General features: G+C 30.2%; 3 protein-coding genes across 4 annotated transcripts; all 3 read left to right on the top strand.

Moving 5' to 3' along the window:
• Positions 1-16,361: 16,361 nt before the first annotated feature.
• On the top strand, positions 16,362-18,477 carry LOC120071252 (protein TIC 20-II, chloroplastic). The gene is made up of 2 exons (XM_039023409.1): positions 16,362-17,102; positions 18,225-18,477. Exon 1 carries the CDS (start codon positions 16,470-16,472, stop codon positions 17,094-17,096), a length of 627 nt encoding a protein of 208 aa, XP_038879337.1. The 5' UTR covers positions 16,362-16,469; the 3' UTR covers positions 17,097-17,102; positions 18,225-18,477.
• A 1,217-nt stretch (positions 18,478-19,694) lies between these two features.
• LOC120071250 (phosphoglycolate phosphatase 1A, chloroplastic-like) lies at positions 19,695-26,924 on the top strand. The gene is made up of 11 exons (XM_039023408.1): positions 19,695-20,124; positions 21,820-21,887; positions 22,090-22,182; positions 22,253-22,324; positions 22,803-22,874; positions 23,145-23,204; positions 23,929-23,981; positions 24,212-24,309; positions 24,823-24,922; positions 26,082-26,185; positions 26,632-26,924. The coding sequence occupies exons 1-11, from the start codon at positions 19,821-19,823 to the stop codon at positions 26,736-26,738; spliced, it is 1,131 nt and encodes a 376-aa protein (XP_038879336.1). The 5' UTR covers positions 19,695-19,820; the 3' UTR covers positions 26,739-26,924.
• A 14,261-nt stretch (positions 26,925-41,185) lies between these two features.
• LOC120071650 (serine carboxypeptidase-like 20) lies at positions 41,186-60,004 on the top strand. 2 transcript variants are annotated; one of them, XM_039024019.1, is made up of 14 exons: positions 41,190-41,442; positions 41,527-41,675; positions 45,804-45,880; positions 49,590-49,712; positions 50,324-50,426; positions 51,101-51,138; positions 52,038-52,139; positions 53,876-53,956; positions 55,553-55,801; positions 55,949-56,014; positions 56,148-56,269; positions 57,567-57,680; positions 59,044-59,089; positions 59,785-60,004. In XM_039024019.1, the coding sequence occupies exons 1-14, from the start codon at positions 41,309-41,311 to the stop codon at positions 59,866-59,868; spliced, it is 1,488 nt and encodes a 495-aa protein (XP_038879947.1). In that variant the 5' UTR covers positions 41,190-41,308; the 3' UTR covers positions 59,869-60,004. The 2 variants fall into 2 exon arrangements, with proteins under 2 accessions (XP_038879948.1, XP_038879947.1); XM_039024020.1 differs by lacking the exon at positions 55,553-55,801 and having other exon boundaries at positions 41,186-41,442.
• Positions 60,005-69,254: the final 9,250 nt, after the last annotated feature.

Here is a 69,254-nt window from a genome sequence, read left to right as displayed (position 1 = left end):
AGTCACCAGGATCAATGCATAAATCAATGACCGTGACTCCACTGCCAAATCGGTATGAGTTTAGTCTGAGAAAGAGTGCATTGTTCGTAGTTGGATGACCGCATGACATACGTGAGGGCAAGCCAAAATGAAGGCAAGGCACTCGGATCAATGCAAAGTCAGAAAAAAATAGCAATGAACAAAATTTTTGTGCAAGGATAAAATCATTTGACACCCCGGAAGAAAATTTTCTTTTAAAATAAATCATGCGATGTTACGGAATTTAGCAAAGTCCTTTTGAAAGTTAAGCTTGCAATCTCTAAGTCTTAGAAATATTTTAAGAAGAGACTTGAATAAGACTTAAGAAAATTCTGGTATATAGGATTTGAATGAAGTATCCTTGAGAAATCTAGGGAAGAAAACTTTGCGGTTAACTTGCTAAAAGGAATTTTTAGCTTATGCTTGAGGACAAGCATTGTTTAAATTTGGGGGTGTGATAACGGCCAGAAATGCACGTTATCATAGTGCTAAGTTCTTAAACAATGTTGGATTTCGTTGATGAATTATGTTAAATTGCGTCCATTAAGCATAAATTCTATAATATTGCGGCTGTATGCGTCCAACGCATTAGAGCAGTTGATCTTTACATTTTTGTGCAGAATATGCATTACAGAGATTGTGATCATAGGAATACATTGGTCGAGCGCAACTTCACCGCAAGACTTTGCATTGATCGTGCTCGCAAACATTCGCCCAAGAAGAATCACCGCAACTTGGTCAGCGCAACATGGTGGGCACTCCGGGTCATAAGATAATTAAGAGCGATGGGACAGAAAGCTAATGACAATCATATCCAAATTAAGTTGATAGCCGATAACGGTCACAAAGTACATTTAGATTTATCGGTAACAACCATCTGGCGCATCAATCAGGAATTAAAGTTGTCCCATCTGTACAACCGAGAGAGAGAAGCCGCCTTTCACCTTTGATGCCCTATAAATACCAAGTGAAACCTTCAGAAAAGGGGTTGATCAGTTAACGAATTCATCAGTGCTCTGTTCATAGTTTTCTTTTCCATTTTACGGTGGAGCAAGAGAAGAGTGGTGATGTCGGAGATCGCCCAGGGCTGCTCAAGAGAGAACCTTGGGGCGTAAGAGCAGAGAGCGAGCCGACGCTCGTGAGAGCGAGAATATCTTTAGAGCACGAGTAGAAACAGTGTAAACGCCTGGCACCAAGAAATTGCTACCAGGCTCTTTACTATACTTGCATTATTATTTGTACTTCATCTCATATCTATTCAATGGAAGTTCTAGTTCTACATCTGCTCACTCTCTTAATACGCATGAGTAGCTAAACTAGTTGAATGGGATGAGAAGATCAAAGCTAACATGACCTAGGAAGTTCATTGCTTGCGATTGTCCTGTTTTATGCTGTGCAAAACACCCTTAGAGTTACTCGAGAGAGAATCTAAAGAAAGAACCTAATGTCTCGAGAGAGTTAGGTTAGAATCTGAACTCGAAAGAGCAAGATTAGGTTGCATAAATAAGAGATAGGGACTTAGATATAAGCTCTATTTGTCAACTTGCATCGCATGCATCCTAGGAATAGGAATGATATTATGTGGTCGCATATTTGTGTGAATGTCATCTTATCATCGCATAAATAGAGATAGAGGTTTATGTGTAAACCTTATAGACTTATCGCATATTTATCGCATGCGTTCTAGCTTTAGAAGTCGTAGCATTCATCCCGAGAGGTGGTTTACTATTGTATGCATGTTGCATGATCGCAAAGCATGGACGCATTCTAGGGAGTGTTAGCCGAAATTTTTCTCAACCAGTTCATCGCATATTCATCGTATTTCCTGTTTACCAACTCTTTTCAAACTCTACGGCATTCGTTATTTATTTTCATCAACGCAAACAACAAACCCAACGATTTATTTATCTAACGAGTTACTGCAAGTTTTCATAAAAATCATCAATGCAACTATTTTCACAAGTCCCTGTGTTTGACCCTAGACTTACAAGAAATTCAGAGAAATTTACACTTGAATTCGGCTAGGGAAACTTGAGTGCACAACGCAATCCACCAACGCATATCATCCATAATTCCATTCAATAAAATAACGCATCAATCCTCCATTCAGAGTGAATACTGATCCCAAAGTTGATTTCCTTGAATCCACATTGGTCTGAAAATCAGAATCAGTATATCCTATAAGGAACAGATCCTTAGCATCATACACGAGCATATAGTCCCTCATTCTTCGAAGATACTTGAGGATATTCTTAACGATAGTCTAATGATCATATCCAGGATCGAACTGATATCTGCTGACTATTCCAACTGCATAACATATGTCGGGGCGTGTACACAACATGACATACATGATTCCAACTGCTAATGCATAGGGAATTCGTTTCATATCCTCAACCTCTTGAGGTGTCTTTGGACATTGTTACTTAGACAAATGAGTTCCATTCCTGAAAGATAACATACTTCTTTTGGAATTTTGCATTTTATATTTAGACAACATTTTGTCTATATAAGATGCCTGAGATAATGCTAGCATTCTGTTCTTACGGTTTAGAACTATTTGGATCCTAAGAACATATTGTGCATTTTCCAAATCCTTCATTTGGAATTGCGTTGCTAGCCATCTTTTAACGTCAGCTAAGAATTCCACTTCATTTCCAATGAGTAGAATATTATTAACATATAAAACCAGAAAAGCTACAGTCTTATTGACAATCTTCTTGTAGACATAAGGTTCGTCAACATTCTATTTAAAGCCATAAGATTTGATCACAGTGTCAAATCACATATTCCAGGATTTGGATGCTTGTTTCAAACCATAAGTGGATATTTTAAGCTTGCAAGCTTTTTGCTCTTGACTCTGTTCTATAAACCCCTATGGTTGAGACATATAGATACTCTCCTCATGATAGCCATTTAGAAAGGCTGTCTTGACGTCCATTTGCCAGATTTCATAGTCATTAAAAGCAACAATGGATAAGAGTATTCTAATAGACTTGATCATGGAAATTGGAGAGAAGATTTCTTTGTAGTCTACCCCCTCTCTTTGGGTAAACCCATTTACCATGAGTCTAGCGTTGTAAATCTGTACCTTTTCAGCTTGATCTCGTTTTCTTTTGTAGATCCATTTGTAACCAATAGGTTTTACTCTTTCTGGTTGATTTACAAGTTTCCAGACTGAATTGAAATACACTAATTTCATTTCGAGGTCCATGGATTTTATCCATTGGTCTCTATCTACATCTTCCATTGCCTGTTTAAAAGTCAATGGATTCTCTAAGCCATCATTAAGTATGACGGCTTGAGTTTTCGTTAAACCCATGTAACGGTCAGGCTGTTGAACAATCATCTCATTACGTCGAGGCATTCCAAACTCTTAAGAAGGATGTGAAGTACCAATTTCATCAACAACTCTTGTTAAAGGGTCAACTTGATCAATAACTCTTATTGATTTGTTTGTAGCTTCTGTGGACATTTCATTTAATACTAGCTTACTATGAAGTTGATGATTTTTTATGTGGTCTTCCTCTAAGAAGGTTGCATTTTTCGATACAAATACTTTATCTTCCTGAAGATCGTAGAAAAAAACCACCTTTTGTCTCTTTAGGATAGCCTACAAATATGCATACTTTTGAACGACGTTCCAATTTCTTTGGGTTCTGCATCAACAAATGTGTTAGGCATCCCTAAATTCTGAAGTTATGTAAACTATCTTTACGTCCTCTCCATAACTCGTAAGGTGTTTCTGAAACATTTTTCGGGGGAACCAAGTTCAAAATATATACAGCAGTCTCTACTGCATGTCCCCAAAAAGAACTAGGTAACTGAGCATAACTCATCATAGAACAAACTATGTCCAATATGGTTCTACTTCTCCTTTCTGCTACCCCATTTTTTTAGGTGTACCAAGTGCTGTAAGTTGGGACTGAATTCCATGTTCCATCAAATAGTCCTAGAATTTTATGTCCATATATTCACCACCTCGATCTAATCAAAGTGTTTTAATCTTTTTAACTTATTGGTTCTCAACCTCTGCCTTATATTCCTTGAACGTGTCGAACTTATGATGCATTAGGTAAATATAGTCATATCTAGAATAATCATCTATAAAACTTATGAATATCCATACCCTCCTCTTGCTTTAACATTCATCGGATCACAGAGGTCTGAATGTACTAGCTCTAAGGATTCTTTGGCTTTAAGACCTTTTCCTAAGATCTTTTGGTCATTTTATCCTCAAGACAAGATTCACAAGGTGATAAAGAGTTATCTTCTAATTGATTTAGGAGTCCACTTTTGACCAATTTTTCAATCCTATTGAGATTAATGTGACCTAGTCTTAAGTGCCAAAGATAGGCATTTGGAGAAATTTTTCATTTCTTATTTTGAGTTTTAGCTGTTTTATATATCTCTATGTTCAAAACAGCTTTTACCTTGGTTTTAACACATATAAGTTATTTTCCAGTTTTGCAGAACATATTTTAATATATTATGAAATAATGAACACTTCATTGTCTTCAAAAGAGATTTTATATTTTTATTCTAGTAAACATGAGATAGATATTAAATTCCTCCTCATGGCAGGAATGTAATAACATTTTCAAGTAAAATGAATCTATCTTCTATAAATAACTTTATATCTCCCAAGCTGAAATAACCTCCCCAGTCCCTATCTAAAGGTTGTTTCGTCTTTTTTAAGCTACCTCCAGGAAGTAGTTTCCTGGGAGAAAACACAGATATGATTAGTGGCTTCTGAATCTAATATCTAGGTTAATTTATCATTTTCCACTAAACATGTCTCTATGACAAGTAAATCATATTTACTTTGTTATGCTTTCTTAGTTTCCTCATCTATGACATTCGTGTTTATTACCTTTAACATATCCAGAACTTGTTCATTAACAAAGGCTCTATCCTTTATGTCATGGTTATAAACATCTTCAAGAATATCATTCCTGACAAATTATCTTAACAATGTCTGTAACGAATCCATGATTTCTTTAGCAGAAACCATGTTCTCCGATTTCTTAGCCAGTATATTAGATATATTTGCTAAGATATAGATTTGGGCCTTTTCATTTGCCTTAATCCATCTATCATATGCATCCCAAACTCTTTGGTTTGTAGATGAGCTAGGAGATAAAGGGCATTTCTCTGTTGAAACAAATTTTAAATCATCATCTACAAGTATTACGTTTATGTTTGATGTTGAAATTTTAAGATCGTTAAAAAAAGTAAGATGCGAGTAAGTTAGAAGAACTTGACATTCTAAAATTATAAAAAAATTCTAATTAGTAAATTGCTTTCATATCCAATCAAGTTTTAGCAAAGTAATAATGTGCCTAAATTTCATTATTATTTTTTTTTTTTTTTTTGTAACGATACTTTAATGAGTCAGAATAGATGCTACACAGGGGCAATCAAATACTCCTTCACTGAAGCAAGATGTTCTTGACTAAATATTAACTCCAGAATAACTCTTATTCCTATAGTTATTTAGATACTGTTTTTGGTCAAGAATTTACTAACACTTAGTAACTCTTGTAAATGTAACCATCCATTTTCAGACCTCAGAGGTCGGCCTCAACGATGCTAACGAATTGGAAAATCAAGGTTGGGACTGGACCTAAGAAATCCTATCCATTTTTGGAGTTTGAGTTGTTCTGAATCGCGTGTTACAACCCTTCGAAGGGATAACTACTGTAAAACGACTAGCTTATGTCACCTAAAAACGACAAGCAGACAAAACATAAGAATCTCACAGTCCAAACTAATGGAAGAGACCGCAGTACACGTTGACACACATCCTTCACCCACTTACTATGAACTACTTCCCCTATTCACCTTGCTATTGACCCATGCAAACACTTTTCGAATGGAGGTCACTCCCAGGGTGACACGAAGTCGAGCATGAATCTTATGGTATGAACTTTTAGGGACATGAGACCTAAGAACAACATATCGTATATGTTATTAATCTCTTATTGAAGTGTTTTATTTGTTTTAGGAAAATATTTACTTAGGTATATTCCAGCTAATAAAACAACTTAAATCTAGGTGATTATCCAAGTATAACATTTATATTTGTATTTAACCTACGATGTCTAGGTGATAAACCAATTTTAAAGCCTTACATCGCTCACGCATGCTTATAAAATGGGTTAACAATGCTCAATTATTTGGCTATAATCCTCAGGTAGGAGGTATTTCGTAAACCGTCAACTTAAGTACCTCTATCCTTAGACAAGATTATAGACTGGTTGAGTTTGTATCCAGAATTTTATAAGATAACAACCTAGAAACAAGTTGTTATTTGTTAACCCTAGGTGAGCATGCATCTTATCTTTGTTATAAATTTTAAATGTCTAATCTATTTTTATAACAACTTATGAAATTTTAGACATGTTTTCCATCTATATCATATACATCAAGTATTTCAACATTTAATATAACTATTTATATTAAACACATGCATACTATACATTACAACTATTTATAACATTATTTTCAATGTATGCTACATGCTTCCTATGGTGGGATTTTAAATCTACATGGCATACTATATGCACATACAAGATTTATTTAATTATAACATACATTCATAATGCATAAATAATTAAAACACACTAATATGGACCAGTTTTGGCATCCAGTTTTGGAACCCTAAGCAAGTAACAACCTAAATTATTACAATAATAATAAAAACCAGCTTCAACAGCTTCTGGACTTCAAACTGGACCTCCAAAGCTCCACAATGGGTTGAACCGGCCAAAATCGGGCAGAACCGATCCTCTAAAACCCAAACCGGCCGAATCAATTCACTTGAACTGTTGGTCGGGTTGCACGCGTCTTCTGGACTGAGATGAGTAATGTTTCTGTTGCGCTAAAAAAATGTCTGTCACAAGTTTTCTTGTTCTCTTGCCAAGTATAACAAGATCACAAGTTTCTTAGGATGATCCGAGGTTGAACATAGGGATTTGCAACTAAACACAGTAGTAAAGTAAGTGTTTGAGGCAAAATCTAAGTAACTAAAATAAAGAATGTAAGAAACATACGACAAACTACTATGTGATGAATTAACTAATGTGACTAAACTAACTAAATAGGTAGCGAACATTGGGAGAATAATTCTGAGAGTCTTTAGAGAAACAACAGCTTTAATGCGTAATAGAAATGCATGGAAAAAACAAGGTTTAGGGAAATCAATGTCGCATCTCTAAGTTTAGCTTTAAGCAGAATGTTGGCTTGCATCATCCGTTTGTTGCACACCTTTTGGTGGCTAGCCACATTTGTCACACCTCTATAACGCATGACCAATGATGCGTTGAGCATAAAGTTATTTCTATCTCTATAAACACTTCTTACGTTGCTTAGTGAGTTCCACAACTACTTACCCTCTCGGGTAGTTGGTCATAGCTACTTGATTCAATGAGTAATCAAAGGCAAGCATTCAAATAATTATATGCTATGTAAGCAGGATTGACCTTTAAAGGTTCAACTTAGTTCAAAGCATTAATCATCCTCCTTACCCCATGAAGATTAGCAACGCATGGTAAATAAGAAAGCGATGGTCAAGAAAGAAAGATAATGAAGGTAGACATGATGATATATAGATAGATGTGCTGATTACAAGATGTACAATGTCTTAAACCAAAATGTAATACAACAGAAGAGATAAGATAGAAAGATGGATGGCTAGTTTTCAGCAATCGCTTGCTTCCAACAGATGTGAGTCAAGACTATTGGTGATGGAATGGTAGCATGAAGTGGAGAAGGCCCTCTCAGAATCTTACTCTGGCATGGTTCTGGTCGTCAAACGGAGGTGATTTATAGAAGTGAAGAACTCTTAGAGAAACTCTTGACTATGCTCTCACTTGTGATCACAGGTTTCTGCCTAAGACAGAATTCCCAGATGCTTTGCCATTGATGTCAAGGCTCTATTTATAGAGCCATCCTCTGATGACCTCGAGGATCTCGTAATGGATAGTCACCATCCCTGACAAGGTAGGTGAGGATGTCAGCATTGCTATCATGCTCATCATTCTAAAGTTGCAGCAGAAATCCACTGGAACAGGATTAAAGATCCTGAGGCATGCGATCAACGTTTATTCATCATGATCAATGCATGTGATCAACTCCTACAATAACTTCGAAATATACAGTTTAACACTTGTTAACTCATGATATACGGTCATCAGTATTTTTGTGTGCACTATAGTGCAAGTAGCAATTCTAGCATGAATTTCTAGCATTATTGACGCACAATCTGCCTATCTACCCTCATTATTCTAAGTAAAAGGCTACAACAACTTGTATTTCTATAGGTTATCAGTTGTAATGCTTCATCCCAACATTGCAACACCACAGGCTATCTGAAGAATAGCGTTGCAACATTCTGCAGGCAGCGTTGCAGCGCTGCAAAGCAGAAGCTTCAATTCCAGGTTTCTGCTGCTAATCTTCCTTGCTTCTTTCTTTAATTACAACCTAATTGCAATTCTATTGGCTTTAAAAAAAAATTACACACTCTTAATCACACATTAAAGCCCATAAACAAGGAGCCTATCACAATAATTAACACTTAATTAAAGAAAAATCAAATGCCAAAACATAAATTATCCATATCAGCTCCTATTTTCAGTAACCTATGAAAATCACCCACCAAGCTAAAATTAACACGAATTGAATACTTAAATCATGCTTTAATACCAATTGATGGAGTTAGCATGCAATTAAAGAAAAAAATGGGGATCATTAAGTATTCTAATTCCATCAATTTTAGCAATTAAGTATGTTAAAAAAAATACAAGTAGGGTTTCAGAAATTCATTCCTTTGAAGATCTCTTCAATTAACCAATTCCAGCTCAAATTTCCTCTTCAAATGTTTGTAGACCACCACTTGATCTTATCTACATTCTCTAAGACCTTAGATTGGATGGTGGGATCCAAAATGAGTTAGGGTTGAAGGAAATTGATCAGCAATTTCTGATTTTGGTGTGTTATGAGAAGAAGAACTCTTTTTTCTTGCTCAATTCAATTTGCATGAATTGTATCTCAGCAAAATTAAACAGATTTCATTCAAAATCTCCATGCAATCAGATTGCATAGTTGTTTGACACCAAAACAACTCAAATATGAGTGAGAATTTGGTGTATAAAGTTGGGAAAAGCCACTATCATTCATTCTTCCTTTTTTAAAAATTTTTTATTTAATTAACCATCAATTTTCAATTTGAAAACCATTTTCAAATTCATTAATTGGTTTTTAATTAAAAAAAAACAATTTAATTTGAAATCCAATTTCAAAAATAAAATGGAATAATTTAATTAATTTTAAATAAAAATTAATTCTAATATTTAATTTTTAATAAAATTAATTCAAAATAATTAATTAAACTATTTTAATTAATTAAAATAATTTAATATCAAATATAAAATTATTAAACCACCAATTCCTAAAACATGAATCTCTATTCATGTAATTAATATTTAAATCAAATTTAAATATTATCCAATTCTCCAATTTCGTTTAATTCGATAATTAAACGTGTAATTATATCGTATATAATTACTGATTCCCTTAAATCGAATTTGAACGTTTCAAATTTACTCATCATGCTATTCTAAGGTTTAGTCCGTTTGGGAGCTAGTAAGGGGACCTAATGAACCTACAAATCATGGGCTCCTACGATCTGAGATTAATTGGCTAAACTCTTTAGACCGAATTAATCAACATTCGTTAATTACCGGGTCACTCCATTAAAACCTGGTAGTTGTACTTCCCTCACTATAGATATATTTTGTCTACTCGATATAACAATAATTAGTAAGTCAACCCTTCACAGGTTGTTCTTAATAACGGCTGAGTCAAAAGTTGTTTTACCCCCGAGATTACATCTTGTTTCGTAAGTCCGACTAATCCTTTAATGAACACTTGGTTTGTGATCCAATTATCAAACCGAGACCCTCTCGAGCCAATGAGAGAGTGGGGCCCCGTGTTCAAGATCCGGAGTAAGTACTTAAGGGAACAACCTCTCTACTATCCCTAAAAGCTAGTAGGAGTGAATTCCATCTTGCATCCTATATTTCCAGCTATCTACTCGGTCTTACCCCTGAAATGGGAGGCTTATTAAGTCGGTGTTGTTGAGTCAATCCTCACCTATGCAAATCTAAGGATAATCCCAAATAAACAGGAGTTCATAGTTAGCTCAAGATCACGGTCAAGTTACCTAGGTCATCGCTTTGAAATATTCAGTCTTAAACAGTAAACAACGTTATAAAGTAAGAGTGACTTATTTCTTGGTCTGGTCTTATACAAACTATTCCTATAGGACGCCTCCACTCGCATATCTCCATATGAATGATTCAAGATCACATTACTTGTACTAAATACAATAGTGGATCGCATCCTATAGTGTTCATATTTATACACACCAAGCAACAAAATCGGTTGGCATATGAAAAATTGGAAAAGTTGGTTTTTTGCTCTTATAATTTGAAGTTGAAAATAAGGGACATGCAAGCTGAAGAAGAAAAGGCCAAGAAAACTATTGACTATCTAGATTTTCTTGAGGAAGGCGCTGGTGATAAAGAAAATGATCCACTCTATATGTGGGTCAGCCTTGCACATCTCGATGATGATTAAGGTAATCCAAATCCACACATTGCTAGTGTTGTAGAAGAGTTAGGTATTGTTGTTGAACGTGTCATACATGAAAAGGTAATAAGTGGTAGTTCAAGTAGTAATGGTGACTCTTTCAAATGACACGTGTCTGCCATACACTATCGTACAATTACTTTGGAAGAGCAACAGTTAGATCAAGGTAAACAAAATGAAGGTGATGATGATCATGATCATGATGGTAGTGATGGGGGAGATGGTGGTGGTGATGGAGGTAGTTAAGCTCAGGAAAAAATTGAGAAGGCCAACAATATGAAGGACTTAGCACGTTTGTTGGAGAATGTCAATTCATGCATGCCACACAAAACTCTTGACCATGGCCAAAAAGCTGGTGGATCAGGAATTGGAGCAATGGGAAAACCTTTCATTTGTAGAAAATCCACACATGAAGATGCTCAAGTTGATACAAACTCACTTGTTTCAAGTATAAAGAGGATGAGTTTGGATAGTCAATATGGACATGGATAATATGTTTATAACAATAGTAATTATCGTTATTCTTATAGTAATTATAGTCATTCAAATGATTATGGTTCCTATGGTTAGAGTGATGGATGTAACATGTCTATATACAAAGACCACAAATTACTCGTGAAAGTGGTGAAGATTCAGACTTAGAGTTTCTATATTATCTACATTCTTCAAAGCATCTTCATTTGGAGGAAATATGGTTTGATCTATGGTGTCCTCCTACTAGTAGCATCAAATTTGATGTTGAGACTCATGGTTGACATACTAACAATTATGTTAGAAACTTTAAGCATACTATGACTTGCAAGCAATATTATCATCATCAAATAAATTATGTTAATATTGGACTAGTGCCTCCTAGATCATTGTTTTACTATTGAATCTTGTATTTGATCTTCATTTTGTATGACTTAAACTTTATTAATGAAATATTTAGTTCATGATCATTTTTCGATCTTCACTACTATCTATTATTCCATTACCAACAAGGATGAAAATATCGTTATTCAAAAAAATGGATTCGTAAAAATATTTGGAATGTAAATATCGATAACTTAGATTTATGGATATATTGACGGATATTTCAGAAAAAATCACGGATATCATGGAAATTTATAAAAATAGTATGAATTTTTTAGTGGAATTTTAGAACAAAGTTATTTAAGCAATAAACAATGATTTTAAGCATATAAATCAATAAATAGAAGCTAAATACGATTAGAAATGGAATAATAGATTATAGTGAACACCGAAAAAGGAATATGAACGTAATATTTTATTAATAAAGTCTAGGTCATACAAATAGAATATCAAATACAAGACTCACTCTAAAAAGATAATCTAAGAGGTATTGGCATAATTTATTTGATAATAACAATATTGCTCCCAAGTCATTATATGTTCAAAATATCTTATAAAATTGAAAATATGTCGATATATCCGTAAATTTGAGTTAGCAATATTTACATCGATAACAATATTTTTGTCTTTGCATCCATGAGTATCCATTAAGCACAATTCTACCAATAGCAGGATAACTTAGATCAAACCATGTTCTATCAAATTGTGTATTTTCAATATATATAAAAATTAAAATCAAATTTCAATAAAAAAAAAAAAATAAGGAGAAAAAGTAGACAAAGGTATAGAGAGGATTGAGATTATCGACTAAAGACAGAAAACAAATAACAAAATATAAATATACAATATAAAAAATTGAAAAGTATATAGTGAGATAATTATATATATATATATATAGATATAGATAAGGAGAGAGATGATGGTTGTGAAAAATTATAAATTATAAAAAAAAAAATTATATAACAATTAAGAAAAAGGAAAGTTAGAACATGAAAAAGAAAAAAAATATTTTTTTAAGAAAGTAAAAAAAAAAAGTATTGAGAGAATAGAAAAGAAAAAAAATAAGAGGAGAGGAAGCAGGAAATCTTAAGAAACAAAAATGCTAAATAAACCTAAAAATGATACACCAGCAGGCTCAAACATAATGGCAAGACCACCTACCAGTGGGGCTGCAACTCTCTAATGACAACTATAGGAAACTAAAATTATATATATGTTTAACAAGGGTTAAAAACAAATTTAAAATATAATATAGCGATAAAATATCAGCAATAATCAAAATATCGGATGAAATAATCCATAAAACATATAAATAAATTCTTAACAAGTGATATCAGAATAAATTCCTAATAAATTTTTAAAATATCTTATTTCATTCACATTTTTTACGATGAGATAAAGTACTAAATTATGTACATTTTAGGTTATGAATAATCCTTACATACAAACATATATAAGTGTATTTAAGTGGGAATTTAGAAGTGGACAGCAAATTGGTGGCCAAAATAAATTAATTAATTAAAAAAAAAAGACGGCAGATCAAACTAAAAGAGTAGTGTGAGTGAAGCGGCAAAAGTAATTTTGTTTTGTGTAGTCGGATTGGTGCCATTTTCCCTTCTTGAATTTTTAGTTTGTTTCTCTTTTATTGTTAATTCCAAAATATATAGGAAATTTTGTATTGGGCTATTTGGGAGAGTTGTGTAACGCGAGTTTTGAAACTTTACAATCTTCATCAAATAGAACCTACAATTGTAGAAAACTGGATGTAGTCCCGAGTTTGGGACGAACCAGTATTTTTTCGGTGTCTATTCTCTTTTCCTTTTTCTTAAATAGATATAATTTAGTTTCTGCAATTTATTTATATCTAATTATAAATTCCTAATAAGTGATATCAGAACATTTTGGTTCAAGAGTCATGGAATTATTAGAGCCCAGAGGTTTCAAGGGAATCATGAAATTTGATGGAAAAATTTTTGGGTATTGGAGGATGCAAGTTAAAGATTTGTTGACTTACGAGAAATTGCACAAAACATTAAAGGAGAGATCGAAAGAGATTTCAGATGAAGATTGGGAGAACCTGAATGAAAAAGCAATTGCAATCATCAGATGTGTTTATCAATGAATGTTGCTAATCTTGTAGCCGACGAGACTAATGTAGTGAAGCTGATGGATGCGCTTACAAACAGGTATGAGAAACCATCTACCTAAGGCTTATCTTTTTAAGAAGTATTTCAATATGCAAATGGTTGAGAATGCTTCTGTAAATTCCTATATTAATGAGGTTACCACTTTCATTAATCAGTTAAAATCTGTTAAAATAGAATTTATGATAAGATGTATGCTATTCTATTATTAATATCTTTACCTGATAATTGGGAGACCATGAAAACTATCGTGTCTAACTCAATAGGGGATAACACATTAAAATTTTCAGGGATTTGTGATTTAGCTATATCTAAAGAAATTCATAGGAAAGACAGTAGTAAAGAATCATATGTTCAACTTTAGTAGTGACTAAAGGTATAGGCAAGGTAGACTCTGAAAAATGATGGGTCGAGTAGTAATAATAAAAAATGGAAGAATAGGAATAAGGAGATAAAGTGTTTATACTGTCACAAGAAAGGTTACTTCAAAAACCAGTGTAGGAAATTAGAAGATGATCAGAAAAGAAAACATGAGGTAAATTTGATTGAAACTAAAGAAGTAACGATAAATCTGGTTGAAACTAATGAAGAAATAATTAGTGATGTCTATGTTTGTGTTGAGAGTTACACAAAAAGTAATAACCATTCATTTGAATGGAGGTGCAGTTTCTGTACATATAGCTTCAAATAGGAGTCTCTATTCACATCTTTCACATCATGACATCGTAGTCTATTGAGAATGGGGAATGGAAGAGCTTTTAAGATCACTGAGATTGAGAACATTAATCTAAAGACAGAGTTTGGATAAAAGTTAGTACTATGAGATGTCAGGCTTGTGCCTAGGATGAAGATAAATCTCATCTCTACTGGCAAGTTGGATGATAAGGGTTACAGTTGTGAGTTTGGTAGCCGCCAGTGTAAACTCAAATTAGGATCCCAAGTAGTGGCAATTGACCACAGAGATTCCACATTGTATAGTTTTCGGTTTAGTATTGCCAAAGGATTAGAGAGACGATGAATGCCAGTTAAAGTTGCAGATGGTAGCTGTAGAGGTATAATTGAGCCAACAACAATGATAGCCAGTGTTGATCAGTCAGATCAAGATCCATCAGTTCAGAAGCAATTGAGAAGTCCGAGAGAGAAAATTAATGGCTATCACGAACCCTTAATTGTCAGACAACCAAATGAATTGATGAAGTCGTAGAAACGAATAAGGGCATCAAAGTGGATGGTCAAAGCAGTTACTAAGGTCAAGAATAAAATCTCCAGCTTGACAGCAAGTTTGAAGGAAGGAGTCAAACCACTTGTAGAATGTGTCTTCTTCAAGAACAGGTGTTCAAGATTGAAGAAGATATTAGTTGGTACCACTTAGTTGAAGTGGGAGTACGTGACTGTCTTTTATGTCTGGGGGATAGTTCCATGTAGCTTGCCTATACCTCATGGCAAGAACATATGAGTTACAATTATTTTTTTTTTTTATGGTTTCCTGTTTTGTTACTTTGTTGATTTTACAGGTTTTATGTTGAACCTTGGATTTTGCTAAGAAGATCGGAGATAACAATTGTAGGGGGAGCTTAGTCTTGAAGTTTGCCAAGATGATGAGTTTTGTTACAGTGAGAGACAAGATCGTTGTTTTGTCTCCAAGTGGAAGAATGTTGGGATTATAGAGACAAGCACTATCGAAGCACACATGATGGAATGAAAATATATAAATAACTATAATGAATGAGTTAATTAATTTTGACCGAAGTCAAAATTGAAAGGAAAAAGTTGTTGCTGTTAAAGTACCCAATTATGCTTGGCCCATATACATTTTAGATTATTGATAACCCATACATATAACATATATAAGTGTGTTTATGTGGGAATTTAGAGGCGGACAACAAATTGGTGGCCAAATTATTAAAAAAATAAAAACAAAAAAAGATGGGCGAAAAAAAAATGGTAGTGTGTGAGTGAAGTGGCAGAAGCAATTTTGTTTTGTGTAGTCCGGCTGGTGCCATTTTCCTTTCTTGAATTTTTGGTGTTTCTCTTTTATTGTTAATTTTAAAATATCGAGTTGTAGTATATGGAATCAAATAGTTCGTATTGGGCTATTTGAGAGAGTTTTGTAGTACAAGTTTTGAAACTGTATAATCTTCGTCGTAGAAGAACTTACAGTTGTAGAAGACTAGACTAGACTAGACGTAATCCTAAGTTTGGGGCGAACCAATATATTTTTTTATCTATTCTCTTTTTCTTTTGGTTAACTATTTTAGTAATATTATAATTGTTTATCTTTTCTGGTTCTAACTGACGGAAGTGGGTAATTTTAGATATAGTTTAGTTTATGCATTTTATATATATCTAATTATAAATTTCCGACATGAAGATGGTGCAGGTAATGAGTTTTAGGGTCTACTAATCTTCTTCTTCAAGTTTTTTTTGGGAAAAAAAAAAAAAAAACTCCTTGTTTGCATCCTAGGATGCGTAAGTAAAATCATTTCAAATTTAAGATTCAGGTTGAATAGAGAATGAGATGGGGAAGAAATGGAATAGTTTGTACAATTTTCTTTAAAAAATAAAATTGATCGGTTCGGTCCATCCGGTAGTTGGTCTATTGTTAGAAACCAAAAGAAAAAAAAAAAGCCGATTAATTATTTTTCATTTTGAGCTGTTATTACATCCATTTTCCCCAAAATTTAAATCTATTTGATAAAAACTAATTTCTTGAGCTTGAATTGAACTGTAAGCCCTCAGAAAAGAGCGTCGTTTCATCTTCTTCTTCACCCTCACTCTCGACGCCTCTGCTACAAAGAAATGGCTTCCAGTTCCATCCCTCTCCTCAATCTCTCCGTCAAAACCGCCTTTAGAGCCGCTCTAATCCCTCACTCCTCCGCCATCAAATCCCGCCACCGTTCTTCTCTCCCTTTTCTCCCCTCTAAACCCGCAAAATCCACCGTCTTTCGCATGTCCTACAACCCTACTCCAGCCACCGACCGCGTCATCTCCGCCGTTGCCTACACTCTCCCCTTCTTCAACTCCCTCCAGTACGGCCGCTTCCTCTTCGCTCAGTACCCGGCCCTCGGCTTCGCCTTCGAGCCACTCCTCCCGATTCTAGGGCTTTATCGCTCGATCCCGCACGCAAGCTTCGTCGCGTTCTTCGCGCTTTACTTGGGCTTGGTCCGAAACCCTAGCTTCAGCCACTACGTGCGCTTCAATTCGATGCAAGCGGTGACTCTGGACGTGCTGCTGGTGGTTCCGTTGTTGATACAGAGGATTCTGAGTCCGGGTCGGGGCGGATTAGGGTTTCAGATAATGGTTTGGGGCCATAATGGATTGTTTGTTTTCAGTGTTTTGTGCTTTGTTTATAGTCTGGTTTCTTGCCTTCTGGGTCGAACCCCTCACTTGCCCATTGTTGCTGATGCTGCTGGCAGGCAGATTTAGCTTCAGGTTTGTTCTTCAACCTTTCCTCTTTCTTCCATTTTTGGAATTTTTGGATAGATGAGTTTATAAATTTTAGGGTTTTGATTTTGCTCTGAAATTAGTGAAGTTCTGATAGTTTTGGGAGAAATCTGAATCCAATGAATGTAGATTGGTCTATACCCTCTAGAAGATGTATGAGAGAGGAATTGGGGAAAGTGTATTTTGATTGTGCATTTTTTTGGTTATAAGAGTTCTTTGCAGCTATACTGAATAACTTTATGAAGCTTTTGTGCAAGGTAAACTTTAGATAATAAGATCATAAACAGATTTATAAGAATAGATCCATGAATAACTTTATACTATTAATTTGAATAATTATATTAAGAATAATATTTTAAAAATCACATTTTCTCTAAAATTATTTTTTTTTAATTTTTAATATCATATAATTATTTTAAAAAATCAAACAAAAAATACTTCAAAGACTTTTTAAATCTATTTTTTAAAATTTGGGGCCTAAAAATGTATTTTTGAAAAACTCATAGATCATATAGACATATTTTTGTAAATTTTGAGACTAAAAAGGTACATTTTTAAAATTAATGGATCAAATATACATATTCTTCCAAATTTGGAGACTAAAAAGGTAATTTTTTTAATTCTAATAATATAACCATAAATTCGTATCAGAGATTTCATTTTGCAAATAGGAAGATGATGGACATTGTGAATGTACAAGACCAAATGAGCAAAAGTTGATAGTTTATGGGCAAAAAAATATCCAAAATTAAAGTAATGGCAATTTCTTTACAAGAAGAGGGGAATTCAATCTTTTATACCATGTCATAATTAAGTGGAAATTTATGTCTGAGCTAGATTTGTCTCTAACAACTATGTAACACAAAATATTTATAGTTATCATCTCAATATGATCATATTGATCGTAAAATATTTTTTAGAGAACTCATTTTTATTTAAATATATTTTAAAAGTTATTTTGAGTGGTTGTAAATACTCAATTTTTTTAAAAAAATAAGCCAAATATATCCTAAATACATTGATCTTTTTAACTTTTATTTTTTACATATTTTCTTAGCATGGGTATGCTTAAATTTCTATTTTTACATTTCCATTTTTGTTTTGTCATAGGGGCTACTATGATGTGGCAATCAACTAATATTTGTATGATGGATTTGGGGATTGTTTACCGATGACCTAAATTTTGTGAAATTGAAAGGGTTTGAAGGGGAATAGGTTGCGAGAATATGATGTATATGAGAATTGTTTAATACTACCAAACTTATTATACTTCGACCATCTACAAGCAATTATAGTACAAACATTGTATATAACAATTATTTCCAAGCTTAAGAAGTAAACTAAATGGAAAATAATTATATAAGTTGTAAATTGTAATAACCCAAATGAATAAACCTCAAGATCAAAATATTGTTCTATAGATAATTATTTATTCTGTATTGTTTTTAAGTAGACTACATCGTTCGTCTCAATTTAGTAAAACTATTGGACATTGAATTTCAACTCAAATTTAGATCTAAAATAAAGAGAGTGTAGGAGAGCATTTTAAAGTGGAATGAGATACTCAAGATAAATAAACAAGTTGAACGGAGTTATTTAAATGTTTACCATTATTGTATTTAATGAAGTTCTTTTCCTCCTTTCTCTCATCTAATTAAAAAAAAATGTTGAGGTTCAAATGACATTGTCTAAGGAGTATAATTTAACTTGTAAAATAATCAATTATATGAAGTGGGGATGGTGGATAGTGAATCATGAAAAGTAATCATTTATTAAAAGTATAAGGACTAGAATTAAATATTTGATAATACAAATACTAAAATTGAGCAAATACTCAAACACAGACCAATATTACATTTTAACCAATGTTCTTAGATTTGAGGATACGTGAACTCTATAAGAAGATAAAATCTAAAAAATTTGAAATTCTCTATGGAATTACTAGTTTTTATTCAACTGTTATAATCAATAATTTTTTTTTTAAGTACAAAAGGGTGGGGAAATTCGAATCATTGATCTCATAGTCGTTAACACATCTCGAAAATCAGTTGAACTATACTTCTTTTGGCTTATAATCAATAATTCTACTAACTTAGATTTTTGTTGCGAAATATAAAATTACCGTCTATTTTTTGTACCAAAATTGTTACAATGGTCTCCCACAACTTTTAGTTTTTCTATGTTAGGATGATTATCAAGAAGTATAAATTAAATTGATTTTGTGTTCAAGAATTTTAGAGTTGAGAGATCAAATTAATTGATTTTTAAAATGGTAATATATATCTTATTCATTAACTTTCGTGATAGTTTTCCACACCTTCGGTAGTTCTTTTCAAAAGTACAAATTGGTTTTTTTTTTTAAAAAAAATGGACCATTATAAAAGATGAGAGATCAAAGTAATTGAATAATAATACGTTAACTTACCCACTAAACCATAAACTATTCTTGAATTTACACAACAAATTGAAAGGAAATGCTGTGGACCATAAATGGCCCTTAGCGATTAAACTCCAAACATGGAAGATACTTGCAAAAGAAAGAAGAAAGAAGAAAGAAAGAAAGAGAAATTCTTGAATGGCTTATAATCCCAAACAAACGATGGAGCACCACTCATCCCACGTCACTCTTTTGTAAAAGGGCCTTTAACGGCCTCAAACTTCCAACACAGAAACCAAGGCTGCAGAAAAGAAAAGGCAGTAACCGATATGCTGACCAGAACAGGCACAGCGGCTTCTCATTCACCCATTGTTGCTTCTTCCACAAATGCATCCAAATCCTTTCTCAATTTGAGCCGCAATACCCCCAGATTCTTGGGTTTCAAGCACTTTTCCCCTATTCTATCCGATTGTTCCTGTTCTGGGTACGTCAGTTTTGGATGGAATAGTAGCTACAACAGGAAGTTTAATAGGTCTAGAATGGACGGTTTTGCCGTTCGTGCTTCTGCTCAGCCACTTCAGAACGCTGATGAACTCATTGATTCAGTTGAGACTTTCATTTTCGACTGCGATGGTGAGTTCTTTTCTTTTCCCAGTTCTCCCCAGAGTTTTTTTTTTTCTTTTGCATCCAAAATATAGGACTCTTTTGATTTTTGTCAATGGATCGTTGCTTTTCTGGCTGGTTTTTTTTTTGGGGGGGGTTTTGTTCAATTATTGATGTAGTCGAATTGACTGAACATATCCGCTTAATTTTTGAGTTAAATGGTGATTCAACATGATATCAAATAAGAGGTTCTATGTTTGAACTTCTGCAATGTTATATTTCTTGTTGGGCGTTTCCGCTCACAAGTGAGTGGAAGTGTTAAATTATTGATATAATTAAGTTTACCATAACCTATCACTTTAAGCTTCTGGGTTCATTGATGGTTTAATCGATTTTTTGTTGTTTAAATGGGAGAAATTGAGTTTACTTGAGCGAAGAGGTCTTTGAGGACTTGGTGATCTAGTTTGTCAAGTTCATTGGTTGTAGATGATGTTTTTGAATAATATGGTTCATATTTTATAAATCACCTTTTTTTTAAGCATAATGTCTTGGAGATTATATGAAATTACAAGAGGTGGAGAGGATAGCTATGCTCCAAACCATGGAAGATTCACAAGAAACTCTTCCAATTTGTGTAACAGTCAACCACATTGTGGCAGCTATTTGAACGGAGAGAATATTTTACACCATGTAAGGTACAGAAAAAAAAATTCTTAGAATGTCTACATGGGTTTATACGTCATAAGAAGTTCAATAGTTTCTTTCCAACCAAAGATTCCAAAAGGAACAATCTAGTGAGTTGGAGAGTTGCAGCAGAGTCTCCTTGCTTTGTTGAAAGGGTTACCATTAAGTTCTGATTCTCGGTGTAGATTTTCGAGCGACACTTGCCACATGAATGAAACTTCATGTAGTCCCAAAATAATTAACAATTTCACAGTGGTTGAAGGTATGGTTCAGCTCCTGTTTGCTCATGATTGTTGGAGCTTCATTTTAGGATTAATCTTATGCATATTGGCCATGAACATTAATTATAGTTCGACTCAACTCCTAGGGGAAAATTTCACTTTCCTTGATATTTGGTGTGCCAAATATACTGAGCTTGGATAAAAGGGATTCCACTGTGAACAACTATGGGTTGACCATACCAAGTGGTCAATAAAACTGAATATAACTTATAAGTATTAAAGAGCTTAGAGAGAATAGGTTCAAACCATGGTGGCTACCAGGATTTAGTATTCTAAAAGGTTCTTTGACTACTAACTGAATGTAGTAGGGTGAGCCGGTGAAGCGGTCCGGACACTCATGGATGATCTGGCTCGTTTGAAAGGTTGATCATGTGAAGAAGATGGAAAAGGGCAGCTCATTCTCAAAGCCATAAATTTGTATAAGTTTTTGTGAGGAGAGGCTATTAACAACATTTTAATTAAAATTGTTTTGTAAGTACGTTAAAGGAAAATGTCTACCACAGTTACAGTGGTTCCACTTCCAATGTTGTTTTTCACATCACGAAAAGAATCAAGAATCTCATAGCCCCATTTGAATTTTTACTTAATGAAAGTTTGCATTCCCCTAGCTAATGTGCCACATTTGGAGAACTTTTCGTCAAATTTTTTAACAGTTTTGTATCTAGGATGGGAAATATACAAGAGAAAGTATTAGTTCAGACTCTGTTATATTATTTTTCTCCACTTATGGTTTTAAAGATTTCCAATGATTTAACTGCAGGGGTTATATGGAAAGGAGACAAGCTTATAGATGGAGTTCCAGAAACCCTGGATATGCTTCGATCAAAGGTATAAAACTAGATCTTCTAACCCACTTTTGGTAACTTATGGCCTTAAAAACAGTGGTGATGGGTACAAATTAATAGAAAAATTCATACATGAGTGAAAATGATGCACAATTTTGAAGTTTTCTTCAGTTGATGGATCATTTTGCCTTTTCTTTCTTCTATCTTTTATTATTTTTATTATTTATTATTTTTTTTAATTTCAGGGAAAGCGATTAGTTTTTGTTACCAACAATTCAACAAAGTCCAGGAAACAATATGGCAAAAAGTTTGAGACACTTGGTCTTAATGTCACTGAGGTCAGTGACTTAAAGTTCTCGAGTCGAATTCCATTTCAAATTGTAATCTAACTAAATTTAAATATTTCAGGAAGAAATTTTTGCATCATCTTTTGCTGCCGCTGCATATTTGAAGTCTATTGATTTCCCAAAGGAGAAGAAGGTACTTGCTTGCTTTGGCTATGTATCTCTTCTACTTGTCAAAAACGTAATAGTAGACAGCCAGAGATTCCTATTGACTAGTCATGAGCCAATTCTTTTTGACAAATAAACAAAATGCATATTTCATTAGTTTGATACTGTTTAGCTATCTATCATAATGGGCATCATCTTTCATCTATTAGCCAAGGGTTACTTCAAAACTAGAGGCTCACAGGGTGGAATTTATTTATTTATTTTTATTATTTTTAGAATATGAGACCATAGAAATAAGATAGAAATTTGAACCTATGACTTTTAAGGAGCGTAGAAATATCTTAACCATTGAGCTAAGCTTATTTTTACATTATCTAATCCATTGCATTTATTGCACTAACTTCCTATATCTCAAAGTTTTCAAGGTTCTTATGATTTTTCAAGTGAGTAGAAATTTCCATGGCAATGAAAAATTTTAGCCTGAACTTGTGACTTTGTGGTGTCAGATTTATGTGATTGGTGAGGATGGCATCTTGAAAGAACTTGAACTCGCTGGATATCAGTACCTTGGTGGACCGGTATATATGATGAAATTTATTAATTTTCACGAGCTATGAAATATCCTGCCCCCTCTATGCGGCCAGTTCTTATCTCGCAAGTCTGTGAAATGTGATGTGACTTTGATTAATAAATGCATATGTCAAACGTTTTTGGCAGTGATCACTGGACCTGATTCGTAATTGTTACGACATTGCTGTATTTCATCACATAAACCTTAAAAGTTTAATGTCATTTGTCAGGATGATTAGATGTGAAGTAAATAGAGTAAATATTTCATCTTCTTACAGGAGGATGGTGGGAAGAAGATAGAACTAAAGCCAGGCTTTCTGATGGAGCACGATGAGGATGTACATTTCTAATCTTGCTTGCTTTATATACAAATTGCTTATTTGGATTTCCTTTGGATAATCTCAAATAGGATTGAAGATGTAACTTTTCTTTGTTTCCTATAGGAAGAAAAAAAGAAAAAGAAAGCGTGTAACTTCTCTCAACTACTATCACTTATCAGAAATATTTCTAAGTTTTATTCTGAGCTGAAGAGCTCTAAGTAAAACTTTACTGAGCTAAAACAAATTTAAGCTATTGAGGAGGTCTTAGAGAGACTCTCTGAACTCTCCCTGCCACGGTCTTGATAGCCAAAAAATCACCGCCCCAATCCTGCCAATTACATATTGATATCCTGTGGAATACCCTTCTTTGCCACCTTTCTTATTCCTTTTGTTTATAAACCAAATAGTTAAACTAGATAGAAACATAGAAGATAGAAGAACTATCGTAACTAGTAATTCAAGGCACTTGGACCTTCCTCTTGCCTAAACCAACTAAACCGATGCTTACCTTTCTCTCCTCCTCATTCACTCTAACTATAGTGAATCCCTATGAACAAGTTCTTCAGCTAATTACTAACATACCCTTATTACCCTAATGATATTCCTAACTATCCAAATGCTGTTCCTATCACTTTCATACATTAATCTAGCTCAGGGCTTACTATATTCAATCAAGAATCTCCTCTTTCTCATTTTCGCTCCATAGTTGAATATTATCTAAACAAGTTTTTTTTCCATGAAGGTGGGAGCTGTTGTGGTTGGATTTGATCGATACTTTAACTATTACAAAGTGCAGTAAGTCTTGCCCTCTATTAAACATTACTCATTAACTCGGTTCTGTAGGTGACGATCACAACTTAATTCTAAAATAATTATTTTGTTTATTTCGTTCTTTTTTGAAAGGTGATGTGGTGAAATACTTTCTTTTAATTGTGTAGCCTATTTGTTTGCAACTATGTTGAGCTATATTCATAATGGTTTGTCATAAGAAACTTTTTGTAAACGTTCTTTTTTTGGCAATGAAGGTATGGAACACTCTGCATACGAGAAAATCCTGGCTGCCTCTTCATTGCAACTAATCGTGATGCTGTGACTCATCTGACAGATGCGCAAGAGTGGGCAGGTTTAGTTCTCTCCTGTTTTCTCTGGTTTCTAGTACCTATTTGTGGGAGTAGTAATTGATCATTACTTTTACTTGGTTAGGTTTTGTCGCGTATACAAATAAAGCCACGTATTAGTTAGATAAGGGGAAAATTATAGGTATATAAGTGAGAACAACTATCTCCAATAGCATCGACCTTTTGGAGTTCTAAAACAAAGTCATGAGGGTTTATGCCCAAAGTGGACAATATTATACGAATGTAGAGATAGGTAGAGGTTTTGTCGTCCTTAACAGGTTTCAATTTGTTTCCTTATGATTTACAACGAACCAATGACTTACCAGAATAAGGATTATGAGTTCCATTTTGTTGAAGTAGATCATTGTATTTGAAGCTGAAATCAGAAAGTTCTAAAAAAATTGATTTTTTTTCCTTATTTTTTCCCCTTGTTTTTATAGATTTTAATAACTTGTGTACATGGGGAATGCTCTTTAGCCTTTTTTTTTTTTTTTTTGTGTGTGTGCCACATACATCAGGTGGTGGTTCAATGGTTGGCGCTCTTTGCGGATCGACTCAACGTGAGCCATTAGTTGTTGGGAAGCCCTCAACTTTCATGATGGACTACTTAGCAAACAAGTAATGTTTATATGTTGCTGATCTGTTCAAAATTATGTAGATGTTAGATGCTTGATATATCTACGCAACTTTTCACATAAAAAGGTCTCATAATTGTCTAATGATATACAACAGAGTATCTGGTTAGTTTATGTACCTCTCGTAGGATGTGATTGGGAATGTCTTAAGAAGTGCTTTTATCCCTCTATGTCTATGTGGTTGGCGTAGCATAAGGATCAATGAAAATAGTAAAAGGCTTAGAGAAAATGAGTTCTAGTTATGGTGGCGACCTACTTTAGATTTTATACCTTAAGTGTTTTCTCGGCAATCAATTATAGCAGGATTAGATGTTGTCCTCTAAAAATAGTATAGGCTTCCCCAAGTTGATCTACACACTCAAGTAGATTACGAAAAATAAAAAAATCATAAATTTCTATGTAGGAACTTCATGCAAGATAGGTTTGTGCAAGTTGATCTAGACACTTGTGGATATCTAAAGAAAAAAAACATGTATTTCTGTGTAGGAACTTGATGCAGTCATACATGAACCTTACAAAAATGAATTATTGACACAATTACTACGAATGCACTGATGTGAAAGAGAATGCTATTATCACATACACATACCAAGAGTTGTGGAATAGTTGGTCATTGGCAATAAATTGCTGTATTATTCCAAATTCATATCAGCCTTACAAATTAGCATCTATAAAAGCCTGACACAATTTGAGTAAACAGTATTCTATTTCTTTAAAGATTATTATCACCTTCAAAATGTGTCTTATGGAATTTTTTTTCTTTAATCTATGAAGAAAGCTGTTGACTGTAGTTCAAGGTTGATGTCAAATCATGTATCAAATATGTGTATAACAAGGCATGCTAGAAAGGAAGAACAGAAGCCTAATTCAGGATAGTCTGGGCTGGAACATAGTTAGCAAGAATTTTCGGGTCGAACCAACACATTCAGGTGTAAGATAAATGTGTCATAGGATGTTTTTGGAAAGTTTCTTTGAGAGAGAGGGGAGTTCTAGAACTCACCTCATCTATATTTGTTTAACTAACGAAGTATCGGTGGTCATTCTTTGTTTTCTTAATGTCGAATATTGAATAGAAACAAGCTTGCTTCTCTGTTATCTTATATCCTTCTAAACAAATAATGTTATTCTCATGCCAATTATAGGTTTGGGATTCAGAAGTCACAAATCTGCATGGTTGGAGATAGATTAGATACTGATATTCTGTTTGGACAAAATGGTGGTTGCAAGACCCTTCTTGTTTTGTCAGGTAATAAATTTTCAGTTTTAAGTCTTCTTTTTCCTCTTGAAGTTTAGCATTTATTCTATTTTAGTCCCTAAACTTTTTTAGCATTATGAAATTTGTCATCACGAAAACTATTAAATATGACACATGTACATCCTTTTAAGGTTACATACAAACGATTTGGTGTTGGATTTTCTATTGAAATAAAGAGTTACTAGCAAGGACCAACATAAGTTTTTTTTATATAAAGTCTAAGAACTAAAATATAACATTTAGATTTTGAGAGACTAAAATATAAGGGTTTAATTTTATTTTTTTTTAATACAATTGGGGGTAGGGAGATTCGAACCAAAAATCTTTCGGTTATTAACCTACTTGTATATCAATTGAGCTATGCTCGGTTTGGCTAAAAAGTCAATTCTTGTTGCATGATAATAGAAAACTTTGATTTACTTTGGTTTGTTTCGTAGGTGTTACAAACTTGTCAACACTTCAAAGTCCCAACAACTCTATACAACCAGATTTCTACACCAACAAGATTTCAGATTTCCTCTCTCTCAAAGCTGCCACTGTATGAGATCACTCAGCATGTACAACAACTATTTGTTTTTTATCCTCAATTCTTGAAATGCAATGGTATATTATCACTATCAGGACTATATATGAATCCAGAATTATATATTGGTATGAATTTGTATTTTTATTTTTAAAGATTGATCATGAAAGGAAAAAAAAAATGAAAAAGAACAAATATTTTGGTTTAGAACTTCTTTAATAAGTATTCAAGTTTTCACTTTTATCCATGTTACATAAAATATTGGCTAAATATACAAGGTGTCTCTAATCTCTTGAAATTCTAAAATTTATCTTTAACGTATTGAAAAATTTGAATCAAGGTTATATAAAAAAATTTAAAAACTTCATTAACAAAAAAATTGATAAATCATTAAATTATTATTTTGAAGTTGGAACATATTTAGATTCATGAATATGTTACTAAGATGCTACTAGACATATGAAGTCTGTAACTGTTGGGATGTATGCCTTAAAACCTCGTAGTTAATATATTATTTGAAGTAATGGTTGATTATTTTATATATGTAATAATTCATTAAAGAAAGATTTAAGGTTATTTTATGAAACTTGAACAATATGTGGTAAACATATAAGTGGATTATGTTCAAATAATAATCTAAGTGGTTTGTAGTTTATAGATAAAGTTAGGTACCTTATCCTGGTGATATAACAGATACAACCGATTTTGTAATTGTTACAAGGGTTGTAAAGTGTTAAAAATGATTTTATCTTAATCGTTCATGTAGAGACATGCAAGTGAGAGTATCCTATACAAATAGTTTGTATAAGACTAGGCCGTGAAATGATTAATCTCTTTTTATAACAGCATTAATTGAAAAGATTAACATTTCATAAGATAACCATAGGTAACTCGGTCTCAATCCTAAGTAAGTTATAAACTCCTATCTATGAGGGCAGTTCTTTGATTTGTATGGGTGAGATTGGCCCAACTCGCCGACTCAATAGGTTTACTATTTTGAGATTTGTCCGAGTAGGGAATTGGAAACATAGCTACACTAGAGGAATTCACTTCTTCCTGTCTTTAGGGTAAATAGATGAATTACTCCTTTAAATGCTAACTCAGGGTCTTGAACAAATCCACCTTAAGTGTTGAAAGAGTCTCAACGTAGTGGGAGGGTTGCAAACCCACCTATTCGCTATATGGGTTTAACTGAAATCCTAGCTATGGTAGTTGATGGTAAGGTTGAGGATCCATTGTCTTACAAGAAGGCAATGGAGAATGTTGACCGAGATGAATGGATCAAAGCCATGAATCTCGAAATGGAGTCTATGTACTTCAATTCAATTTGGGATCTTGTAGATCAACTTGATGGGGTTAAACCTATAGATTGTAAATGAATCTACAAGAGGAAACGAGGTACTGATGGGAATGTGCAAACATTCAAGGCTAGACTGGTGGCAAAGGGTTATATCTAGGTAGAGGGAGTCGACTATGAAGAGACTTTCTCGCCTCTTGCCATGCTGAAATCTATCCGCATCCTCCTATCTATTGCCTCATACTATGACTATGAGATATGACAAATGGATGTCAAGACTGCTTTTCTGAATGACAATCTTGAGGAGACCATTTATATGGTGCAACCCGAGGGATTCATAGTCTAAGGTCAAGAGCAAAAGGTTTGCAAGCTGAATCGGTTCATTTATGCACTGAAAAAAGCATCTCGATCTTGGAATATAAGGTTTGATCAGAATGTTGATGAGCTTTGTGTCTACAAAAAGATCATCAACAGTTCAGTAGTTTTTCTAGTGTTATATGTAGATGATATCCTACTCATTGGGAATGACGTAAACCTACTGACTTCAGTTAAGAACTAGCTTGCAACCCAATTCCAAATGAAAGATTTGGGAGAGGCTCGGTTTGTTCTTGGGATTTAGATCTTTCAGGATCGAAAGAACAAAATTCTAACACTATTTCAGGCATCGTACATTGACAAGATGTTGATCAAGTACTCGATGCAAAACTCCAAGAGGGGCATTTTTCCTTTCAGGCACGAAGTTACATTGTCTAAGGAATAGTGCCCTCAGGAGGTTGAGGAAATGAGATGGGTTCTCTATGCATCTGTCGTAGGCAGTTTGATGTATGTGATGTTATGTACTAGACCTGACATCTGCTACGTCGTAGGAATAGTCAGTAGATATCACTCTAATCCAAGATATGATCATTGGACAACCGTTAAGAATATCCTCAAGTATCTTCGGAGAACGAAATACTACATGCTTGTGTATGGTTCTAAGGATTTGATCCTTACAGGATACACGGACTCTGATTTTCAGACTGATAGGAATTCTCGAAAATCCACTTCAGGATCAGTGTTCACTCTTAACGGAGGGGCTGTAGTATGGTGAAGCACCAAGCAATGGTGCATCGCGGACTCCACCATGGAGGCCGAGTATGTAGTGGCTTGTGAAGCTGCTAAGGAGGCCGTTTGACTCAAGAAATTCCTGACTGATCAGGAAGTTGTTCCAGACATGTCTAGACCCATCACTCTTTATTATGATAATGGTGGTGCTGTGGCGAATTCACGTGAGCCTCAGAGTCATAAACGCGGCAAGCACATTGAGTGAAAATACCATCTCATCCAAGAGATTGTGCATCGAGGGGACGTGGTTGTCACGAAGATAGCTTCAAAGCACAATGTTGTTGATTCGTTTACGAAGGCCCTCACGGCTATAGTGTTTGAGGGTCACCTGCAGAGTATGAGTCGATAGGACATACCACAGCTGGACTAGGGCAAGTGGGAGATCTTGTACTGGGCTTGTTTGTGCCCTAGTTTATTGTTTTGTGTACTTGTAATTTGATTATCTTGTACACCCCACTAGCTTTAGGACAAGTGGGAGATTATTGGGGTTGATGCCTTAAATCTCATAGGGTCCTATAGTTTGTAAACACTTGTATGAACAAACATTCTGTAATTAATAATATATAATATTTTATTCACTTCTGTCTATGAAATATATGATATTTTAGTTGCATTAACCACAAACCAATAAAATAAGATCCATGGTTATCGTTGTAACTTAAACATGTATGTGGAGACATACAACTGGATCGTGTTTAAGTGATAACCTAAATGGTCTGTAGTATATGGATAAGGTCGGGTACCTTATCCTAGTGACACTACGAGTATGGTCCACTTTGTAGGTGTTACAAATGTTGTAAAGTACTACAAATGATTTGATCTTGATCATTCATGTATTAGACATGCAAGCGGGGATATTCCATACAAAGGAGTTTGTATAAGATCAAACCACGAAATGTTTAGTCTCGTTATATAACGACGTTCATAATTGAGACTTTCATTTCACTAAGATGACCATAGGTAATATGACCTTAATCCTGAGTGAGTTGTGAACTCCTGCCTATGAGGGCGGTCCTTTGATTTGCATGGGTGAGAGTGGCCAGATTGTCGACTCAACAAGCCTATCATTTTGGGGTTTTGTCTGATTGAGGAGCTAGAAACTCAGCTACACAAGATGGAATTCACTATTTCCCCGAAGGAGGGGTAAGTAGATAAATTGCTCCCTTAAAGGTTGATTCTGGGTCTTGAACAATGTGGTGCCACACCCTCTCTTGGCCCCAGAGGGGTTTAGTCATAGTGGGACTATGATCTATTGTTCATTAGAGGGATCAGTGGTATTTAAGGAGTTAGATGTAACTACAGGGACAAAACGATAATTTGGTCCAGCTATACTTACAAGCGATTTGTGAAGGGTTATCGTACTGATTGGTTATATCCAATGGACACAAATATATTTGTAGTACGAAGAGTGCAGTTGTCGGTCTTTAGTGGAGTGTTTGACAATTAATGGATGGTGGATAATGTGATTAAAGAGTTTAATCAGTTATTCACGTACCGTTGGAACTTCAAGCTACATGTTCATAAGGTCCCCTTGGTAGCTTAATGGATTTAAGTTGAGAATCAGTTTTTTTGTTCATTTGAAATGTTCAAATTAATAAGAGAGAATTTAATTATATATGATATAATTGATATAATGTAATTAATACATTATTGTTTAATTGGAGGAACAAAAATTTGAATATAATTCAAATATATTTTCTATGAATAAGATTCATAGTTGTTAAATTTAATATAAATATGATTTATATTAAATGCCATAAAATGGAAAAAAAAAACTATGGTTTATATATTGTATATGATGCAATATTAAAACTATAGGTTATAAATATAATATGATAAGTTAGTTATCATATTTATTTATAATTATTAATTATTTTATTATTAAATTCTTTTTCTCCATAACCACCCTTAGTAGGTAGTTATTTAGTTTTATGGAAAATTGGGATAAATGAAAATTGTTTTTATTATTCCGGAAATAAGTGAACGAGTGAAAAGGCGTTAGTAATCGAGTTACTATACGATCACTTGAGAGACTAAATGATTGAGTAGGAAGTCTATGCGATAGACTAGTTCGTCTACACAATAGTGTTGTTTACTACACAATCGTCTTCCTCCTAAACTCTAATCTTCCCCTCTAACCAAAATTAGCCAGAGTCCACGACTTCTGGATTCTCACATCGAGAATACCAAGATATCCAAGTGGCAGTGTCCTATTTGGTTCGAGGATCGAATTGTTGTTTACTGCTTGTTCGAGAGGAGTGTTCGTGACTTGTTCGAAGCGTTCGTGAACGAGTTCGTTTGAGGGATTACTTGAAGAAGGGTTCTTCAAAGGTATAATCTCTAATCCTTTGTTTTTATTTCCAAAGCATGTTGTAATTTAAGTTTGATGCATAATCTGTTCTGTATGACTGTAAATGTATGTGTTCAATCACAATGGGATATGGACGATCCGCTTCCGCTCAAAGGTCCTCTGTAAACGGAGTTCCTTCACCACTAGCTTTAGGTCAAGTGGAAGATTATTGGGATTGATGTCCTAAATCTCATAGGGTTCTATAGTTTGTAATTGTAATGTACAAACATCTTATTTTTTTAATAAAATATATGATGCTTTATTTCAATTTGAGTAGCATTAACCATAAACCAATAAACTAAGATCCAAGGTTATTTTGTAGCTTAAACATGTATGCAGATACATACGGGTGGATCATGTTTAAGCGATAATCTAAATGGTCTGTAGTAGATGGATAAGGTTGGATACCTTATCCTACTAACACTACGAGTATGGCCCGCTTTGTAGATGTTACAATTATTGTAAAGTGCTACAAATGATCTGATCCTGATCATTCATGTGGAGACATGTGAGCGGGAATATTTTATACAAAAGAGTTTGTATAAGACCAAACCAAGAAATGTTTAGTCTCATTATTTAACACCGTTCATAATAGAGATTTACATTTCACCATGATGACCATAGATAACATAACCTGAATCTTGAGTGAGTTGTGAACTCCTTCCCATGAAAGCAGTCCTTTGATTTGTATGGGTGAGAGTGGTCAGATCGCCGACTCAATAAGCCTACCATTTTGGGGATTCGTAAGATTGGAGAGCTGGGAACACAACTATACAAAAAGGAATTCACTCCTTCCCCAACATCTGGGTAAGTATATAAATGACTCCCTTAAGGGCTTATTCCGAGGCTTGAACAAAGTGGCGTCACACCTTCTCCTGGCCCAAGAGGGGTTTGATCATAGTTGGACTATGATTTATTGTTCATTAGAGGGATCAATGGTACTTAAGAAGTTAGATGTGACTATAGGGGTAAAACAGTAATTTTGTCCCAACTGTACTTACGAGAAATTTGTGAAGGATCATCGTATTATTGACTGGTTATATCCAATGGACACAAAACAATATATGTAGTTCGAAGAGTGCAATTTTCAGTCTTTAGTGGAGTGTCTGATAGTTAATGAATGGTGAATAATTAATTAAACTTTTAATTAAAGGAGTTTAATTAATTATTCACGTACCGTTACAGCTTCAAGCTATAGGTCTAGAGGTCCCCTCGGTAGCTCAACGAGAACAAAGGAGAATCATTTTTTGGATTAATTTGAATTGTTCAAATTAATTGAGGGAATTAATTATATGTTATATAATAAATTTATTTTTAATTACTATAATATATTTGATAGATTATAATATAATGTATACTTGAGAAGCAATAAATATTTGAATATGATTCAAATATTAATTATATGAACTGGATTCATATGATTAAAATTTAATATAAATGGGATTTATATTAAAAGTCATTGGTAAGAGAGAATTAAAACTATAGGTTATAATGTATTTGATACAATATAAAAACTATAGATTATATGTTATATTTGGTATAACATATAGTTTAATATATATTATATGATAAAGTAGTTATCATATATATATATTAAATGTTTTATTAAATAAATCAATTAATTTAATTTAATTTATTAATTTATTTAGAAAACTAATTTTGGGAGGGAGTGGTAACTCCTTCCCTTCTTTTTGCTCTCTCAGGCGTGTGAGTGAATGAGTAGGCTCCCAATTCTCTGCAAAGTGTGAAAACAGAAAAAAGATACAAAGTTCTTCCCTCTCTACAGAAAAGTTATGTGAGTTTTTTCTTCTCCTTATCTCCTCTCTCAAAATTCTTCCCTCTCTACCAAAATAATCGGAGCCCACAACTCCTGGGTTCTCCCAGAGAATACTGAGGTTTCCTTCGCGGTAGTGTCCAATTGGAGATCGAGGGATTTTCCGGTGAAAATTAGGTCTTCAAAAGTAAGGGTTCTTGAACCCAATTTTATTTTTATGTAATTTCAAACATGCTGTGAACTTTGATTAATTGCATAATTTTCTTATGTTCTTGCTGTAAAATTATGATTTCTTATATTTTGGGTTTGGGTCCGATCCCATGTTCCGCTTAAGGACCTTCAATGACTAAAGTGGCACATACCAGGGGGTAGCGACTGTTTATTAAAAACACAGGACTCTGCTAAGTGGTAACACAATGTATAGAGTCTGACACCCCTACAATAACAATAGGATGTAGGATGATTTAACTAAACTTAATCCTACTAAGTTATCATGAACTTCTACTTCTATCAACGTTTCTTTCATTTTATGATTGATGTAATACAATCACAAATAATCTAAATAAACATAATGACAATAAAGAAACCACACGTGACACGACAAGAAAACAAGTTTGTTAGAGAGGTTTATTTGGTTTACTTTTTTTAGTATTGCATTATTGAGTCTAGTCCACTAAATTTGGCCATTCAACACACAAACATATGAAAAAGAAAAGAATGGGAAGAAAAATGACAAGTTTAGGGTACCAAAATTCAACAAAATCCTACCATAGAAAGTAAAAAGGCATCAACTTTAGGCCAATTAAAATGCAAATGGACCCTATTTAGCTTTCCCCCCTCCACCAATCATGTGCAATCCTTTTTGTTTTTCTCAATTCTTAGATCCTTTTGGGTTTATATCCAAAAAGAAAGGTTAGAAACAACCCATATTATCACCAATTAAATGTAGTCATCTTTGGATATTTGTTTGGTCAAATATGAGCCTTTTTCCCAAAAGAAAAAAAAAAGTAATAATTTATTAACAAATAATTGTATGGCTTTTCTTTTTTTCTTTTCTTGATCCTATTAGGTTAATGGATGTGTTGTGTTGTTTTTATTTGCTTGTTTGTTTTTGGTATTTTATTTTAGGGATTTATAATTTTTTTTTTTTAGACAATATGTGGGGTGGGAGAATCAAACTTCTTACTTTGAGGTTACCTCTAACTTTTCGAGGTTGATAGTACAAACAATATGCTAATTGAAAATATATTGTTTTTTCTCTTGGAGGAAAAATGATTTCTAAGGGAGTTTAATCTCTAACTATCCGAGTTAATGTTTTCCCACCTACCTAAGATATTCTAAAATTATTAAAATAAATTTTGTCATTATTGAAACCACTTCAAAACACACTTATAATTACTTGTTGAAATTAATTTAATATTTAATTTATATTTTTAAATATAATTTTTATATCATGGGACCTTAAACTTTAATAATTAAAAAGCATATTTTAAAGGGATTTTGAAAATGAAAAAAAATTAGATCACTCTCAAAGCATTTCAGTTTTGTTTTTTCCATTCCTAGTTCATTGAATGTTTTAAAATTATAATGTTTGCTGTAGTCCTTAACCTATTGTGTTATTTTATTTAGTTCATAAAAGTTTAAATGTTTATTAATCTAATTGTGTTTTTATATTTTTAAAAACTATGGTGTGTTTGAAACAACTCATTATAAAATAAAATAAGAAATTCATTTTTTCAACTTCGTTGGTTTCTAAAGTATATTTGGAGTAGCTTTTGAGATTAAATTCCTAAGAACTCGTTTGATAAAGTTTCTATTTTCTGTTTTTCGTTGATAATCATTTTTGTTTCTTGTTCCTAAAATTTGAGAGACGTTTCTAAAATTAAGCCAAAATTGAGGAACCGTAAAAAGTAGTTTCTCCACTCCATTTTATTTATTTAAAGTTATTCCAAAAATGTAATAAAGTGGAGACTTCGTAATTAGTGAGGAAGCATGTCCATATCACTTTTCAACTTCATAGTTTTAGGATCAACTTTTTTTATTTTTTTATTTTTTTATTTTTCTTTTCTCTCTATATTTTTTAATTTTTTTATAATTATTTTTTTATTTATATTTATTTTCTGCTTTCTTTCTTTCTTTTATAATTCTATTTCTCTATTTTTTTTATTTCTTTTATAATTATTTATTTCTTTTATAATTATTTATTTTCTTCTTTCTTTCTTTTGTATTTTCTATTTCTCTACCTTTTTTTTATATTTCCTTTATAATTATTTCTTTCTTTTATTTATAATTATTTTCTTTTTTATTTTTTTTATATCTATAAGTTAATTTAATTTTGAATTTTGAATTTTCAAATATTTTGATTTTCAAATTTCAAATTTTCAATAGGGTTGTTTTCAAATATAGAAAAATGAACCAAAATATATACAAATATAGCAATTTTAATTTTGAATACAAGAAACGAGAAGCAAGAAATAGTTATCAAACAAGTTTATGTTCTTGTTTTTTTTCAAGAAATATGAAACAGAAAACAGGAATGGTTATCAAACATATTCCTATTTCTTATTCCCAAAAAAGAGGAAATAAGAAACAGGAAACTGAAACGTTATGAAACGGGCCCTAAAAAACTCATTTCTTCTAACTAATAAAATTCATATAGTATCGCTACTCTATAATACTTTTTATATTTAAGTTTGAAATATAACGAACTTATTTTCTTCATTGTACAACTAACTTTTTAAAAAAGTCTAGTTGCTAATAATTATTCTAGAAGCTATAATAATCTCATACTGATCCTATAACTATTTTAGATATACAGTGTCGTTATTATTAGTAGTAGTAGTAGTACTTGATTAATATAGATAAACAATGTGGTTTTAATGGTACTAGTTGGATAACACGTGCAATGCACGTGGCTTAAAATATTTATAGGTTAGTTTTTATGATAATTTTAAATTTTGATTGAATTTATTTTTTATTGAGTTTAATCCGTAAATGTTTATTATGAAATTAAGTAATTAAAGAAAATAATATCTAAAACTATGTATTTATTGTTTTAAGTTAATTTTACAATATAAATGACATGTGTTGGACGTGGTCGAAAACCTTTTTAGACATAATTTTTAAGGAGAAAATAAGATTTTTGAATAAATATACTTATAAATAAGTTTAGATTTTAAATATTTGACATGAAATTTAAATAGTTGTTTTTAAATGTATAAAAATGAACCAAAATATTTATAAATATAGCAAAATTTCACTGTCTATCTGCGGTAGATCACGATAAACTTGACAGACTATTATCTATGTCTACCCGTGTCATGATAGACATAGATAATAGTCTATCGTGGTTTATCACGATTTATCTGTGAAAAATTTTAAAAGTACTATCGTGGTGATATTTTACCATTATTTGTAAATATTTTTAACAAATTTGTCATTTAAATAATTTTTCAAATTTTAAAAGTATAGAAAGATATAAAAACTAGAAAAGTATATGGATATTTAAAGTACATATGATCTAATTAGAATAAAATTTTAAATTTGGAGATAACAATGCTATCTATAAACTAATGGATTCGCAAAACTATATTCTGACCTAGTTCAATATTTACTTACAAATAATGAAAACCTCTAATTTCCATTTTTCTTACATATTGAAAATGAAATTGGGTTAAAGAAAAACAAAATGATTAGTAATTTATTTATTCTATAAATGTTGTGTATATTTCAATAAAATGGTATGCATGAGTTCAAAATTAGAAAATTAATATTAATGATTTGCATCACATTTCTTATAATTATTCGCATCTTTCTTAAGTATAATGGTTGAATTCTTAGTCAAATTTCAAAAACAAAAACTATTTTTTTTAGTTCTTAAAATTTGGCTTAGTTTTTTTTAAATCATTAATGAAAAGTAAATAATAAAAAAGAGATAGAAATAGTATCCATAAACTCAATTTTAAAAAACAAAATAGATATCAAACGGGTCTAAAAAATCAGAAAGAAAAAAAAAACAAATAGCACAAACAAAATTCTTTTGAAATATAAATAGGTGTGAATGGAGTTCATATTTACTTTTCCCCCTCTTTCTCCATTCTTTCCTATCTTTTACCTCTCTCCTCTCTTTACTCATGTCATGCTCATTCATAAGAGAGAATATTTTGAAAAAAAAATTATAAAATTGACACAAATAACTAAAAGAATTTTATATAGTTGACATTTATAAAAAAAAAAAAAAATTAAGGGCAAAATGAGAGGGGAAGATTCTCCCTATATAACACTTTTAAATATGGTATTATAGATAGATATATGGGTAAGTTGCAAGCATATTAAAATAAATTATAAAAATTAAGCTCATATCTATACAATATAAATTTTACAAAAATAGTAAAATATGTCAGTTCAATCCAATTTAAATGAAACATTGAAACTGAAAAGTAACAAATACCCTCATTTTACCTATAATTTAATTGCTATGTGATTGTTACCTGTTTTTTATTTGATATTGATTTCTATATAATTGTCGTCTGATTACTATATGATGTATTAATTGTCAATGATACTGATTGTTATTTGATTACTATCTGATATTGATTAATGATACCAAACGTTTTATGATAATCAGCGTTATATGATTGCTACTCATTTGATACTACTTTGTTATCTAAGTTTTATTGATATTGATTGTTATCTGATTGCCAATGATATTGATTGTTATCTGATTGCCAATGATATTGATTGTTGTTTGATTATTATCTGGTTGTTTTTTTATTACTATTAAATACTGACTGCTAATGTGATTCGATTACGTACTACAAGAAAAAAGCTCTTTGCCAACGCATAAAATCGGTGTTGGAAGAACACAGTCGGGAGAAAAAGATATTCCAATCAATTATAAAGATTCGAAATCAACAAAAATAACTCTAGACGTTATATAATTATCGTCTTGAGATTTCACTATCTCCTGTCGTTGTATCCTCACCTATCGGCAGATCTTGAAAATAAATTGAATTAATTAGTAACTATCGACGGTGTAGAAGATTTACATTGATCTTGGTCCCCAGATCTCAACTTGTTCCCCAGACGTTATATAATCGACAATTTAAAATGTCAACTCGGTCCCCATATTTCAAGATTTACATTTTTTACCTCGATTTTTTACTAAATACTCATTTTTCGTCTTTAATGTTAATGTGCATTAAAAAATTTAATATAATTATAATAATTATAATTAATTAAGTTGAACTATTTTTCATCACTTTTAAAATTAAATTTAAAACTTCATTTCATAATTATATATATATATATATATATGTGTGTGTGTGTGTGTGTAGTTAATAAGATAAAGAAGTGACATGGAATATTTCATTGACTAATTATGGCAAAATTAAGAACTCAATTAAAACAAAGAGTATTATTTACGAAAAGAAAAAAAAAATGCATGCATGGAAATAGTGATGTTTTGTTGTACTTGTCATTACCTATGAGGATCTTGTTCAAGAATCATTCAAATATACGTATATAGTGTTCAAATGGAAAGTGCTTTTAAATAGACTTTTGAATGAATGGTCACTAATAAAATACTTATTTTTTTCATTAATTTTGTGTTTTGTCTTTCTTTTTTGTACACAAACATCGTTGTCATTATTTTGAAGTGATGAAATAGACTCAAATTAGAGATGTTCATTTATGTAAGACGAATTTGAAAAATGGCACCTTCATCCTCGTTTCTTTTCCTATTTAATCATATCTATTTTTGTAAAATTTTTCATTTAATTTTGCAAGGATTGAGTGAAGAATTCTCAGGGAGAATTCAGAAGAATTTTCACGAAGAATTTACAAAGAATTGTTACCCACTACTTCTAAATGTTTAAATTTCAATATTACAATATGCATATTCTTCAATCTGTATAGAAATATAATCTCGGTCTCTATATCCATTTGACTAATGAAGGAAAGTCTCATGGCCACAATTCAACTAAGTGTCAAAGACTGTTGACAGCTACTACTAGTCGCAAACCTTCTCTTCCAAAAGAATTTATTTGTCCATTGGGAGCTGCTAGCTTCAGTTCTTTACTTAGACTCAAAAGAAGTGGCTCGAAATCCAATTTCGATGTCTGAAAGCGGTTTCTTTCTTATATTTGTTCAGTAAAGTAAAAAGCAAGCAAAGTAGAAGAGAATCATCTCTTCTTTTCCATTCTCCATGTAAATGGAGATTTTTAGTTATTTTGAGACGAATCTCCACAAGATAGATGATATCTAATCTCAACTCCTCTAATAAAGGAAGGATATATACAATTGCTCAAAATGGAGGTAAAGCTTATAAAACACTACTTTCACCCATTAACTTATAAAACACTAAGTTTATTGAAGAGATGAAATGGACTCTAACTATTCTAAACTTATGCTCCTCATGCCTACTAAACTTACCTCATGGATCCCACTGAATTCTCTTAAACTCCTTTGGGCTCCACTAAGCTTAACTCATAGGTCCCACTCAATTGGATATATTATCCATGTTTTAAAAAAACTAAACCAAGTTTTTAAAACTAAAAAAAATATTTTTTCCATTTTTTTTTTTTTTTTGAAGAAATCCACTCAAGTGTATTTTTTTTAAAGCAAAAGGTATGGAAGAGTAAGAGAAATTAAGTATAAATCTAAAAAAACATTTAAATAATATATATATATTATCAAACCGGGTCTTGGGGACAAAAATGAAACAAGAAAAAAAGGGCCACAAAATTTGGCAATTACCAAAAGATATGTTTATATAACATTAAAAAATTTGAGGGATGAAAAAGAAAATGCAAACAGTGGTGGGACTAAAACGAAAGAAACACGAAGTAAATTTAAGTCCCTATTTTCAAGTTTTAAATGGAAGTGTATTTTTAAATTTGTTCAATTTTAGTTCTTATATCTTCAAATATCTAATTTTAGTATCTACTTTTAATAAATCTATAATTTAGCCTCTCGGAATTAATTGTTATTAAAATTAGTTAAACAATAATAATAATTTTTCATACAAGAAAACATGCTATAAATATATTTTAAATTTAATTAGTGAAAATATTAAAAATAATAAAAGTCTTTGAAAAAAAACAATAAACTAATAGTTGAAACTAAGACCACATTTACGAATTAGTAATGAAAATTAATGTAATCATAATAGGATTCCATTAATAGTCAATTAGTAATAGGCTACAACTACAAACGTAATTAGATCGCTTTTGATAATGTATACTTAGAATTATGAATCTGTCACATTTATCATTATCATTTAGGGTTAAAGCAGTAACGGTAATCGTGAATGTGACAGATTCAAACTTCTCATATAACAACAATATTAATCAAGGTAACTATAATGGTAACGATAACGATAACGACCAGTGAGTCCATGTATTTTGAAAGGCAGGCAAATTGATCTCCTTCCGCATCTTAATAGGATTGTGTTCTTCCATTACAAACTTGAAAACAAACCCCACATTTCATTACGATTATAACATAATTAAATGGGACCCACTTTTATAGATTACAATTGATTTATTACATTTTCCTTCAAGATTTATTACATTTTCCTTCAAGATTTATTGAAAAACATAATCAGATTTGAAAGTAAATGAACAAAGACCAAAATGTTATTTTAATCCCAAAAATACCCAACAAGATATGGATGGTTTGAATGTATGATGAAAAGAAGTTAAATTTTTATTCGAATTATAAAGTCCATCCCAAGTAAAAAGAAATAAGAAAAATTATTATAATGAACGGCCAGAAATGAGTTAATTATGAAATACAAATTTTTTTTTATTACAATTTTTTTCATTAAATAAGTTATTAGGTTTATTATTTATACGACATTTTCTAACTTATTTTATTATATATTTTGTATATTTTCTTTTACAATATAATAGAAATGTAGATTCACTTCTCGTGTCAAGATGAAAATGCTTGAAAATACAAAAATATAATAGAAAATATAAGAGGAGGAGCGTAACGACCCAAAAAAAAAAGGAGGTTATATAAATGGGAGAAGGTTGAAGAGGAAGAAGGAAGGAAGGAAGAAAATGGGGAAAGGACTATTAATGTTGTTGGTTTGGAAGTGTGTGCTAGTTGTGGCCATTGAAGCAGCTCCTGAAGGTTCTATTGTAACTCATTTGCCTGGCTTCACTTCCGTTTTTCCATCAAAACATTACTCTGGGTTAGTCCTCTGCTTTCATTTCGGATTTCAATCTTAGGGTTTTCCCAATCCCCAAATTTGTTTCTTCTTCTTCCTAATGTTTAGGTATATCAAGATTGATCAAATTGAGAGCGGGAAAAGGCTGTTTTATTACTTCGTCACGTCGGAGCGGAGCCCGGCGGAGGATCCGGTGGTTCTCTGGCTCAACGGCGGCCCTGGTTGCTCTAGCTTCGACGCCTTTGTTTATGAACACGGTAACCACTCGTTCTTCCTTTTTTTTTTTTTTTTGGCTTTTTTAATTTCTTGTGCTACGCTGTTTTTTATTTTTTTATGATTGTTTTCTCATAATTTTTCCATCTTTTTATAAGAAAAGGAAAATTTCAGGGATGTTTAAAATAAATAGTGTAGTGGTTTAGTGACTCGTTATGGAATTGGTGATTTTTAATCATGTGGATTTGAAATCCTTTAGGTGCATTTCAATTCACGTATTTTTGTGCATCTCATTAAATTCTTCCATCATAATTTTTCATATTGTAAATTCTTTTGTTTTCTTTTTTGAAATATTTTAATTAATTATTTCTATGTGATAAGAGTGAGATACGTAAAAATGGATGCATTTTGAGATGCTCTTGTGTGTATACAACTCTCTCAACTTCTAATCATTAGCCAAATTATTTATATAAAAAAAAAAAAACAAGTTTTTGATTTTTTTTTTTTTTTTTTTAAGTTAAGAACTTGACTTAATTTTTGAAAATATGGTTAGAAAGTGGATTATTTTTTTTAAAAAAAAAAACTTACAAATCAAATGTTTTTATAAACTTAAATTTCACAAATTAAATGGTTATTAAAAAGAGGTTGTGTCTTATCATCATTGAATTTTAAAGTGTGTAATAGTTTCTTTGAATTTTAAAAAGTTTTTTTTAGTTCAAGTAGTGAACTATAAAGATTTGAACGTTTGATCTGGAAGGAAGTAATTCGTATGAATTGTCATTGAGCTATTCTCACTTTGACAATTTTAAAAAGTAATTATAGGTTTTTGAACTTCCAATTTCGTGTCAAATAAGATCTATATGAATTTTCAATTGTTTGTCCACCGGGTCATCTTTGACTTATTCAACACTATAAACTACTAAAGACAAAAGTAGAAGAATATGATTCTATTATATATAGAATTTAATTCAAGGACACTCTTTTGGACACATTTTAAAAATTTGCGGACTAAATATACATACAAAATTAAAAAGTTAGGTCTCTTTGATAGTCATTTGATTTTTTTTTTTTTTTTTGAAAATTAAACTTATTTTCTCTCCATTTCTTATAATGATTTACATATTTCTTAAATATAAGAGTTGAATTCTTAGTCAAATTCAAAAAACACAAACAAGTTTTTAATAACTACGTTTTTTTAGTTTTCAAATTTTGGTTCAATCTTTTGAAAGCATTGGTAAAAAGTACAACAAAGCAAGAAATTTAAAGATAGAATGACGAAAAACCAAATAGTTACCAAACAAGATCTTAAGAATTAAATTAAACCGATAACTTAACTTTAGTTTTTCTTCTCATCAGATTATTAATTTGTTCTCTAGCTTTTAATTTTAAAAGTTTCCATTTGATTATTGTAGTTGGCTTGTTTATAGACCATGTTTTAATTTCCCCCGAAAGAAAAACAAAAAAATTAGTCTTAAGTCAAATATTACTCATTCATCCTAATATTCTCTTTTTTCTGATGTGGCTATGAAACAAAGTTTTCTATTTGCTTCTTGTTAATTTGACTCAAAAAGTGGGTAATAGCTTTAATAAATATGAATTTAAAGAAAAAAACAATTCAATATATGGACCATTTAAAATTAAGCACAAATCACATCAGCTATAGATTGAAAATTTTTATATCCTTAGGACTAAACTAATATGAAACTAAAATTATTGGGACCTTTATATATATATATATATATATATTTATATATTATAATATGACCAGAATCTTAGATTGGGGACCTTTTCTTTAAAAAAATTAATTATATGGATGAAGATAGAAAATGATGCCTCTTCATACATCAACATCAATATCAACATCAACATAAAAGTAGTTATTAAATGTTTGAATAAGGTCTTGGTTAAAAATAATAAACAATTTTAAAAATTGAAAGTTTTCTAAATTTTAATATTCAAATTTATTGTTTTTTATATTATTTAATATTTAATTACATAATTTAAGAATTAGAGAAAGTGGGGAAAATTTTTAAATCTCAATACCTCCATTAATAATTTTTCCTATCACAAGCACTTGTAAAATAGCTACCTTTAAGGCTCAATCATTAGAACACTCTAACTAAAGATAAATATTAAAAAATAGGTCAAATTATAACACATACCTTGACTTTTTCTGTTTGTTTAAAAAATATTCATATACTTTCGAAAGGTGCATCATTACTCTTCAACTTTTATAAACGTTTCAAAACTATCCTTGGAATATAAATTCTTTAGAATTTCAATAGAAATTGAAACTTAAAACTGTGTGAGGATGATCTAAAACAATGTGATGATTCAAATTTTTGCTCTATGTCACCTACTACACTATTTCACATCTCAATTTCCATCTAAATTTTAACAAATTTCTACTCCAATGATATTTTTTAAACGATTATGCAAATTTAAAGGTAATATTATAACTTTTGAAAGTATAAGAGTATTTTCGAAACATATGGCAAAGTTCAAGGTATTATTTATAATTTAACCTAAAAAATACAACTCAACATATGTATAAGAACACTTCTGATTATGTTGTAACCCAACTTTGGGGAAAACTAATTATTGATAACTATTTATTAATATAAAAAGACTTCTTTTGGTTATAATTACATTAAAAACATTAGAAAATATATAAAAGGTACATAATATAATTAGATGTTTATTAGAAGATTTTAAGAATTTACAAACATAGCATGTACTATTTTGGTTTCAACTTCTAAGTCAATAATTGATTTACATATGGATAATGAAAAATTTTCATGTACAAAAGTAGGAGTCCTAGCAATGAGAGAGAAAAAAAAATATTAATGACTTTTGTTTTCTTATTAAAAATATACTTCCAATCATTTTCAATAGGTACCAAACAAATTGGGCAAGGAAACTAGTCCTTTATTTGAAATAGTTTGGGTTGAATACTATTCATTGTGCCTTTTGATAACCTACATAAAAGTTGTAACTTCGAATCTTTTAATTTTTGTTCTTTTTAGTTTAACGAGTATGAGTTCGAACCTCTTATTTTTAACAGATATATCTAACAAGGAAAAATATATTTTTGGTCTTTTAAGTTCTGGATCTAATTTCCATTTGATTCATCTTTTTCAAAATGTTACTGAGTTTGATTTTAAGTTTCAAAATGTTATAATTTTACCTTTGAGATTTGAGTTTTGTTTTATTTTGGTCTCTAGATTTTAAGATTTACACTTTTAATTTTGATTTTTCATCAAATACGTACTTTCTGTCATTGAGGTTAATTTAGTCTCTTTTAATTAATTTGAAAGAATTAAGAAGTAAAGTTTAAAAATTAATTTTAATAGTAATGAAAAATAGTAAAAATTAATTAACTATAATTCTTTAAAATTAATTAATTGACATTATCATTAAAAATAGAAAGTCGGTATTTAGTGAAAAATTAAGGATAAAAGTATAAATCTTGAAACCTATGACTAAATTGAAATAAAACTCACATCTCAAGAGTAAAATTGTAACATTTTGAAATACAAGGACTGGCCAAACTTAAAACTTAAAGATTAAAAATGTAAACATAGAAATCAAAAGGAAATTGGATCCAAAACTTAGAGATAAAAAAATATTTTAAAATATTTTAAATAATTGAACTATATTCAAATTACTCTTTGTTTGAATTCTCGTAATACTATATAGAGAGAGAGGTGAATAGATTTCATTTAATCATAATTTTGAAGATTATAAAGATTTTTCTTTTTTCTAGAACTTTAAAATATTTTGCCCCCTAAACTTAAAAAATATACATAATATCAATGTAATCCTTAATTTTATAAGACCAAAAACATTTTAAGTTAAAATTAGCAATTTTCCAATATAATAATCTCCTCAATTGCCTCTTTTCTTTATATGTTTAACAAAAATAATGCCTTTTTATATATGCGACCAGTCAAATCTTTAAAATTATTTAAACAACACATATCATACCATAAACTTTACTTAGCATATATTTAAATAACTTTATTGTTTTATACCTAAAAAAAAGTTTATTATTTGATTTCTATTACTTTTTTTCAGTATGATTTTTAAAAATGGTAAAGATCCAATTGAAAATGAAATTGAAATTAATGTGGACTAAAATTATTGTAATTTAATGTAAATAAAAATTGCAGGACCTTTCAATTTTGAGGAAGGAAAGCCAAAGGGAACCCTACCCACCTTACATCTCAATCCTTACAGCTGGTCCAAGGTGACACCATAATTTTATTTATATTATATTATACTATATTTATTTATTTATTATTTATTTAAGTTTTTATTTATGGTGCCATTATGATCTATTTACTTACCCACTTGTTCCATTAAATTAATGTATAAATTTGGTTGCCCACTTCTAATAAATTTCAGGTTAATATATAATTTTGGTCTTATACTTCCAAGTTAGTTCAATACACTTTCAATAAATCTTAAATAAAGTTACTCAAATGTTAATTTTTATCGAAATTAATTAAATAATAATAATAGTTTTCATTAAAAAAAAATACAATATTTATAGTAAAAATACTAATAGATTAAAAAAAAACTTTCTTTTGTCAAAAAACAGTTTTTTTTAAAAAAAAATAAATAATAAACTAATAGCAGGAAGTTAGGGATTTTTAAGATTTATTAAAAAGCACAAGGACTGAAATAAGATAATTGAAAGTATAAAGACTAAAGTTGAAAAACTGCAAAGTATAAAGATCAAAATGATATTTTAACTTAAATTTTAAAATGATTGGATATAAAAATTTGTTGATTGTTCTTTTTTAATTAATTTCTCTCTAAATTTTAGAATCATGGATTAATCCCTTGTTGGGCACCCTTGCTTTAAATTATTGTAGTTATGTGATTCTCAATTCTTTGATTAATGTACTTTTCAATTATTATGATTAGTATCCTTTTATTTAAATTAAAATAATTCCTTAAATTAAATATAAAACTATGCAAGAAAAGAAAATAAAAAATAATCATAACTATAGTCATAATTCATTTTTTTAAATGTTCATAAAATAATAAAACATAAAATCTCTATTTTAGAATTGACGTACAAAAATTTTGGTAAAAAAAATTGAAAAAATATATTTTTTATATCTAAAAAGGCTCCATTTTAAAAGTATAAATCTTAAAATCTATAAAAAAAAAAAAAAAAAAAAAAAAAAAAAAACTCAAATTCAACATTTCATAATTCCAATTAAATGATTCTACATCTCGAATCTATATCATAATAATCTTAAACTATTTAAGTCTCCATTTTTATTTCTCAACCTAAACAACTTCACTCCTTTTTAGCCATTCTCAAAATAGATTCTTTATGCAATTTTTTCTAAAAATAAAAAATAAAAATTTGAGGATAAGGATAAAGTCATTCATTGTATCCATCTCGTAGGAAAAGAAAATTTTCGTACTTGATTGAATCGAGAAATATACCATAAAAATTGTAGATAGATTTATTATTATTATTATTATTTAGTTTAACAATCCATCAATATTTATGATAGTAATTAGTGTTTTATTCAATAAATTATTTTAATTTACAGAAGTATTTGTTTTTTTCTTTTTCTTTTTGTTTTTTTAATTTAAGTAAGAGACATTTTACAATTATAAAATAAGAAAGATAATGATTTGTAGATGTAAATTTAAAAATAGGTAAGAGAATATTGTTCGTGTCCTTTGCTTGTCTCTTGTTTGAAATGTACCTAATTGTCTAATTATTCTGCCAAGCATATTCTTTTAATTTTAAAACCAAATTAAAAAGGAAAAAGTATTTAATTATTTCACCTACCAAATGATTGTATAACTTGAGTTAAGAAGCTAACTCTGGATTTTTTACATTTGCTATTCATTAACTATTAATTTGCAATTAAAAATTTATTAAATCACCTTTTTTTTAGAATAAAAAAAGAATATAAAATTACCTTTTATAGTTCTATACTAATCTTCACAAATCATAATACTATATATATATATATCAGAGAATAGAGAGAAAATACACAATATTTTTTCCAAAAAAATTATGAATTTCATTGATAGAATGCAATGATAACATCTCTCCATTTTTTTATATAAACATTTAAACTTTTAGGGAAGCAATAATTTAGTGTTTTTAATATTGATCCGTAACTATTTAGTCATTGTACTTTCAATTTTATAACAATATAATTATTGAACTTTGGTAGGGATTAAATTGTACAAATTGAAAAAATCTAAGGACTAAATTGTTATATACTAAATTCAGAGATTAAATTGTTACTTATATGGAGGTCTTGGGATTAAATCTTTAGAAACCAAATTTTAGAAATGATAAATTCTTACTTATATGAAAGTTTAGGGATCCAATAATGTTTTAAAATCTTAAATTAAAATTAAACTCCAAAACTTAAATTAAATATTTAATTAAAAAGACCTATTCTTTCCAACTTCATAAAAGTTTAATTTATCCAATTTAAGGAACTAAATTGACATGTATAGCATGTGTTAGGAATCAAGAGGTAAATTTTCTTACTAAAAAAACTTTTAAAAGGGCTTAAAACTTAAGTTTTAATTTTTCGAATGGTAATTAATCAAAGAAAAACCAATTAAATTAACGAGATAAATTCCAAAATATGGACAAAATTAATCTTACTTGTGACGTCACAAAAATATAATAAAAAGAAGGTTAAGTTACAAATTTATCTTGAACTTTCAAAATTACATGATCTCTAAATTTTCATATTCTTTACCATTCACTTATCTATTTGAAAAAATGGAAAGTTTATCGTTCGGTAACTATTTGGTTTTTGTTCGTTTTTGTTTTTGACAATTAAACCTATTTCATCTACATTTCTTACCATGATTGGCATCTTTATTAAATACAATGGTTGAATTCTTAGCCAAATTCCAAAAACAAAAACAACTTTTTGAAAGCTATTTTTTTTAGTTCTAAAAAATTGGTTTGGTTTTTTAAACCATCGGTGAAAAGTAGATAACAAATGAGAAATTTGGAGGTGGAAGTAGTGTTCATAAACTTAATTAAAAAAAAAAAAAACAAAATTGTTACCAAACGGAGGCTTAGGGATTCATTAGACAGAAAATTTGAATAGATATCTAATAGTTCAATCAATTTTTAATAATTTCAAAATTTTTAGGGATTTAATAGATAAAAAAAATAAAAGTCTAATGATCTACAAGACATAAAATCAAAACATTAGGAATTTATTAGACGTTTTTAAAAGTTCAAATACCAAATAGACACAAATCTCAATGTTTAAAAAAAAAAAAAAAAGGTGATACATAACAAATCTAATTTTATATAAAGCTTAATTCATATTACATCATCTAATTAAACCTAATCAAAGATATAACTTAATCCCTTATTCAATCCAAATACAAATCATGCAAATTTCATATTCGCAACTTCAAATGATTTCATGAACCAACCTAAATTAAATGAATAAAACTTTGTACTATCGACCTCAAAGTTAGAGGTTCAATTATCTCACTCCACGTGTAGTTAAAAAAACAATTTCATGAATCTATAACCTTCATTAAAATCGTGAACCAAACATCTCTCAATGATTCAATCCTAATTCTACTTTCTAATTATTTTTAGGTTAAATTGTAAATTTGGTCCATATAGTTTGGACAAAGGTTAGAATTTAGACCTTATGGGTTATAATTAGAAATTAGCCTTATAAATTCATAAAAACTTCGTAAATAGTCTCTATACATAAGAACTATTTATGAGAGTTTTATCAAATTATAAGTACTATTTACGGGACTTAATTCTAAACTTTGGGACTAAATTTTAATTTTCTTTAGGCTGTAGGAATCAATTTTTCATTTAACCTTTTATTTTAATTTTATTTTTCCACAATCTTCCTGCCAATTATATTTATGGTTTTTAATGCTGCTATTTGCTGTATTATTATTATTATTTGCAGGTTTCAAATATTATATATTTGGATTCTCCTGCTGGGGTTGGCTTATCTTACTCATCAAACAAAGACAATTACATAACAGGAGACATTCAAACTGCTTCTGATACCCACAATTTCCTTCTCAAAGTAATTAATTTTTTTTAAAAAAAAAAACTTTTGAAGACCATATATTATTTTCCAAATCAGTCCCTAATTTTTCCAAATTTTCAATTCTAAACCTTAAAATATTAAATTTCTCAACTCAAGTTCCTTTAGGCATCAAAATTAAGAAAAATAGTAAATTAATTTCTATTACCTAAGTAAGGGTCTAGTGAAGTCTTAATACTCAATAGACTTTAACTTGATCATAGTAATTAATAAAAATATCGTACAGACTTGAATGTAAAATTGAAATTTTGTATACAATTTTAGGGGTTAGATTGAAAATTAAAATATATTTATTGTAGATAAAAAAAATTGAGTGATTTTCAAAAATAAAAAATAAGGAAAAATATTTACACAAATAGTAAAATTTAATTATAGTTGTAATAGACACGGAGAGTCTATCAGTATTTATTACTAATAGAAATTGATAGAGGTTTATAGACAGTATCTATCAATATTTTTTTTGTTATTATTATAAATAGTTTGATATTTTTTCTATCGATAAAAATTTATATACGAAATAAATAAAAACTGATATATGATTTTCTTTTTATCTCTGACTATATTATATAAAAAAATTGAAATGGAGGCAGTGGTTTAAGGAATTTCCAGAGTTCCTTAAAAATCCATTTTACATAGCAGGAGAGTCTTTTGCAGGCATCTATGTCCCTACACTTGCTTCTCAACTTGTTAAAGGTATTTTTTCCCCTTTTTTCTTTTTAATTTTAGTTTTTTTTTTAACAATTTGTTTTAAATTTATTGTTTAGGGCTTAAATTTAAATTATATTTAAACTTATAAAAAAATACTTTTAGATTTTTAGCAAACACTACTCTTAAAATATCTTCTCATTCTTAGTTTAGAAATTTACAACTTGGATAAACTTTTGTGGTTAAAATACTATTTTGATCGGTAATCTCTATTGTCCGTTCATTGTCGATTTTTCTAATGTGAAATAATAATCTTCTCTTAATAAATTTTGAAAATTTGTGTAGAGTGTTTTTGCTTGCGGATAGTAATTACTTTTAATTAACAAAATTTAAGATTTACCGTATCTTAACCAACTTTAAATATGAAGATCTATAATAGAGTTGTTTGTTAACTTGAATCTTTTTTTTATAGCACGAACAAAAGATGATAAACTAGCTCAAAAGAAGAGTTTTTTTTTTTCCTTTTTATAGGATTCGAACCTAAAACTTTTTAGTTGGAAACTGGTGTGTAATTTGAAGTTCTTGAAATTTGGACTTGATGACTTACAATGACGATCACCTAATGTTTAAATGATCTTTGAAACTAATAATATCTTATATTTAATATTTATTTAGAAAATTGTGGAATAGTAATATCTAAAATCATTTATTAATGGATGTAGGGCTCAAAAGTGGAGTTGTACCCGTCATAAATTTAAAGGTGCGTATAACTTATAAAGTAAAATGTCAGAAATTTTATTTTATTTTATTTTAATTTAATTTGAAACACTTCTAGAACTAATAACTAAATGTATATTAATATTTAAAAGACTGAAAATATAGTAAATTTAAGTTCTATTTTGATCCTTGAACTTTGAATTTTTTTTATTTTGATTTTTAAATTTAAAATAAAAATGTCCGTTTTAGTCCCTAAACTTTTAAAAATGTTTATTTTGGTCCCTACTATTAAAATTATATTTACATTTTAAAGATGAAAAATATTTAAGGATGAAATTACATCTCAATAATGGGTTGAGGAATACGAAAGTGAAGTAAAATATCATCAATTAAAGTATCAAAATAGTGAACGTCAAAATCTTGGATATAAAATGACTTTTGTGATCTCTGATAGAAAATCACGTTATCACCTAATTCAGAATTGCTACCCTATATTTATTAGCATGACTAACTTATTTGGCTACCTAGCCATCCAAAAATACAATTCATTTCACTATTATGTTTAAGAGTTAATAGAATCATAATAGTAGGGACCAAAGTAACACTTTGTAAAAGTTCAGGGGTTAGAAAGAATGTTTATGGAAGTTTAAGGACCAAAATAGAACAAGAATCAAACTTCAGGGACCAAATAAGATTTAAATCCAAAATCTATTAATGATAGACTGTATCGTTGATAGACTCTTATTAACGATATAGTTTATTACTCATATACTCTAAGAGTTGGATATAAATTTTTTTTTATATCTGCGAATTATTTTGTATTGTATTATATTGCTAATAATTTAGATCTGATTGTTATATTTGGAACTCAATCGATTAAATATATATAAAGTAATTAAAAAAATAGAGAAATAAATTTAAGGTGTTAATGGAAATTAATAGGGGTACATGGTGGGGAATGGTGTGACGGACCAAAAGTTTGATGGCAATGCTCTCGTCCCCTTTGCATATGGCATGGCCCTCATCTCAGACGCTATCTTTAAGGTATATTTAATATTAAACTCCATATATTTCATATTTAATGTTTTTGGTTAAATTACTTATTTTGTTCTTGTATTTTACATCATCTTAAATTATTGGTTTAAATATTATTTTAGTTTTTATGCTTATATATTTTTGTTCATTTTGATCTTATATTTTGAATTTTAATTTATTTTGGTCTATATGTTTTCAAAATATTTATTTTGGTCATTGTATTCTCAATTTTGGTGAAATTTAAAAGAGTGACCATTTTGATCGGACTAGAATGGTCACTTTTTAAAAGTACAGGGACTGAAATAGACATTTTGAATGTATAGAGACTAAAATGAATCAAAGTTAAAAATAGAGCGACCAAAATGACTATATCGAAAGTATATATAAGGGTCAAAATGAAACAAAGTGAAAAATATAAGAACCAAAATAGTATTTATAGAGGAAATTACATGTTTGGTTCCTAGATTTTGGTCTTAGTTTCTATTTGGCCTTTAAGTTTCAAAATGACTATATTGAAAGTATATATAAGGACCAAAATGAAACAAAATGAAAAATATAAGGACCAAAATAATATTTACAGGAGAAATTACATGTTTGGTTCCTAGATTTTGGTCTTAATTTTCATTTGACCTTTAAGTTTCAAAATGTTATCCTTTTAATTCTTAACATTTTGAGTTTGATTTCAATTTTGTCCATAAATTTTGAAATATTACAATTTTATTCTTGAGATTTGAATCTTGTTTCAATTTGGTCTCTATATTTTAAAATTTACATTTTTAACCTCGATTTTTTACTAAATACTTTTAGTGTTAACTCTTATTAATTAATTTAGAAGAATTAAAAAAACTATAATTTAAATTTCACTACTATTTCATCACTATTAAAATTAATTTTAAAATTTTACTTCCATGTTATTTTAAATTCACTATTATTTTATCATTTCTATGCATTTCTTCCTACCAAGATTGATAGCTTTGGAGAAATAACTTATTTGATCTATTTAATTTCTTTTTTCCCTTACTATTTTTATAATATATAAAAAACAAATGCATGTTGATAGATATAAAGGAAGAATCAACGTTTTTATTTGAGTTGTTCTAAATTTTGTGTCAAATTTACCAACTTTTATAATATAATATAATATATAATATAATTTAAAAGTATAAATAATCCAAAATAAAGAATAAAAATAAGATTTAAATCTTATTTTGGTTCTTGAACTTTAAAACTTGTTCCATTTTGGTGTCCAAACTTTCAAAAACATCCACTTTAATTCCTGAATATATAAAAGGTGTTTGTTTTGATCCTTGCCGTTAAAATTTTGTTAAATCTATAAGAATAAAGTTTGTCTAAAATAAAATTACATCTAGCATAGGTTAAGCAAGATGAAGGTGATGTAAAATGTCAACAACCAACACACAAAAAATAGTAAACGGCTAAAATCTTGAACACAAAATGACTTTTGAGATCTCCTGTAAAAAATAGCTTTATCACCTAATTCAAAATTAAAATCCTAGTTTTTTTTAGTGCAGTTAACTTATTTGGCAGTCTAATCATCTAAAAATACAAGTCATTTTACCCTTCTATTTAAGAGTTAATAGAATCTTAATAGTAGAAATTAAAGTAAACATTTTTTTAATAAAATACAAAGATTAAAATAGACGTTTTTAAAAGTTTAGGACCAAAATATAATTTAATCCTAATAATAATTAGGAAGATGAGAGATTTTGTATGTTATATGGCAGGAAGCTGAAGCATCTTGTGGTGGAAATTACTACAGCCCTCAAACTAGCGAATGCTTTGATAAGCTTGACCGAGTTGACCAGGTGGGTTTTTCTAAATTATATTTTACTATTTCAATAATTTTATTTCCCAACTAAAATAAACTTTAATTTACAAAAATACACCTCAACTTTTTACCATATTAGCATTTTATTCGAAAATTTCCTTTTTTAAACTCTTCAAATTTAAAATTATTCCAAAATACTCTTCAAATTTTTTTTTTTCATTAAAGTAACGAATGAAAATTGGTACGATAGTTTATCTATTAAAATTAAAAAATATATACATGACATTTTTTAAATATTATAGTGGACACATGTGAATAATATTTTTATTAGTTGAAATGAATGGTATAATGATGTTAATGTTATATGAATAAAAAATCAAAATTGGATTGTGAATATATTACAAATATTTTCTAATTTCTTTTAATAAGTTGTTGCACCTATGAATGTATGTCCATTATTTTAACAAAAGACCACTCCAAATTGCTTTTGGATTTATATGTTTTAAATCACATTGGTTTATTAAAATTTATTTTGTTTTTGTAATTTTGAGAGTATTTTTAAATTCTAGTTCAATTTTTGTCTTTGTTTGACCATTTCTTTTTGTGTCTTATAGTAACTTGTACTTCCCTTTATAAGTGTTTCACTTACGATTTAAAATTTGATAATTCTCTATATAGTAATTTTCAAATTGTTAAGGACATGAGATATACTTTTAGTTTTTGAGATTTAAGTTAATGTCTGTTTGAATTTTCAAATTTTAAAAGTGACATTTTTAACTCTAAAATTCGAAAAAAATGGATCTAAATGGTCTAAATCTCCTTTGATTATTAGGTAACTAATGGTAAGATGATATGGTAGTTAGTGTGTATATTGCAACTTGTTGATTTGAAAATTATAAATGTTTAAATATTATTTTTCTTAAATGAGGTGGACTTGCCTTCACTTCCTCCTTTACTCTCCTTCAATGATCTCATCGTCGTCGTTGTGCTACCTTCCTCCACTAGAATATCATTGCTGCAACCTCCTTCCGCACTTTAACCATTATCGTCGTTGCCAATTTGCAATGTGAAGGGAGGTGACGGTGACGACGACGCTTGAGTATTGGAGAGACAATGCAACAACAACGACACTAAAGTCGTTGAATACAGGAGAGAAGCAAGGGAGGAGGGGGAAAAAGAGAGGAAGCCCATTACCTCATAAAAGAAAACAATATTTAAATTTCTAAAAATGTTTTGGCAAATTAAAAAATTAGTTTTAAAAAATGTGTTTTTATTTTTAGAAACCATCTAAGAATTCAAATACTTACCTAGAAAATATGAAAACCAAGAGTAAGAAATTGTTCGAAAAGAAGTATAATTTTCAAAAACCAAATCATTACCAAATATGCACTAAAATTTTTCAAATCACCAAGATACACAACTCTCAACAACCTAACCCCTCGTCATTTTACCATTAGACAATTAACGATGAAGTAATGAGCTTAGGAAACTTCAAGAACTACCTAAATAAACACCCATCATCTCAAACCTTAAGTAACCAAAAGTGGATTTTACCCAAATCTTAACCGTGTTCATCAAAATTTAAATGTTTTTTTTTTTGGTATAATATTAATTGATGGATGTAAATTATTAGGCTCTAGAGGGATTAAACATATACGACATATTGGAGCCATGTTATCACACACCAAGCACAAAAATGAACGAAAGCAACACAAATTTGCCGCCGAGTTTTCAACAACTTGGGGAGACGGAGAAGCCTTTGGCCGTGAGGACGCGGATGTTCGGTCGTGCTTGGCCGTTTAGGGCGCCGGTGCGCGACGGCATCGTCCCTCTTTGGCCTCAACTAGCTCATGATAATACCAAATCCACTGTCCTATGTATGGTTAGTTTTTACTCTCTTTATTTTCTTATCTTATAAGTTTAATCATCAAATTCAATTTCATATCTAAATAAGTCATTGACTTATTTTAATTCACATTCCCATGTATGGTTAGTTTTTGTTATTTATTTATTTATTTTGTAAGAACAGAATGACGAAGTTGCAACGACATGGTTGAACGACGAATCTGTGAGAATGGCCATTCACGCTGAGCCGGTAAATCAACCCTATCACTAATTAAATTTTATATATAATGTTATTTTGATAAATTATTTTAATTTCCTTTTTTCATCTCTTAATATATATATATATATATATATATATATTTTGTTTAAAAAAAAAAATAAAGCAAAGTGTGATAGGTCCATGGGAGCTGTGTACTCATAGGATAAGCTACAGTCACAATGCTGGAAGCATGATTCCTTATCATAGGAACCTTACTTCTCAGGGTTATAAAGCCCTTATTTTCAGGTCTGTTCTTCTCTTTTAATTTTTTTAAATTAAATTATAAATTTAGTCTCTAAACTCACCTTTCATTAATTTTTTAGGTCAAATTTTATAATTATTTACTTTTTTTTATTTTTGAAAATTAAGTCTATAGACACTACTTTCATGTCTATTTTTTTATTATCTACTTTTTATCGATGGTTTAAAAAATCGAACCAAATTTTGAAAAGTAAAAAAAGTAGCTTTTAAAAATTTATTTTTGTTTTTAGAATTTGACTAATAATTTTACCATTATATTTATGACAGATGTAAATTATTGTAAGAAAGGAGAGAAAATATGTTTAATTTCAAGAACTAAAAAGAAAAAGCGAAATGGTTATAAAACGGGACCTTAGTTTTCCTTTTTAAAAAAATTATGTTGTTTTTTTTATAAATACCTCCCTTAAAGAAACATATGGATTCTTAATTAAATTTCAAAAATAAAAATAAGTTCTTAAACCTACGGTTTTGTAGGCCACATTTGAAAGTCATTTGGTTTTTAGTTTTTGAAAATTAAGTCTATGAACATCTCTTCCACCTCTAAAATTTTTGTTTTGTTATCTACCTTTTACCATATTTTGAAAACTAAAAAATAATTTTTAAAGAACTTGTTTTCGTTATTAAAAATTTGGCAAAAAATCCAATTCTTTTATTTAAGAAAGATGCAAACCATTATAAGAAATGGAGAGAAAATAGATTTAATTCTAAAAAACTAAAAATAAAAAACCCAAAATTGAATAGTTGCCAAACAAGCTTTAGTGTTTAAAATTAAAATTAAAATTTGAAACCATTTTTATCTATAGATTGAAATAATGTTTATAAATCTAATTTAAAACAAAAAAGTCTAAATGAAAATTAGACATATTTAGGGGTATGTTTGGAATACATTTTCAAGTGTTTAATTTTATTTTTTAAAAAATTGAAGTATTCGACAACCACTCAAAATAGCTTTTCAAATATATTTTAATCAATTTATTTATTTATTTATTTTTATCAAAACTGTTTAAATAAAAATGAGTTTTTTTAAAAACATTTTTTTTTCTCAATTCAATCTAAACGAACCCTAAATCTATATTTCTGTCGTATTCTTTTGTCTTTTTTACCCTAATATTTTAATCAATTAGTCATTTTTTCCTCGAAAACTTATTAAATAAAAATGTTAATAATCGTTAGATTTAGATTTGAAATTAGTATGTCTCTAATAATAATTTGGGAAGAATTTATTTAAGTTATTATGAATAATAAAATTTATTATTTTTGTCAATGATTAAAATTAAAACAGTGGAGACCATGATATGTGCGTGCCATATACGGGAAGTCAAGCATGGACTTCTTCACTTGGATACAAAATTGTTGATGAATGGAGGCCATGGTTCTCCAATTCCCAAGTTTCAGGGTAAATATATATTTTTCCAATGCATCAAATTTTTAATTTCATTAATAATTTTTTTTTATAAGGATATATGTTTTAAATGAAAAAATTGTTAAAAATATTTTTAAATATAATAAAATATTATTATTTATTTGTTATAGATCTTAATAGACTGACAACAAAATGTCAATGTCTATCAAGATTTATCGATGGTAGATAGTGATATTTTGTTATATTTAAAAATATTTTCAACAATTTTTTATATTTAAAAGCAACCCTTTTGATAATATATTTTTATTCCTTGAATATTTATGTTTATTCTATTTTACTCTTTAAAAATTTTGAAATTTGGCATATATGACCATTTGGGTCAATTTTGCATAATTTTTTCTTTAAATTTATAATATTATTTTTCGATGCATCAAATTCTCATCTTCATTCTGATTTTTTTGAACTTTTATATTTATTCTATTTTAGTCTACAAATTCCAAGATTTTTCATAAATGACCATCGGAGTCAATTTTGCATAAATTTTAAAAACGTTTATAATATATTTTTCTATGCATCAAATTCTATTTTCATTAAAGAAAAAAGTTTATATTATATTCTTACTCATTTTGAATTTTTATATGAGTTCTATTTTAAAATCTAAATTTTGAAATTTTACATAAATGACCATTTAGTTCAATTTTGCATAAATCTTAAAAAAGTTTATAATATATTTTTTTATGCATCAAATTCTATTTCCATTAAAGAAAAAAAGTTTATATTATATTCTTACTCATTGAATTTTTATATGAATTCTATTTTAGTATTTAAATTTTGAAATTTTACATAAATGACCATTTGGGTCAATTTTGCATAAATCTTACAAAAGTTTATAATATATTTTTCTATGCATCAAATTCTCATTTTCATTAAAGAAAAAAAAATTATAATATATTAGTTTATAATATATTCTTACTCATCTTGAACTATTATATTTATTCTATTTTAATCTCTAAATTTTGAAAACTTTACATAAATGATCGTTTGAGTCGTTGTAAATATTTTATAAATTATTCAACAAAACTTAATATAAACACATGTTTTCACTTGTTCGTCAGTCCCGAATGGTGTAATTAAAAAAAAAAATAGTTATCAAATATAGATAAATAATTTGAAATTATATTAGTAAATCAAGTTTTATGCATTAATAGAAAAAAACCATAAAGTCTAAAATAAACCATAGATATATATATATATATATTTTTTTTAAGGAAGAGAAAATTTAGAGATGGAGAGATTATTATAATATTTGAAGTTTTGAGAGCAAAGTTGATTTTTAAAGATATTCCTTTTTTTTAATTGATAAATCAAAGCATTTTTTCCCTCTTTCTTCTTAAAGGTATTTACAAGGATATGAGCACAATCTCACTTTCATCACCATAAAGGTATGTTTTCTTTTCAAAATTATGCTCTGAAATTTTATCCAAACTTGTGTAACAATAATGTATAATTTATTTTTGGTTAAAAAACATTTTTGATCCACGAATCTTTATAGAAGTAACATTAGTCCTTAAATTTTAGTCGGTAATGATTTGGTCTCTATACTTTTAAATTTATAACTTTTTAGTTTAATGAAATTCATTACCTAGAACATTAACTTTGTTGAGATTTCTCATGAAAAGAACTACACTATTACAACTTTTAGAGTATAGGGACAAAATTGTTATCTATCCGAGTTGAAGGACTAAAATGTTACAAATTTAAAAAGGTAAATCGTTAATACTAAAATTTAAGAACTAATTTTTAATTTCATGCAAGTTTAATAACTAAAAATATTTTTTAAATTTTTTTATGATTGTTTTCAAATATAGAAAAATGAATCAAAATATTTACAAATATAACAAAATTTCACTATTTACCCGCGATAGACTGCGATAAACTACTATGTGTGTCATGATAGACATAGATAGTAAGTTTATCGCGGTCTATCGTAGATATACTGCGATATTTTGCTATTATTTGTAAATATTTTAACAGTTTTATCATTTAAAATAATTTTTCTTTTTAATTTGGATTTCTAAATATATAAAAATAATGAAGTATTTTATTTTAATTGATATTTTAAACCATGGATGTGCAGGGAGCGGGACATACTGTGCCTGAGTACAAGCCAAGAGAGGCATTAGATTTCTATAGTCGATGGTTAGAAGGAAACCCAATATGATCCAAATTTAATAATCTTTTTATTGAAAAAGGATGATTAAAAAAAAAAAAACTCATTCTTATCCTTCTTGTTTGAATGAAAATTCATATACCACATTCACATATTATGAATAAAATTCTCTCTCTTAATTGAATAACTTAGGTAAATCTACAAACAAAAGACGTGGTTAAAACAATATCATTTTAATCATTGTACTTTGAATTTTATTTTTATTTCGGTTAGAGAATACTTTTGATTGCTAAGGGGGCGTTTGAACCCATAACTTGCCTTGGGTGGAATGAACTATTAGTGACCACTCAATGTTTGTGAAGGGATCAAATCCCAAGCGGAAATATGTGATCTCCTTGTAATTTTGTTTTCGATTTTACATAAACAAATACAGTATAGAAACAATAACATAATGGATAAACAATCAAGATTAGCATGCATTTGAGAGAAGAAAAGAAGGAAGAGTTATACCTTACCTTTGTAGATTCCCAAATTCTTCACGATTCCCTCCGCATCTTCTCCAGAACGTTTGTTCAATGATCCCGGGACACCACAGTAAGTGAAACCTTGTTATTCTCTAGGATCCCAAAAATTGGATGTGTAGTCTCCAACACTTGGAAGAGGAAGAAGAAGTAGTAGAGAAAAGAAGAGAGATTTTGAGAGAAGTAGTGAGAGATTATGATTCAGAATTCCCAATTCAATTGTGTCATAAACATGGGCCATGAAGATTTTTTATAGAGAAGAGGGTTGACCCCTTCTCCTAATCTTTTTTATTCCTACTCTAATTCTAATTTAATTAAATAACTTTTATTTGATTAATTAGTCCAATAATTAAATAACCATATATATTAAATCCAATTTAATATATATAATTAATTAATAAATAAATAAACATCACATGTTTATTTATCTTTACTTCTAAAAAATTAATTAATTAATTAATTAATCATTAATGAATCAATAAACGACTATATTAAATCATATTTAATATAGAATTAATCCACATATAATTTTCATATATACATCTCTTTAATATTTGAATCTTATTCAAATATTTTTCTCTCTTAATTATAGATCACATCTATAATTTACCATGTTATATTAATTTCATTAATATACAATTGATTTGAACAGTTAAAATCAATCCTCTTATATATCCTTTAGTGAGCTAATAAGGGGATCTTATGGACTTACAAAATAGAAGTTTCAATGGTATAAAATTAATTAATTAAACTCTTTCGTTAAATTAATCAATTTTTATTAATTACCTAGTCACTCCACTAAAGACCTATAGTTTCACTCTTCGCATTGTAGATTTATTTCTATGTCCACTGATATAATCAATCAATAGTGAGTCGACCCTTCACAAATTACTCATAACTATAGTTAGGTAAAAATACACACTAACACCTCTCGGGCCAGTGAGAGGTTGAGGCTTCAATGTTCAAGACCCGAAATCAGTTATTAAGGGAGTAATTTGTTTACTTTTCCTAAGGTCAGCAATGGAGTGAATTCCATCTTGTGTAGTTGTGTTCCCAGCTCCTTACTTGGACAAGTCCCTAAAATGGTAGGATTGTTGAGTCGGCTAATAAAGTCACTCTTATCCATACAAATCAAAAGATTGTCCTCATACACAAAAGTTCACAACTTACTTAAGATTAAGGTCAAGTCACCTATGGTCATCCTAGTGAAGTGTAAGTCTCTTCTAGCAACGGTGTTAAATAGAGACTATTCATTTCGCGGTCCGGTCTTATACAAACTCTTCGTATAGAATACCCCTGCTCGCATGTCTCCACATGAACGATCATGATCAGATCATTTGTAGTACTTTACAACAATTGTAACATCTACAAAGCAGACCGTATTCGAGTGTCACAAGGATAAAGAACCCTGCCTTATCCATCTATTACAAACCGTTTAGGTTATCACTTAAACGTGATCCACCGGTATGTCTCCACATACATGCTTAAGTTTCATAAAATAAGCTTGGATCTTAGTTTATTGGATTTATTTAATGCAGTCTAAATATTAATAAAATACCTTTTATTTTATTAGATATATAATTTGTCTTTACAAACCACACGATACACTCGATTTAGGACATTAACTCCAACAGTTTGAGTCTTCCATTATAATAGTTGAAGTTTCAAATTATTATTGAAGGATCTCATTGAAGAGAACCTTCAGCGGAAGCGAGATCGTCCCAATTTCCATTTTTATAGAAAGTAATTTTTATATAAAAGAAAGAACAAATTATGCATTTACATAAATTATAGCATGTTTAATTAAAAGGAAACTTAGAGTTTCAGAAACCCTTACCTTTGAAGATCTTCTTCAAGAATCCCTCGATCAAGAAATGGACACTACCACGAAGGTGTCCTTGGTATTCTCAGGTAGAGAACCCAAGAATGGTGGGCTCTGACTATTTTGGAATGAGGTAAAGATTGAGAGTAGAGAGGAGGATGAGGAATTGTGATTGATCTCTAAGAACAACAACTCTCACATAATGTTTCTGTCTCTCTACTTTTTCACACCGATCAAGGAGGCTCTCTCCTATCCAAAGACAAATAACACCATTCATCCACTTACGTGAAAGGAGAGAAAAAAGGGAGGGAGTTATAACTCTCTTTTTCATTTAAAAATAAAATAATATTTAATATATATATATAAAACTTATCATAATATATATATTAAATTATATGTTATATCAAATATAACATATAACCTACAGTTTTAATATTGTATCATATACAATATAACCTGTAGTTTCTTTTTTCTCTCATATGACATTTAATATAAATAACGTTTATATTAAATTTAACAATTATGAATTTAATTCATATAATTAATATTTGAATCTTATTCAAATATTTAATTTCTTCTCATAATGTATAAAAAATACATTATACCAATTATATCATTTATAACTAAAATAACTTAATGATATCATATATAATTAAATCCATATATTAATTTGAACAATTCAAATTAAACCAAAAACTGATTCTTATTTAATCCTATTGAACTACCAAGGGGACCTCATCGACTTGTAGCTTGAAGCTCCAACGGTACATGAATAATTAATCAAACTCTTTAAGTAAATTATTCATCATCCGTTAACTGTCGAGCACTCCATTAAAACCAACAACTGCACTCTTCGCACTACAGATATGTTTCTTTGTCCATTGGATATAACTAATCAATAGTATGATGACCCTTCACAAATTGCTCGTAAGTACAGCTGGGCCAAAATTACTGTTTTTCCCTCTAGTTATATTTAACTCCTTAATTACCACTGATCCCTCTAATGAACAATAGATCATAGTCCAACTATGACTAAACCCCTCTCGGGCCAAGAGAGGGTGTGGCGTCATATTGTTCAAGTCCTGGTATCAACCAATAAGGGAGCAATTTATCTACTTACCCCGACCTCGGGGAAGGAATGAATTCCTTCTTGTGTAGTTGTGTTCCCAACTCCCCAATCAAACGAATCCCCAAAATTGTAGGCTTATTGAGTCGACGATCTGGCTACTCGCACCCATATAAATCAAAGAACCGCCCTCATAGGTAGGAGTTTACCACTCACTTAGGATTCAGGTTATGTTACCTATGGTCATCCTGGTGAAATGTAAGTCTCTATTATGAAAGATGTTATATAATGAGACTAAACATTTCATGGTCCGGTCTTATACAAACTTCTTTGTATAGATAGCCCCGCTCATATGTCTATACATGAATGTTCAGGATCAAATCATTTGTAGCACTTTACAACAATTGTAACACCTACAAAGCGGGCAATACTCGTAGTGTTACTAGGATAAGATACCCAGCCTTATCTATCTATTACAGACCATTTAGGTTATCACTTAAACATAATCCACCCTATATCTCTACATATATGTTTAAGCTACAAGATAACTTTGGATGTTAGTTTATTGGTCTGTAGTTAATGCAACTAAAATATGGAATAAAATATCATATATTTTATTAAATAAAAAATGAGTTTGTTCAAAAACTTTTACAAATTATAGGACCCTATGAGATTTAAGGCATCAACCCCAACAATCTCCCACTTGACCTAATGCTAGTGGGGTGTACAATACAGTCAAAATACAAAGTACATAAATAATAAACTAGGGCATAATACGCACTTAGTACAAATCTCCCACTTGCCCTAGTCTAGACGTGGCTTGTCCCATAGACCCATACTCTGCAGATGACCTTTAAACACCTTAGCCGTGAGGGCTTTTGTAAACAGATCAATAACGTTGTGCTCTGAAGCTATCTGCATGACAATCACGTCCTCTCGATACATAATCTCTCTGATGAGATGATACTTCCACTCTATATGCTTCCCGCGTTTGTGACTCCTAGGTTCTCAGGAATTAGCCACAACACTACTATTATCACAATAAAAGTGTGATGGGCTTTGACATGTCTGGAACAACTTCCAGATCATTCAAGAATTTCCTGATCCAAACAACATCCTTAGCAGATTTACAAGCCACTACATACTCAGCCTCTGTGGTAGAGTCAGCGATGCACCCTTGATTGGTGCTTCTCTAAACTATTGCCCTCCATTAAGAGTGAACAATGATCCTGATGTGGATTTTTGTAAGTATGGATTTTTTTTTTACTATTCTATTGGTTCAACTTGAATTTGAGATGTGTACGAGCAAAAAACAATAATATGACCAGTATCACCACTCTAAACCTTTGAATTATGCATGATAAAACTTTAAAATATACTTTTAGATTCTATATATATCATACATTAAGAATATAAATTAAACTGCTAACTACGTTTATACAAAATTAATATATGTTGACTAAATATTAATATAATTACATATAAGATACGTATTCACAAGTCACACGACTCTTATTAGTGATGAGTTTTGGGCACAAACAGAAAAATACCAAATGGAGTTGGTGTGTAATTCCCTAGGCAATATAAAATTTTACTACTTTTGATACGTAAACCGTAATTATTATTTAATCATATAGGTTTAAATTAATGGATAAGGTCATAAGAAAACAAGTTCCCTCTTCACTTTTTAACTAAATTCTCGAGTCTAAAGAAATGAAAGCTTTTTAATCCCTTTGGAAATAACAAAAATAAACTTTTTTTAAACGAAATAAATATCCATTTAATAGATTGATGTAAAATTAAAGTAAATTAGAATATTCAAGACTAAACTAGTAAACCAGCACAAAGTTCAACTAATAGAATGGTAAAAAAAAATCCATACTTACAAAAATAATTAGCCCCATTTTGTAGGCTCTTTCCCTCTGTCTTACAAAAGAAGAAGATCAATTTAAGGTAACCCTCCTATCACCATTTCATGTGTGGAAACGTCATCAGGAGAGGTTTTTTTGTTCACATGACTCTTTTATTTTATTGGACTTAGATTAAAAATACACTAGGGACAATGTATCACTTTAAGTTAGGGGTGGGGTATGTTGTGACTGTTGGGGTCTTTGAGCGTTGTGCTCGGATGAGTTTGTGTGCTTGAATTTCTTGCTTGCTCTTCTCCTTGGTTTGTTATGATGAGTAGTTGATGGTGCACCCTTTTTGTGATTAGATTTGCAACGTTGCGACGCCTGCTATATAACATTGTTTTTCGATTTAGGGCAAAAGTATCGACACCCAATCAAGCCGATTTTCTCTTCTTCTCACCTCTCCACTTGTATTTTTCTTCCCTTTTTCTTCCCATCTCATGTAATTAATGGAACGATGCTGGGATTTGTTTTCTCCATCTCCATGGGAAAGTAAGTTCTAGCTATTTTATAGTTTAGAGAATTTTGGAACAATGCAATTTTTGGGAGTTTTGTTTGAATGAAATTTCTAGATTCTTGTCTATGGGTTTCAATCTGAGGTTTACATTTATGAATTGCATGATTTTATTGTTGACTAACGACCAATGATTTTGTTGTGTAATTTGAATGTTTGGAGATAACTTGTAATATGTGACATTTAATTATAGGTTAATCTCAAAAGAAGCAATAGGTTAGTTAGGCTTGCAATTCATTGTCTATAATGAATAGTAGTTTGTCCTATCGCCTAGAGAGAAACCACATTGAACGTTTGATTAGATGTTGGAAGTCGAACACTCATCCTAGCGTTATCCCTATATAACTTAATGTGATTTGTTAATTTGTATGGAGCAGATTTGTTTTCTATACATTTAGATTAATTAGGTAATTAGGACTATTGATTTGGATTCCAATCAATTGGACTAGGCATAGTCAAGAAACTAAAATTGCATTTAAATAACTCGATGAACAAGAGTTGCGTTGGTCAATTCTAATTCCCTTAAGCTAGGTCATTCCCTTTAATTGTATTTCTATATTTTATTTCTTACAATTCGACTTATCCAATCCACACCAATCTTTCCCCTCCCCAATTTTACCTTTTTAACGGAAAACAAGCTTCAGTGAACTAATCTTTCCTGCTTCCCCGATGTTCGACCTCAGACTTGCCGCTTGTACTACCAGTTAGTATAAGTAGTTCGTTCGGTGATATATAAATTTTATTTGTGTAGCAAGGATTTACGGGCAACGGTAAACTCTAGGTCCTACCAGGATGCATGATAATGTCATTAATGCATGAAAACATATATTATAACATTTATAATATTCATGATGCATGATTAAATGCATAATTTATGGTGGGATTTTCTATATGATCTGACATACATTATGACATATATTAAATAAAAATAAACCATACATCAAATGCATAATTTAAAGAACAATATATGGATTGGGATTGAACTCCTAAACAATTAATATAATATTTATATTAATTTAATTAATTAAAAAACTAACTATTACATCAAATATGGCTGTTCAATCGGACCAAAACAGGAAGCAAGCAACCACTTGAACCAAGCGAACTACACACGAACCGGCCAAATAACAAATCAAACCGCGCCATTTTTCCGTCTCGGAGCATTGCAGCGCCACTGTATAGTCGCGATCTCCATCGAATTTGCTCCGATTTGGGCCCCGTTTTCTCTAAAAAGTCACCGAAAAAGCCACGAACGACATGGACAATAAATATACAGACTCGATTGCAAATTAATGCCCAAAACAACGGGTTCTTACAAACCAAATTTGTAAATTAAAGCAGTAAATTCTAAACAGTCCAATCCCGACATACATTCATCAACATGAAACGCAGTACAATAATGTAACCCACAATTAAAAGAATTTTAATTTTGGAAAAAATTAAAATTGGGACCAAGAACATCAATCTTATACCAATTGAAGGACTATGAGGTCTGATGCAGAAGCGTAGATCGTGTTCCAATTTCAATTTTGATAGTGAATTAAAATTGTAGAAAGAATATTATGCATATCAACAAATTTTACAACATGCTTTTATAAGTAAATAGAGAAGGGAGATTAGGGTTTAGAATTTTACTTATCCTTGAATAACAAATTAATCTTCACGAATTTCCTTCCAATTGATCACGAACTCTCAAATTCTCCTCGAACCAAAAACAACAATCCAAGATGGCCATTACCAAGAGGTAATTCTCTTTATTCTCCTTAGGGTAGGGTGAGAATAGTAGGGGTGTGTGGGCTCTATCTATTCTGGGAGAGGGAGGAAGAATTTTTTAGAGATAGAATTTTCTTGGGAAACTTACGTTGGGATAGAACTTCACACATAGACCAACCCTATGTGATTATCTTCTATGAAGAAGATGAAAAACATCAACACGTAAAAACCAAACTCCCTTTTTCACGATTGAGTGAGGAGAGAAAATAGGTGGAGGGAGTTATTTCCCTCATAAATTAAATTTAAAATTTAATTTAATTAAAGTTTAGTATATATATATATATGATAACTAACTTATCATATATTATATATTAAACTATATATATCGAATATAACACATAACCTATAGTTTTTATATTGTATTAAATATAATATAATCTATAGTTTAAATTCTCTCAATCAATCATAGTATTTAATATAAATCAAAATTAAATTAAATTTAATTATATGAATCTAATCCATATAATTTGTATTGAATCATATTCAAATATTTAATTCCTCTCAAAATAAACTTTATATTAAAATGTAATAGATACATTATATTAATTATATCATATATAATTAATTTAAATTAATTATATCATATATAATCAATCCCTCAATTAATTTAAACAATTCAAATTAATCCAAAATTTATTCTAAATAATCCCAGTTGGGCTATAGAGAGAATCTTATGGACCTGTAGATTGAAGATCCAATGATACTTGAATAATTAATTAAACTCTTTTAATTAAATTACTCAACATCCATTAACTGCTGGTCACTCCACTAAAGACCGACAATTGCACTCTTAACACTACAAATATATTTCTGTGTCTATTGGATATAACCAGTCAACAATGCGATTACCTTCACAAATCGCTCGTAAGTACAGTTGGGCTAAAATTATTGTTTTGCCTCTGTAGTTATATCTAACTCCTTAAGTACCACCGATCCCTCTAATGAATAATAAGTCATAGTGCAACTATGACCAAACTCCTCTCCGGCCAAGAGAGAGTGTGACGCCACATTGTTCAAGCCCCAAAATTTGCCCTTGTGGGAGCAATTTATCTACTTACCCCGACATTAGGAAAAGAGTGAATTTTATTTTGTGTAGCTATGTTCCCAGCTCCTCAATCAGACGAATCCCTGAAATGGTAGGCATATTGAGTCGGTAATCTGAACACTCTTACCCATGCAAATGAAAGGACCACCTCCATAGGCAAGAGTTCACAACTCACTCAAGATTCAGGTTATGTCATCTATGGTTATCCTGGTAAAATATAAGTCTCTATTATTAACGGCGTTATATAGTGAGACTATCCATTTCGTGGTCTATTCTTATACAAACCCTTTTGTATAGAACACCCCCCACATGTCTCTACATGAATTATCAGGATTAGATCATTTGTAGAACTTTACTACAATTGTAACATCTACAAAGCGGGCCGCATTCATAGTGTTACCAAGATAAGGTATCCAACCTTATCCATCTACTACAGACCATTTAGGTTATCACTTAAACATGATCGACCTATATGTCTCTACATACATGTTTAAACTATAAAAGATAATCTTGGATGTTAGTTTAATGGTTTTGTGGGTTAATGTTACTAAATGTCAAATAAAACACCTCATATTTTATTAAATAAATAAATTATTTGTACTTTACAATTACAAACTACAAAACCCACGAGATTTAGGGTATCAACCCCATCAGAACTTACCTTTAGTGATGGTGATATCAGATTAAAGCATGAAGGCTTGAAATGCTTCCGTGGTAGTTTTTGCTGTTTGGGAACTTTGCCTTTCAGAAAACACATAACTTGATGAGTGAGAATAAAATGGGGAA

Source organism: Benincasa hispida, chromosome 2 (assembly GCF_009727055.1).
Source record: "Benincasa hispida cultivar B227 chromosome 2, ASM972705v1, whole genome shotgun sequence".
NCBI classification, from domain to species: Eukaryota; Viridiplantae; Streptophyta; class Magnoliopsida; order Cucurbitales; family Cucurbitaceae; genus Benincasa; species Benincasa hispida.
The sequence above is the reverse complement of the archived record's forward strand: the minus strand, read 5'-3'. Positions and strand labels throughout refer to the sequence as shown.

Bases quoted from the DNA above. Each gene is read 5' to 3' on its own strand.
- LOC120071250 (XM_039023408.1), top strand. From the start codon at position 19,821: ATGCTGACCAGAACAGGCACAGCGGCTTCTCATTCACCCATTGTTGCT. The intron at 24,923-26,081 runs GTAATGTTTATA...TGCCAATTATAG, and splicing joins ATGGACTACTTAGCAAACAA to GTTTGGGATTCAGAAGTCAC. The intron at 26,186-26,631 runs GTAATAAATTTT...TTTGTTTCGTAG, and splicing joins GACCCTTCTTGTTTTGTCAG to GTGTTACAAACTTGTCAACA.
- LOC120071650 (XM_039024019.1), top strand. From the start codon at position 41,309: ATGGGGAAAGGACTATTAATGTTGTTGGTTTGGAAGTGTGTGCTAGTT. The intron at 41,443-41,526 runs GTTAGTCCTCTG...CCTAATGTTTAG, and splicing joins CCATCAAAACATTACTCTGG to GTATATCAAGATTGATCAAA. The intron at 50,427-51,100 runs GTATTTTTTCCC...TAATGGATGTAG, and splicing joins TGCTTCTCAACTTGTTAAAG to GGCTCAAAAGTGGAGTTGTA.
- LOC120071252 (XM_039023409.1), top strand. From the start codon at position 16,470: ATGGCTTCCAGTTCCATCCCTCTCCTCAATCTCTCCGTCAAAACCGCC.